The 71291-nt window shown below is 39.5% G+C and overlaps 5 protein-coding genes and 2 long non-coding RNA genes across 8 annotated transcripts in view; 3 read left to right on the top strand and 4 right to left on the bottom strand.

The window, feature by feature from the left end:
* Positions 1-3153: 3153 nt before the first annotated feature.
* On the bottom strand, positions 3154-5028 carry LOC133736076 (uncharacterized). Its single transcript, XR_009859397.1, has 3 exons — positions 4953-5028; positions 4336-4403; positions 3154-3565 (listed from the first exon to the last, which is right to left on the bottom strand). It is a non-coding gene; the product is annotated as an uncharacterized LOC133736076 (long non-coding RNA).
* Positions 5029-16226: 11198 nt separating this feature from the next.
* LOC133725908 (uncharacterized) lies at positions 16227-16920 on the top strand. Its single transcript, XM_062153317.1, has 2 exons — positions 16227-16305; positions 16442-16920. The coding sequence occupies exons 1-2, from the start codon at positions 16227-16229 to the stop codon at positions 16918-16920; spliced, it is 558 nt and encodes a 185-aa protein (XP_062009301.1).
* Positions 16921-19941: 3021 nt separating this feature from the next.
* Positions 19942-35689, top strand: LOC133724606 (DNA polymerase delta catalytic subunit). Its single transcript, XM_062151366.1, has 30 exons — positions 19942-20289; positions 20405-20515; positions 20721-20827; positions 20928-21087; positions 21304-21496; positions 21613-21748; positions 21977-22114; positions 22811-22888; positions 23650-23741; positions 24533-24599; positions 24715-24786; positions 26343-26429; positions 27593-27712; positions 27803-27901; positions 29023-29130; positions 29243-29338; positions 29464-29529; positions 29680-29736; positions 29821-29908; positions 30009-30088; positions 30594-30707; positions 30883-30997; positions 31076-31248; positions 31335-31406; positions 33020-33094; positions 33181-33270; positions 33382-33542; positions 34627-34700; positions 34886-34973; positions 35253-35689. Exons 1-30 carry the CDS (start codon positions 20022-20024, stop codon positions 35338-35340), a joined length of 3273 nt encoding a protein of 1090 aa, XP_062007350.1. The 5' UTR covers positions 19942-20021; the 3' UTR covers positions 35341-35689.
* Positions 35690-47927: 12238 nt separating this feature from the next.
* LOC133725915 (uncharacterized) lies at positions 47928-50575 on the bottom strand. Its single transcript, XM_062153328.1, has 2 exons — positions 50246-50575; positions 47928-50087 (listed from the first exon to the last, which is right to left on the bottom strand). Exons 1-2 carry the CDS (start codon positions 50573-50575, stop codon positions 47928-47930), a joined length of 2490 nt encoding a protein of 829 aa, XP_062009312.1.
* Positions 50576-51812: 1237 nt separating this feature from the next.
* Positions 51813-52685, bottom strand: LOC133725922 (uncharacterized). Its single transcript, XM_062153340.1, has one exon. It carries the CDS (start codon positions 52683-52685, stop codon positions 51813-51815), a length of 873 nt encoding a protein of 290 aa, XP_062009324.1.
* Positions 52686-59810: 7125 nt separating this feature from the next.
* LOC133709644 (uncharacterized) lies at positions 59811-61844 on the top strand. Its single transcript, XR_009846336.1, has 4 exons — positions 59811-59908; positions 60522-60584; positions 60707-60817; positions 61371-61844. It is a non-coding gene; the product is annotated as an uncharacterized LOC133709644 (long non-coding RNA).
* Positions 61845-68337: 6493 nt separating this feature from the next.
* Positions 68338-71291, bottom strand: part of LOC133724607 (E3 ubiquitin-protein ligase RGLG3) — a 7072-nt gene continuing 4118 nt past the window's right edge. For both annotated transcript variants that reach the window (XM_062151368.1, XM_062151367.1), the window contains exons 9-12: positions 69879-70006; positions 69640-69793; positions 69482-69538; positions 68338-68811 (exon numbers count right to left, since the gene is read on the bottom strand). In XM_062151368.1, coding sequence (XP_062007352.1) covers positions 68728-68811; positions 69482-69538; positions 69640-69793; positions 69879-70006 — 423 coding nt within the window. In that variant the 3' untranslated portion in view covers positions 68338-68727. The remainder of the gene's footprint in view (positions 68812-69481; positions 69539-69639; positions 69794-69878; positions 70007-71291) is intronic.

Raw genomic sequence — 71291 nt, forward strand, 5'->3', positions numbered from 1 at the left:
TTTCGATTCTGAGGGTAGCAGCTGAGAGAGAAGAGAGAGAAAGTGATATTTCCGGAAATGGAAATAATGAAAATAGTAAGTTTCCAACTTGGGAAACTTCTATTTATACCAAAATGGAAATTCCTTCCAATGACCATAACTTTCTCATACGAACTCCGATTCTCGCGTTCCACATGTCCACGAACTCGTATCGACGCGCTCTACAACTTTCGTGAAGGAAGTTTTCGGAGAATCCCAACGAATAAAAAGTCAACCTTTGCGCCACCCCTAAAGTCATATTTTCCGAATAAAAATTCGTCCGAAACACTTCCGCTCCATCCACGAGCCACGAAACTGTCCAATAACCACAAATTAGATTCCGGAAAATAAATACGAATTTCCGGGGCATCACAAAATTGTCCAAAAATTAAATAAAAAACAATAAGAAAACTTAATTGGGTATTATGGCAAAAATTATATAATTTATTGGGTAAGTGAGTAATCTTATAAGATGTTTGGATAAGTGGGGTTAGTGTAGCTTAAATTTAGGTAAATGGACATTTTCTCTAAAAATATTGTCGACAACCTAGAAACCTACTGTCATGCTTTATAAAAGTTACTGTCATTACCATTTTTCTGAAGATTTACTCCCTCGAATTGAAAACTATAATGAACTGAAAAGTTACTATCATTTTTCATTTTACTATAATTCACATGCAAGAACAATTACTATAATCCATTGAAAAAATATTTTTCAAAACTTTACTTTCAACGGACCAAAAAAACTACTATTGAAGAACAGAAAGGTTATTACTCGCAGCCAAACCAAACTCAACGCGGCTAGATAACAAGCGCAAGTCAATCCTTGCTAATGGATCAACCATGCATATCTTAGATTTCCCCTCTCTCTATCTCTATCTCTGTCTCCGGGCAAAAGGTGAACTTTTTGGCCAAACTTATGAGATGATCGAGCCCACTTATGAAGATGCTCACGATAATATATATATGTGCTTAGCCACCTTATCTCAGCTTTCATATAATCACGATTTTATTTGATAAAGTCGATCTTCAACTTATACAGTTATATACACCTTTTCTCCCCTTTCTCCCTTATGCTTATGTATTAGTTTGCTCATTATACATGTATGATCAGTTTTCCCCAGTACTATGCCAATACGTGATTAGATTTAAGGGGTTGTGCCCGTTTTCCCAAAAGCATATGGTATTTTGCCCAATCAATCCATCAACCTTGTATTTTGCCCCTTTACACAAACTTTAGGGGAAAAGACTCATAAGGGTAGTCCTTTCTAAAGTAGTGCCTAGGATATCCTATGCTGATTTTTGGGTCCAAAATTCACATTTTCTTAGGAAAACCTGTTCAAACTCCTGAGAAAAACAAAACTAGCCTTCAACATGCCCAAGTTTTTTCACCTAACGGTTACTTTAACAGGCGGAATCACTGCTGCTTGTTTCTATCCTAAGCTGAGGCAAATCGTCCTTAGAAACTGAAAATCTGGACTTAAAGGAAGTACAGGTGTCACACCCCGAATTTGAATAAATAAATTCAATCCGAAACGCGATAACTTAACGAGCACAAGAAAAACAAATAGAAAATTTTTCATATAAATTAAGCAACTAAACAAACTGAGCTCACAATGTCAATACCGACTCGTTCTTTAGAGTCACATATTACATTACAGATAGTTTACAAATTACACTGAATGACAATTCAATAAGTAAACACACCCACCACAACTCACTACACAGCGGAAGACTTAAAACTAAGAGTACCCTTCCACGTCCACGCTACCGAACGTACACCTCAGCTTTGATGACGATTAATCGATATTCTAACCTGCACAATAACCCCTACACCATAGAATAGTGCACCGGGAATGTAAACAACAAATCCGGTAAGCTTTTTAAGCCCGTATGAGTAAACTCAAATAAAGTGACTCACGTCACGCATGCTTATAATCTCTCAACTCGTGAGAGGAATTAAAGTAACAATATTTAATTCCACAAAATAAATGCTTTCACCATCTTAGCCTAACAAAACAATATGCAATTATCACAACAAAAACGTCAAGTTCAAATTAAACAATAACATGCTCAATAATTTCAACCCAACTAAAAACCCACATGCTCTGTCTCTCAATTCATTTTATCTTATTTCCCACAATCTCCAATCATACAAATAACTCCCAATATTTTAAACATTTTACGTTCCCACAATCTATCAGATCACCATTCATTTGCCTCAACGGCACAACCAGGAAATCATACTCATTTCCCACAACATAACGCGGTTGCCAAAATCATGCCATCCCAACTCATTTTCCAATCATTACATATCACAACCCACAACTGTACCCACAATAAGAATTAAGCAAAATCAGTAATCCCTGCATAGAAACTTAGTTCAGGAGATCACATGAAAAAAACAAAAGAATTCATAGTAATCCCTGCATATAGTTTAGTTCAGGAGATTACATTAAAACAAACAATACAAAAAGCAGTAATCCCTGCATATAACTTAGTTCAGGAGATTACATTTAAAACAAACAATACAAAAGGCAGTAATCCCTGCATATAACTTAGTTCAGGAGATTACCAAGAAAACAAACAATTCAATAATAGAAATAAATAGAAACATTTACTAAAAACATCCATTAATAACGCCAACCACCACACAGCTCATCACAAAGATCACCACACAGGTCACCACATAGGTCATCACACAGATCATCACACAGGTCAACAACTCACACTAGAGTTGATGATCACCCATCAACACTAAAGTCGATGATCACCCATCAACTTCAAATAAATCACCTCACAACAACTCACATCATTTACACAATCATCACGCAGATCACCACACAGGTCATCACATACTATTGTTTCCTCATCTCCAACAGCCTCAAACAATAAAGAAATCATTTTCCAAATATTGTTTCTCAACTCAAACCATCACCAAAACCATACCTATTTCTTTCAAAACTCAAAGCCAACAAAACCATCTTTTATTTCCAAAACCATATATTTTCTTCAACATCACATTGCACAACAATAGTAAACTACACACTCAATTCCACCAAGATATATATATTTCACGTAAATATATATATATACGTAGCCATCCACTCAGGGATGCCACTAATACCAACTATAGTTTTATAACTAGAAACAGTACCTGCGCGTTGCTGCGGGTTTTATAATACTGCATTGACGTTACATAATATGAGATCAACCACTGGAATTATAAGAATATTGAGTATTCTTACTTACAATCACTGTTGGAACAATCTTACTTACAATCACTGTTGGAACAACTATAAATGGTTATTGGAAACCTTTTACATATTATAGTTCATAAGCCATGGGTACCAGTATCATGCTCAAAAAGATTTGAAACACAATCCTTTTTCCTTGTCTGCAACATGGGAAGAAACAACGCTCAGCATATCAAATTTGGTCAGCAAAATGCTAGTAGCTTGGAAGACTTGCCAGTAAGGCCTTCAATTTTGCTCATCTCACTGCCAAGTTTAGCTTCTAATTCAACCATTTTGATTTCATCATTTGTCTATATGGTATACCCAAACAAAATGTCAAATAATTAGCACATGAATGAGCAAGAAGTGCATTCACAGGACTCAAAGGAATAACATGACCAAATGATCGAATAACTATGCAACTCTGTAAAAGAAACAGCTTGGTGCATTTGTTAAACAAACACAGATTGGAATTCACAAAATCATTTGCCAGTAATTACTTTTAAAGGGTGTGGCTATACATTATTACTGGTGTAAGGGATTTTACAGTCTTTGCATCACTCACCAAGGACATAAGCCTTTGCAGTTACATTATCTGAATGATACAATTCCAGTCATTCAAACATACAAACAACATTTTCTCATTCCTGAGATATGCAAAAGGGGAGATAGATACTCACTTTAACCATGCTTAATGGAATATCATTTACCCTAAGTTGGAGAAAAAAGCAGGTAAAAGGTCATGCAGTTAGTGTAAATAAGAATCTGACTGCAGAGAATTCGACAAAGGCGATGCATAAGATTGGCTTACTTTTTCAGTTCAGGGTGTGTCCTTTTCCATGAAACATTGGCTTGTGTTCTTTTTGTTTTTCTTGCTAATGTCTGTCTATCTCTATCCGCACAAAATGCCTTGCCACTGCCCTTCAAAATTTAAAACCACTTTTTATAAGTCACCACTTGTGTAATCAAAACCAAGCAATATCATCTATAGCATGGGAGAAAAGAATAGCAGCTCATGTTAAAGAACCAAATTAGTGGCAACTGGCAACGGGGAGGAAAAGAAAAGAAAAAACACAATTACCTTAGTGCAATACAACTGACATCCGGATTATCTTCCCAACTTCTGTACAGCTTTTGCCAATCTAACCCCTATAAAATCACCACAAACTACTCAATAATGGGTGTTATGCAAAAGACCAAACCAAACAATAGAAACTAAATGCATGGAAAGAAACTATAAACAAATCACATTTAAGAATTATATGAAGAGAGTTGAAGAGTTCAAATGATGGGTAAATTGAAACATGGTTATATGAGAAAGCAAAGAATTGTTGCCTTTTAAGTGGCGGATATGAAGAAAAAATTGTAGAAATGCGTGTTAAAAATATGGTCAAACATAGGAAGCAAATTTCATGTCATAGACAAATGCTCATTCTAATATTAATCTCACACCATCGAAAGAAAACAGAAACAATGATCAACTCCATACAATGCTCCAATGGACAATAATTCATCGACTTTCAATTACATTGATTTGTTTTGGCATATACTTTTGAACAAAAAGACTTTTATTAAGCACTTGAATCCTTTTTTTTTAACATGCCAACCAAACATTACATAAAAGAGCATGCTTTTCCTCACCACAATAAAAAAATAAGTCATACAAATTAAGAAAAGAGATGAACCTCAACAGCATACCTTAGTTTCCACACATCCAACCAAATCAAAAACTCAGACCTCAACCACAGCAACCGAAGCCATCACCAATTGCAACCCTACAAATCCCAAATAGCCAAGAAACCAAATCAGAAAACCACCCCAACAGTAGATTAAAAAAGTCACAAATTCAAAACAAATATAAACCATAAAAACAAAAAATTCGTATCGGGTACCACAGAAATAAGCAAAAAGCAAAAAACATAAACCATAAAACATATACCACAATCAAATCCTCAGATACTCAAGGCCAAACATGCATGAAACAATTTGGCCAAACATTCCCACAGAAACCATCTCAAACATTCCACCAATTAAGCGGTGCAAACACAGCTCAAATGCAAACCCACACAAACCTACCGAAAATTACATGCACCGAAATTCAAAACAAATCAACCAAATAAAAAATTCACCTGATCGAAGCTCAAAATCTCAAAGACATCTGATTGCTCAATCGGATCCTTTGATTTGATCAAAAAGTTGCCACCTCAATCGAAAGTGGAAGATGAAAGCGATGCGTCTACCTCAATCACAATCAAGAAATTTGAAGGATATTTGAGAGAGCGAAAAGGAGGTCGCTCAAGCATGGTTGGTTTGGCGTTGTCAACGAAATCGGGCTTTGATTGGACGGAAAGAGTTGGTGATGGAAGGGTGGGATCTGGGTAGAAGGTCAGATTTGTTGTCTTTTCTCCATGGTGGTTTCAAGTGGTCGTCTTCACCTTGCGGCAATGACGGTGTTTCGAGGTCGCTAAGGGTAGGCTTGCTTATTCTCCGGCCGAGTCCGACTGGTTTCGGCATTCCCCTGCTTCTACCGCCGGCGGTCGAATCGAGGAACTTGGTACTGGTTTTGGCAAGTCTGTGATACACTATCTAGTCTACCTCTCTGTGGAGCGAAGTAGGAAAGACACGATAGCACTGAACAGCAGCCCAGGTGTTGAAGCAAGAAACAGCAAGCAGGGGCAAAATCGTCTTTTCATGTAACGGCTTGGCTCAAGCCGACATTGTTACTAAGCTGATGAACAGTAGATCACCAACTTTAGTTTCATGTAATGGCTCGGCTCAAGCCGGCACTGTTACTAAGCTGATGAACAGTAGATCACCAACTTTAGTATATAGTATAATTTATACTTCTCGAAAATCATTTTATATCAAAACATTGTTTTAACTTACCCATGAACCGTTGTCGATCAAGTTCATATATTTTAAAACAAATAATTTGTTTCGAAAATGATTTAACAATTAAACAAGTAATTCCGAGTAATAATTAAATCCGTTCGTAAATGAACCACGTGAGATTTACTCACCTCTAAATCCCGCTGCGTCTTCTCTTACAGCCGAGATAAAGTACAGAACACACTCCATCAATCACCTAAGTAAAATGCATCACAACTTAGTATACGGATCGAAACGATTAAAGTTCGAACCCCCGTTGAACTAAAATCCCAAAAGTAATGCCAATCGAGGCGAAACTTCATCCGAGACCACCTGAGGCCTCCGGAATACTTATACGATCAATATAACAAAACTACAAGTCAATTGGATAGTCGGATCCTCATGGATCGAAAACCGAAAACCCTAAAACTTTGAAAATCCATAACTTGCTCATACGATTTCCAAAAATTACAAACTATATATCGAAATGCTCGTATCGACGAGTATGTCTAAATTAGGAACAAAAACTGTCCCTGGGGTGACCGGAAGCGGCCGGAAAACACCACCACAGTGGCGGCGCCACCGCCCCCCAAATTCAAAATTTGACAAAACTTCCAACACCAAAGTTCTTCATCTCAACTCCAATTGCAACTTTCATAACTAACACAAAGCTTGAATCAAAGCCATTTGGCCGGAATTTACCTCGCAAGTTCAGAAATTCGAAGAACCCTAGAATCACAATCTTCAAAATTCGACCTCCACACTTTGAATCGTTGCAAGCCACCTTGGGAGAAAGCATCTACTTCCTCCGAGCTCCAAAAGCCCTCAAGAAACACCGGCGATGGTGGCCGGAAACAGAAGTTCACATCTGGGTCTGACGCAGATCCGCCGCCAAACTTCTCGGCCTTGCACCGCCCTCCACAGCTCGTTTCATGCTCCAATTCTTCCACAGACATCACGAGGGGATTGAGGCGAAGTGAACCCACTTTGAATCACGTCCTATGGTGGCCGGAGGAGGGAGAATGAAGCCGACGAAGGGGAGAGGGCGAAACGGGGGTCGGGACCGAAGAGAGAGAAAAGTTTCCCAAAATGGAAACTCTGATTTTTCTGATAATTTTTCGGAAAAAACCCATATATTCCAAAATGGAAAATATTTCCAATGGCCATAACTTCTTCATACGAACTCCAATTCTCGCGTTCAACATGTCCACGAAATCGTATCGACGCGCTCTACAATATCCGTGAAGGAAGTTTTCCGAGAATCCCAACGAATAAAAAGTCAACCTTTGTGACCCCCCTAAAACCAAAATATTCGACTAAATATTCGTCCGGAACACTTCCGCTCCGTCCACGAGCCACGAAACCGTCCAATAACCACAATTTAGATTCTGGAAAATAAATACGAATTTCCGGGGCATCACAACAGGAATAAGGCTAAACATAGATTATAAACAAGATAAACTGAAAAATAAAAGTACTTGACGAAGTGGATGAGCAATCTGAAATCAGTTATTTAAACATAATTACAAGCTAAGAATTCAGAGCCTCATTCTCAGGTAAACAGCGCTAAAAAGCTGTTTAGCTATCCATGAGAATGATTACAGATACTTGTAATAAAAGCACACTTCACACTAGACAGGAAAGAAAGATCACACTGCTACTATGACATTCCTCTTTCTTGAGAGAAGACTCTTCTGCTCAAGTTCCTAAATTATTTTGGATGGGGGAAGTTTTTTGATGTGAGGAGATTTTTCAACGTCTTACAAATGAAACCTAAGGCTCCTTATATAGGGAGCGAAACTCAAACTAGAATTTAAAACAACAAAATGTACAGAACAACTCCGTGATTTCCTGCTTTCCTGAGTGCTCCTGATGATGGAGGTCGGACGGGGAAAAGCAGATTCCTTTAGGTGAAATGTTTTTCACCTTTTCTTTTCTGAAAAGCAAAAGTAGCTTTAGGGAAGAGTCCAAAAGTACTTTCGGTGATTTCTACACCGGCTGCTTCACATGTTCTCGTCTGTCTCTGAATTGTGACCAAGGACAAATGAGTTGTTTTCTGCCTTGGCCATACGAGCAGTTGTTGCATTGTATTCGACATCTGTATCAACATACATTTTGTAGTGGTTGTCTGTTTCAAGCTTTTCAACCCACTGTAAGCATGCCAGTGTCGAGTCTATCTCTTTTCTGGTGAGAGAAAGGAAAAGGTCACTGCTGACTACGTTAGGATGATCGTAAGCAGTGATTATTGTTTTTTCTCCTGCTGCCAGGAAAGTATTCTTTGTATCTTCAGAGATGATCTTTTTGATGTATTCTAGAGACATGGCCTTCATCCATCGAATGCTTGAATTTGGCTGGCCATTGTATCCAACACAGGCGGGCTGAAGATATCTTCTCTGGATAATCCTTATATAATGATAAGGAGAAATGTATTCCACTTCACCGTTTGTCTTGTGAATCCAATCTGGTGGTGTGGATATGAACTTCAGTCGCAACATACAGTCATTTTTTCTAACATTTTTGACTGTGTTGACAATGATAGGGGGAAGACCCTTGAGATCATCATTTGTTTTGGTCCATAGATTATGGACAAAGCCATTTTCAACAAGCCAAAGCTTGTGTTCTTGAGGATGCTCACTCTGAACATTGACTAAGTATCTTCCTACATAAGGTCCAGCAATAATGAAGAGAGTTGGAAGAATACAGGCCTCAGAATTATGACTTCCTATCAGACTGTGGAATTCAAACCAATCTGATTCTTTTAGTGCTATGATAGGAACTCTAGCACTTTTTGGATCTTCGAGGAAGTGAATTTTTTCATTCCGAACAGCACTCTGCTGTGTATGAACTTCTTCAAAATGTGGTCTAGCATTTTCATAGAGTTCTTCAGCTAGCGTGAAGAGAGCTGGGAACATCAGACCACTGCTTCTTTCTTGAAAGGCAAATAGGAGATTATCCAAAATCGCTTTCTGGTGGTAAGCTAGCCTCCTGCCAGTTCTGAACACAGGAGCGTCAAATGTTTGAAGTTCATAATTAAAAACATTAATTACTCCAGTTGGAGTAGGTTTGCTTTTTGGCAAAGCAACAGCCTTTAACGGTCTTGATAAGTCTTTACTGTCTGCCGTTTGAGACGGGCTAGCCAATCCTTTACCCTGGGATTGATCAGTTGAGGCTAGTCCTTTTGGACCTAGCTGAAACCTTTTGAGGAGTTTTTCTTTGGGATCCTCAGCAGTTTCATGTTCTTTCCCAGTTCTTCTGCTTCTGGGATTGCGACCTTCGTCGTCATCTTTTCAGCTAAACATTGCCATTTCTCTGGTTAAGGTGTCTGGAAGATAGTTCTTGTTTCCTGCAATTAATTCAACATTATAATCATATTGGTTAAGAAATAATTGCCAGTTTGCTAGTCTTCCTCTATCGAGTTTAAAATTTTTGAAATTCTTTACTCTAGCACAATCGGTGCGGACAGTAAAGGTTTTTCCAAGAAAAGCTGGAGAATTTAAAATTGTTTTCTTGACGGCCAAAATTTCCTTTTCCCCTGTGGGATAATTTAGTTCTGCAGGGCTAAACTTGCCGCTACAAAATTTACAGATCTTTTCAATGTTAGTTCCCGGTGTTTTTGCCAGGACAACACCGGATCAGTAATTATCACTCGCATCTGTTTGGAGGATAATTTCATCATTTTCCTCTGGTTGTGGTAAAGGAGGGAGATTCTTGCAGAGATTTTTTATCTGTGTAGATACCTGTACTAGCAAGCTACTTTGCTACATCACCAAGCATAAGTAACACCCTCTTTGGGACACCCACAAGCCATGGTGAGGCCCAACCGAGACATACATCCCGTAGCCCTATGTTCAAGCTACGCTACGGTATCCGGAAGTGGCAAATACGTCGCCGGGAAGCCACCTTCCCGGCCTTGCCAAGTTGCCCTCACAACTAAGCTTTTTAGACTAGAAATGGTGGTTACTTGTCCCACATCTAAGAAAATGTAAAGGAGATGACTTCCTTCACCTATAAAAGGAATGCCTCATCCCACAACTCAACACACTCCATTACACTCATGTAATCCACTTGGGCCGCAAGGCTCAACACATTAGTACAACATTCAAGTGGATGTAGTCTCCCGCTAAGGCGGGAGACGAACCACTATACTTCGCTTGTGTCGTTCCCTCTCTCTCTCTCTCTCTTTATTTATCGTTAATTAGAGCCCTCGGTCACTAACGTTAACAATCTGCTTCATAATTTTTTCATCATCTTCTGTGAAGTTCCATTTTCTTTTGGAACTTGTTTTAGGAGATAACATTGCTGTTAGTCCTGAGATTTTGGGAATAAAATCTCTCCCATAGTTTATGACTCCTAAGAATCTCTCTAGACTCTTAGCATCAGGAATTCTATCTAGGAATTTCCAGATTTTCTCGAGGATGTGAGGTTGGAGTTTTATTACTCCATTCTTGATGTTTATTCCTAGGAAATCAACTTCATCGAGGATCAAGAAGATTTTCTTTTCTCCTAGGATAATTCCATGCTGAACTATCAGCTTTACAACCTCGTGGAGGTGTTTCATGTGTTCTTCTCTGTTTTTGGAGAAGACAACGATGTCATCAATATAGACGACGCAGAACTCCGCAACATGTTTGAAGATGTTATCCATCTTTCTTTGGAAGATTGAGGGAGCTTGCTTTAGACCAAAAGGCATTACTAACCATTCGTAATGACCTTGTGGTGTTCCAAATGCAGTGAGAGGAACACTCTCAGGATGCATCTTGACTTGCCAAAAACCCGACTTTGCATCGAATTTTGAAAAGACTTTAGCTCCTCTGAGCTGGTTGATCAGTACTCGTACTTGAGCAATTTGATAACCGTCTTTGACAGTTTTCTTGTTGACATCTCTGTAGTCAATCACCATTCTAGCTTTTCCTCTGAGGTTTTCTGCATGATTTCTCACGTAGAATGCTGGAGCATGATGAGGGCTAGTGGAAGGTTGAATTAATCTCTTGTTCAGGAGATCTTCAATATCTTTTCTGAATTCTTTCTGATCTTCCTCTTTATACTGAGGAATAGCTTTGACATGACAGATAGCATTCATGTCATGTAATCTTAATTCACAGACCACTGGGTTTTTTTCCCAAAATTTCTGAGGGTCTACATCGATATTCTGTTCGAGTAGTTTCTTGATTTTATCAAGAGTAGGAATTTTCTGAGACTCAAGCTTGTTCTGAAAGTGCTTGAGGTTATGCTCATGGAGAAAACTAGCTTCTTCATTTTTGTTAGTTTCTTCTTCTTCTTCTTCTTCAGAAGATTCTTCAACAAGTAACTCTTCTTGTTGTTTGATTTGGAGTATGGGTTCGAATTTGGGTTGGTAGGGGGTAAGATCACCACTATTCTGTTGTGATCTCTGATATTGGGTAGTAAAGTTTGGACCTACTACACTTTTGGCTTGAGTAAGCCTATCTGCCCAGAACACCCGTTCTCCTTTTCTGAAGCCTATTGCTTCTTCATCCTGGATGAATCTCTGTTGGAGAATAAAATCATTTCCCAACAAGAAATCAGATCCTTGGCCTTCAGATTGCCAAACATTATGGATGATAAATGTTCCTCCACCAATGGTGATATGAACATTTTTTGCTACTTTGTTCATGGTAAGGTGACTTCCGTCAAACGTGACACCAGTAGCAGTTCTTTTCTTATCTTCTTTCCAGAGTTCTTCTGGAATTGCAAATCTCTTTGCAACAGAGAATCCCGATCCATTATCTACAAAGGCATGTAGATGATATTTCTTGTGATCAGGGAATTTTAGTCCAATCTCTATGTAGTTGCTGTATCTACTAGTAGAGACGACTTTCGATTGTTGTAGCTCATTTTCTTGAGCTTGTTCCTGTGGTATGAATGGTTTGCATTCTTCTGGAACAATTTCTGGTGGTTCAACCAGTTCTATATTTTTATCGATTTTTTCTTCCTTTATTTTTGAGGAAGATGGTTCCATGATTTCTTGGAACAAAGTTTCTACTTCTTTCTCTTTTTGCTTAGAGAAATATTCTTCATATTCTTGTTCAACCAACTGGCAGATCCATGCCTGGTTTTTCTTCTTGCTTCAGCTATGAAGCATTCTTTGTGATAAGTCTTTTTTAACTCTTCACAAAACATAGGGAGACCATTCTTTTCGTGACATAGACAGTAGTCACAAACGAATGTACCAGGGTTTACCTGATAAGAAGACAGTATTGCTTCTGTCCTGCTTTCTTCCCAGTTTTTGACTTTAAGAACATTCATCTGTCTAGATTCTAAGTACTCTACTTCAGAATCTGTCTCAGAGTCAGATGATGATTCTTCTTCATTCCAGGCAGAGTAAACTGACCTGTCGTCTTCTTCATCATCAAAATAGGCTATTTCGTAGCCTTTCATGTTTGCTATTTCCACTATAGGCTAGTATTCATCAAATAGAGCTTTAGTAGATCTTTTACCCTTTTCCGGGCATTCATTGGCATAGTGCCCTTCAGCTTTACATAACCAGCACCTACAAGCTTTCTTGTTTGGCTGTTTATTTTGATGGTTGTTTTGGTGATTCTTCCTTTTCTTGAAGAAATTCTTTTTAGGATCTTCATCCTGTTGTTTTTTGAAGTTGGAACTTTTCTTAAATTTCCAATCTCTTTTCTTATTACCCTTCTTAAATCTTTTGGGGTAATATTTTTCTTTTCTTTTTCTATGGAACTTGGATTCATGACATCCCCAGTTGGTTGGCATATCAAGTATTCCATAACAGAAATTTTCAACTCCTTTGAGTTGTTTCTTAGCCATCTTTGCTCTAAGATTGGCTTTGCATTGTTCTTTCAGTAATTGCCTGATTCTGTCGGCAATTCCCCCAACTGAAAATCTTTCAATTGGTTTTTCAGCTATGCTTTCTCTTACAGCTGTTCTCCATGGTTCAGGGAGTTTTCTGTGCAATAGGTTAACTAGATCAGTATTCTCTAGTTCCCCAATCGTACAGTAATAGTCTTGAAATTCATTCAAGTATTCTTCAAAATATCTCATGTCACAGATTTTGAGAGCATAGATATTTGATTTGGCCGTTTCTTTAGCCTTCTCACTTAAATTTGAGAGATCTCCACAGAACTGATCGTACAGGGGTACTGCAAAATCATACGGAGATTTCGAAGTTTTGATTTCTTCTAGCCAGTCTTTTCCTTTGGCAGTCTCTTTAAATGAGAAGTAATACTTTTTTGCTACTCCAGTGAGAGTAGTTTCGTAGTACACCTGGAGATCTGGTGCCTTGAATTTTCCAAGGGTAAGAGCAGAAGCCATCATCAGGCTATCAACCCATTGGTTAAGAGTTTTTCTCTTGTCTAGAGCTTTGTCTAGATTTAGCCAGATACCATAAGAGGAAATTGGTACTCTGGGTATATTGTCCTCTGCGACAAATCTTTGAGAATTTCTTTCCCCATTTTTTCCCGTAGGGGCTTTCTGTATAGGGAGTTTTATTTTTCCCTTTTCTCTAATGATGACTGTTTTGGAGTTTTCTCCTTCTTCCATTTCAATATCTTGATAGGGAAGGAGTTTTCTTTCTTTTCCTGGTTTGAAAATTTTTATTTCTTCGATTAGTTTTTCTAATCGTTCAGGATTTTCTCAAGATTCTGCTTCATCATAGAGGTCATAGAGCTTTTGTGCTCTAAGCATATTAACTGGTCTGTTTAGATCAGCTTCTAGCTCTTCTTCAGTGACGATGTCTGTTGGTTCTTCAACAGAGAATTTGGTACCGCTGCTACTAGCTTCTCTAGTGCTGTAGCTTCTTCTAAGAAGATTTTTGTTTATCCTGATATTTTCAGGACAGACATCACTTTTCTTGTGATTGTCAAAATTTAGACTGATTTCTCCAGTCTTTTTGCTTTCATAAATTTTGGCTTTTGCACTTTCTGCTGGTAGTTTCGGACCAGATAATTTCCATTCAATAGGAAAAGTTACTTCATTCCAAGCAACCTTGTGAATCTGTTGTGAATGGTTCTTCTGACTGGTGAGGAATCCAGTAGTAAGACCTGGGATATTTGATATCCTTGTCTTAGGTTCTACTGTGGTACTCATCAGTTTATAGTATATTCTTTATACTATTGCGAGTTCTTACATATCCTTTTTCATAGATATGTCATCTGTCTTGACTCTCAGTCGTAGACAGTGAGCTGCATCTTTCAAGCTGGTTGAGAAATTTGGTAAGCAGTTGAAATATGCCACTTGATTGCATAAGGATGCTTCAAGTGTTCCTAACAGACTAGCTTGAAAATCTGTTAGTCTATTGTCTTGTAAGACACATAGGACTGAACAGTTTATGCCTTCTCGAGCAAGAAGTTTTATGCCTACTTGGACTGCTCCAATGTGCATAAATTGATAATTTTTTGATCTTGCTTGGGCAACTTCTGCAGGAGTGATCATCAAGAGATATGTTTCTCCTGTTGTAGAGGGGGTTGTAAATTCCAATAATTTGAAATGATGGCTATCCATCAGGTCAAATTTTCCTCTTTTATAGATTTGTTTGAAATCTAACTTTGGAATTGAGGAGTTTTTTACCTCATGTTCGATTTCATTGTATTCGAACTCTTCAGCATTTAGGAGTTGAACTCCTTTCTTTTTTCCGAAAATGCTCATCATGTTAACATCTCGAGTTTCTTTTGGGTTTTCATACCGACTACTAGTATAACTAGTAGATGGTTCCAGAAAAATCATATTTGGAACAGGATTCTTTTCTGGTTTTTCTAATGGTTTGAATCCATTAGCTTTCTTTGTTTTTACTGTAGGCACTTTCTTGTCCTTCAGTATATTTTTCATAGAATCCAGCGTTTTTTGCTGTTCATTGATTTTTCTACTAACACTTGTTAGCTTTTCTTCTTCCGTTTTTGGAAGTTCCTTGATATAATCCAGTTTGTTTTCCAATTTTTCTAATTGGTGGATTATAGCAGGTAGTTTTTCTAGATGATCTTGACATCTAGATAATTCTTTCTGCAGGTTCTGATATTTCTCATCAGAAGATTTCAGTAGAGAATTTAACTTCTCTAATATTAAATCAGACATTGTCCCCATTGGGGATTCTCCTTTTGAGCTCTTTGCAAGCTCTGATACCAGTTATTTGCGGATCTAACCAATGCTCATATAATCAAGAGGTTTTTGTTCCTCTTTAAGCGTATATAAGAGATTTTCAATATTCTGCTCAACTTTATAAATTCTTGTCTGAATTCTAAAGATGATATTCCAGTAATCGGGAATTTCTCTTTTAAGACTTTCTCTATAGTCTCTCAATTTTCTCAATTTTTCTCTTTCTTTTTTCAATTCCTTGCTCGTAATATTACAGATAGCAATTAACTCAAGTCTGTCAACGATCGAAATTATGAATAGTAAAAGTTTAACTATTTACCTTTGAATACAGAGGATGAATTTTAGCTGTAATTACTATTTAAACAAACAATTTCAAAATTGGGCCCACCATGTTCCGTCAAAAAATAAAGAAAACTTACTGTTTACTGTAATAGTAAAACGGAAATGATAAAAAGAAATGATTGTGAAAGAGAAAGGGTAGGTAATGGAATAAGGATTAAGTGAAAGGAATAGTTGGGAGAAAAAGGAAAAACTTTTGGGTGAGTGGGGATAAAAATAAGTTGGTTGGGTGTATGGAATGTATTTTGGTATTTTATGGGTAAGTGGTCATTATCCCTAAATTTAATATAGTTGTATAAGAAGTTTATTTACTTTGCTTGCACAATAGTAATTTCGCACCGGCGTTGAGTATGTAGGACCAACTATGGGTGCAATTTGGTAAATATATCAGCATATGGATTTGCATATGATTAATGAATTAAAAGTCATTCGTTATAAAATGATAAGATTAGGGCTAGTTGTTAATGATTATAAATTTCAATTTCAGTTGGTATTATCATGATTTTATAGTTAACTATCAAATTTGTATTGCTAAAGCGTTATTTTGTATTTTAATGTTTTTCACTCTCTCATATTTTGTATACTTTATAAGTTTTGGATTGCACAGAATAACAAGTCGCCAAAAAAAGAGAAAACACTCTATGCTAGGGTTTCTCTAGGGTTGAAAAGTTTTGGCACAGCCGTCGTATGTACATGATGGTGGAGGAGGTCTCAGCTCGTATGGCTGCTGCGCTCGTAATCAAGGATAATGGAAGGGTGTCGTTTGGGGTTGCGGGTTCGTCTGCGATGTCAAATCATTCCTATGCAATTGGAAGACTTCTGTCACATAAGAAGAACTTCGATTCACGTCCTTTCATGGCTACCATGGCTAATGTTTGGGGCTTGAAATAGACTCTCAATCTGAAATCAAGGTGATCGATTCATTCTGCGTTTCAACAAGACTGAAGAACGGGATAAGATCTTATTCGGAGGGCCGTGGTTTTACGGTCGTTCTATGTTTGGTTTGGAGGCGTATGACGACTGCTGTGAGGTGGAGGCGGTGCCTATCCCTGTGATCCCGGTCTGGGTGGAAGTGTTTGGCCTCCCTCCCATTCTGATGACCACTGAAGATGTCTCCATGATCGATGCATCTTTGGGTCAGGTTCTTCAGTTAGATAAAGCGAATATCCATTGTGGTTTGAAGGCTAGGGTCCGCATTTCCCATCTGACCACAACTCCTGTGAAGCAAGCCTGTCCTCCCATGCTTTTCGAATTTGGCACCGGGAAGGATGTGATTTCTGCTAGGGTTACTTCCAGGTATGAGAAGATGGTTGGTTTCTGCAGGGTCTGTGGCTTATTGGAGCATCGGGCTTCCGACTGCACAGGGCAGCCAGTGATAGGAGCATTTTAATGCGACGTTTTAATTATTATTTCCTCATATTTACTTAGTTATTTCCTTAAATGAATCTTTCTTGTTTAAGAAAGTTACTATTTTGAGAAAGTTTCCATTTTTAGTAATAGTTTCTATTTTCAGGTCCTATGGAGCAAAAAAGCTGAAATGAGCTCGAAAAGAGAAAGAAAAGCTGGAGAACGTTGGAGCTCAAGGATTGCATAAATGAGCTGAAACGAAGAAATGAAATTTTCCTGGTCCAGCTAGGAAATCATGTTTCAACCAGGAAACCCTGTTCAGAAAAGGAAACTTTGTCAAAGCAAGATTCCTGAGCAAACAAGGAAGCATGAGCGGAAAAATAAAGGAAAGTGACGTTGGAGGAAGATTCATGGGGGCACTAGGAGACCTTATGGCTTGAAGATGATGCATGGAGGCCCAAGATCCTTCTAGATTAATGTGGATTTCGGCAAATGGATAAAAGCCCATTGGATTTAGGGTTTTGTGACGTCAAAGAGATATTTTTGGGATGATATATGTGTTTGCCATGAAATACCAAGAGGAAAAGAAGGAGACAACGTGAAAATCAAGAAAATATTAAGAGATTACGTTGGAGATTTTCTAGGGAGAATTTTAAGGAAAGATGAAGTGTGTGCAACAAGAAAAATGTCCAAAGCAAGTCTAGATTCGTTCCCTACTTTCTCTCAAGATAGTTTGGCCGAAAATGATGTATAAAATCAGAATATATTCATGGAAATTCGGCAACTATATACTAGGGAATTATTTTGGAGCTTTATGATTGGTTGGACGACACAATAGGGCTTACATGACAATTTGTGATTGGTCGGAGTTATGTGGCATTTTCAGATAATTCCTTGGGAAAATAATAGAAGATTCATGAAGCTTGGAGAGCACTTTGCCGTCCCCTATATATACTCCCCCTAGGCATGACGTTTTACCCTCCCATTCAGAAAATTCTCTCCAAAACGTCAAGTATCTCTCTCTCTCTCTCCATTCTCTAGTTCCAAGCTCCACGGTTTTCAAGCAAGGAAGAAGAAGAGAAGAAGGAGCCGTGTGACCTAACCTCCATCATCCACCTTGAAGACTTGCTTCCAAGATTCAAGATCCCAACGTTCAAGCTCTCCATCTCCACTCACGGTGTAATTCGTTCTTTTTCCTTGTAACCTTTTTGGTTTCCTTGTTTGATTTCGTTTGAATTTGTTTCTAGTTAACAATAAACGTTTAGGGCAAAGTTTAAGCCCAATTTCTATGTTTAAATAAAGTTTTCGAATTCTATAATTGTGATTCTAAGTTGCTTATGTGAGTCTGTTCGATTGAATTTGCTTGATAGAAAACTTTTATATGTTTATCTTATTTGGGTCGACACTTATAGGATTTGCATGTAATTGGTGCTAGATTTAGGAAAACGATTCACCTAATAGTTTTGTGAACCTAAATCACAAGTAGTAAAGGCTTTGGACAAATGTCGAATTCAATTGAAGAGGATTGCAAATAGGTGAACTTATTCATACTAGGTTGTGCACTTAAGTTGATAACCTTTCTCTATGCTTCTTGCGTTGAACATGTCTTGATTAGCTGGCTTTCTAGACTTTGATTGCATGTTTGATAGGATTGATCTAGGTGCTTTCACTTAGGTTAATTAGTAAAGGAAAGTAAAATATGGGAAATCATTTGCTTTGAATGTTTCACATGATCAACTTCTTTCTCATGACTTAGATGATCAATTATAGGGTTTGAATTGATTTTGATTAAATGGAATTGGTTTTGATATTTGTTTCTTGCGTTTCATTCTTGTACTTGTGTTTTTATATTTTATTTCTTTTGTTTACTTTAATTTTCGAAAACCCTAAATCTAAACCCCCCTTGGTTTCGTTATTTGTATATATACTTTATTTTATTTTTGTAAATATTATACTTTGTATTTTTATTAATTCTTTAATTATTTGAAAATGACAGGTGTACCCTCAATCCCCGGATTAGAACGATCCTTATTTACCGTATACTAACGATGATATATGCTTACTTTTAGCATATCAGCCAGATATGTCCGGAACTGTTACTAGGGCTGGGGCGTAGCCAGGGGCGGATCTAGGTAGTGGCTTGGGCGGGCTGGAGTCCGTCTGAGATTTTTAGGCTTAAAAAAAAAATTAGATGTATACTTTAATTGATGTGAGTTTAAATGTTTAATTGATGTGGGTAAGTGAGTTTAATTGATTTCAAAACTTATCAAGGTCGATCAGTGGGTCTTCTTTCTGCTGTGCAATTGTTGTGGGTTTAATTGATTTCAATACTTATCATTTTATCAATTGTTGTGCTATCTCAGTATCTCGGCCAGGAGCTTGGCCTCATTTGAATGCCGAGTAATCAGTTCAAGTTTATAGAGTTAACTTTGCAGTTTGGGCTTGGGTTTATTTGCTAGCTATTTCGTCCTATCCATGGCTTTATATTCAGAACAAACTTTTTGGGTTGAAAAAAAAAACTATATATATGATGTATAATTTTTGTTTATATGTATGTTTGTTTAACGAAGTCCCCACCCGAACTCTCAAATTATCGAAATCAAACTCCTTTCTGGCTCTCCCATTCTCTCTGTCCATCACAAATTCTCATTCTTCTTGTTCTTCTTCTTTACAAAAAGGCCTAAATGACGGACTAAATTCAATTTTTGAACACTTGAACTCTCAGGTTCTCATCTCCCCACTCTTGCATTAGCACACTTGTGCATAATTGTACTAAAAAAAGTTTTGGATTGCATGTGAATGATCAAATAGAAATAATTTATGAGAAAAAAAATACTTTTGAAAAGAAAATTTTATTTTATTATTTAATAAAAAAAAAACCCCACCCCATTCCCACCCTTGATGGGGCTCGAACTCTTGACCTCTTATATGTGAGACCAAAGTCTTACCACCCCACCAAACACACACACCCTTTAACTTCTCTACACGTGGGTGGGCCTGCGAGTTAATAATAATTCGAAGAAAAAAAAAAAAGAAATAAGAAGAGGCAGCTTCTCACCTAAATACTGGCGGGAACCTGGTCTGTTTTGGCTCTCAACACTCTCTTGCTACTCTCTCGCTCCAAAACCCTCCAAACCCTTCGCCATGAGCAACAATGGCAAAACCCGAAAACGGCCGGCACCGCCGCAGCAGCCGTCGCCGGTGAACCCACCACCGCCCAAGCAGCGCGCCGCGTCTCAAGAAGAAGAGGAATTTCTCGACGAGGACGTCTTCCTCGACGAAACCCTACTCGAGACCGAAGACGACCTCGTTCTCCGAGACATCGAGCAGCGCCAATCCCTCGCCTCCCGCCTCACCAGGTGGGCCCGCCCACCTCTCTCCGATGCCTACAAGTCCGCCTCCAAAAGCATCCGTCAGTTTCCCCAATTTCGAACTGCTTAATCTATTTACAATAATAATTTCCATTTTTTTTTTTTGGTATTGTTGATCTTGTGATTTGATTATTTCGTTTCGGTTTTCGGTTTTAGTGTTTCAGCAATTGGAGATTGACTATGTGATTGGAGAGAGCAATAGAGAATTGTTGCCTAATTGGTCCGGTCCTGCTGCCATTATCAGAATATTTGGGGTTACAAAGGAAGGTTAGCATCTGCTCGTAATTTCTTTCAATTTCTACTCTTGAAAGCCGAGAAAAGCCGCAATCTTGAATTGATTTTATGCATCACCCTTAGTATTGGTGTAGTTCAGAGACTACGGAATTATTCGAGGAAGTTATTAGCTTCAAGGAGGGTTTTATAACCTGATGAATTTCTTTTCTGAGTCTGATAAGTTGTCACATTGTCTTAGGACATAGTGTTTGCTGCCACGTTCATGGATTCGAGCCATATTTCTATATCAACTGCCCTCCAGGGATGGGACATGATGATATTCCTCGGTTTCGTCAGACTCTCGAGGTACTTTGGTTTTTTATTTCTTGAGCATGCTCAGATGTCCTTGTTTTGGTCACTGAGTAGCTATAATTCGTTATGCTTTTTGTGTTTGCTGATGCAATAGGCGAAGATGGGGGAGGCAAACAGGAACAATAAGGCATCAATGTTCATTCGACGTGTTGAAATGGTGTACAAGAGGAATATAATGTATTACCAGCAGCAGGATTCCAATCCCTTTCTCAAAATTGTTGTTTCTTTGCCAACAATGGTGGCCCGCTGCCGGGGTAAAGCTTTATATTCATTACCATTCATAACATGAAGTACTTTACCTGTAGTATATGGTCTGCGTTCCTTTAGTTAGGAAAACCTAAAATCAGGGGTGTACATATTGTGGTGGAATGTGACGGACATTGTTATATTATCCTTCTTTTTTTTTTTTTTTGGCAATCGCCAGGCTTGCTTTAAACATGGTTTTTCATTTTTCTGTCAATTTGTTCCAGGTATTCTTGATAAAGGCATACAAATTGATGGTGTTGGTGAGAAGAGCTTCATGACATATGAAAGCAATGTTCTGTTTGCTCTTCGATTCATGATTGATTGCAACATAGTTGGTGGAAATTGGATTGAGGTACCTGCCGGAAAATATAAGACAGCAAAGAGTACATCGTACTGCCAATTAGAGTTCAATTGCCTGTATCCTTACGTATATAAGATATTAGATGTGGTTTGGTGAAGAATTTTGCAAATGTTATTTGTGCATTGAGCTTTTTCCTACTTGAAAGATTTTTTCTTGACAACCATTTTCTTAGATATTCAGACTTGATCAGCCATGCTCCTGAAGGTGAATTTTCGAAGATGGCTCCATTTCGCATTTTAAGCTTTGACATCGAGTGTGCTGGACGCAAAGGTCATTTTCCTGATGCCAAGCATGATCCTGTCATCCAGGTTCCATACTTTTCATTCTTAGTGAAAACAATTTAGCAACTTGTTTCATGGATTTAAAATAATAATTAATAATAATAGTAGTAGTAGTAGTAGTAGTAATAGTAGTAGTAATAACAACAACAACACTAATAATACTGATAACAATAATGATTATTATTATTTTTTATGACAAAAAAGTTGTTTCTGTAATGAGTTGCTACTTCTGAAATAACCTCAAATATTCTACAGGTGGCCAACCTAGTTACTTTGCAGGGACAGAATCAGCCATTTATTCGTAATGTTATGACTCTTAAGTCATGCTCCCCTATAGCTGGTGCTGATGTGATTTCCTTTGATACAGAAAGAGAAGTCTTGCTGGCTTGGAGGGTAATACTTCTGAATTTACATTTGCTCATTTACTTGATAAGAAAAGGGAAAATACCTTTTACTTTTTATGCACCTGCCATATTAACAAACTAAAATGGTTTGTTTTTACTAAATATGTTTATGTTACAACTTACAAACATGACTGGCTTCCACCAAAAATAATCTCTAAGTAAATAACATAGCTAGGTTAAATGATAATTGACATGCCGTGATGTTGTTAAGATCTTTGTAATTCTTTTCTTGCCCAAGGTTTGTTTGATTGTGGGAAATAAGAAGGTTTTGTTACAAACTTACAAATATGATTGGCTTCCACTAAATGTAATTTGTAAGTAATTCATTTTGTTGCCAAATGTGGATTTGATTATGAGAAATAAGAAGTTACTCTATCCTCTCTCATTCGTTCTCTTGCAATGAACGACGATAACTGTTGCTGGTTTACTACTATTCCTGAAATATTGAGCTTGTAGTATGTGGGCCAACCATTAACTTCTATCTTAGCATACTGTTTTGCTTTATCTATTTTTTACATGGTTTTATATGTAAAAGTAATAAATGGACAAAAACCTTTTCACCCTAGTAACAGTAAGGTTGTATGCTGAAAAGGTTTATCAATCTTGATCTAAATTTAAACATTATCAATTGTTCTTATGTATGATTACCTGTGATATTCGTGTAATAAGCAGATTCTTCTTGTAGGACTTAATCCGTGAGGCAGACCCAGATGTCATAATTGGATATAACATCTGTAAATTTGATTTGCCATATCTCATTGAGGTAAGATACACTGAATTTTACTATCCATTTAGAATAACATGGGAGAAGACTTAAAAATGAAAATATGCCACTATTTTTGCTTTTGTTTGCCTCATATGAACATGATCAGTTTATCAAAGTGGTGACACTACACAGACTTGAGTAAAACATTTTTACTTAATTCTGATAGAGGTATTTAGTTATTTACTTTCTTCTGTGCCACATTTTGCCTATTTGTTATTTTCTTAGTTTCAAATTGAATGATTGAAATTGCCTTATTATTGTTTTTAGGCTTTGTAACTTGTTTTTCTTTCGTGGACTTCTTGTTCCACATTTTGCATTTTACTGAATTTGTAAATAAACTTCCTGTTTCAGTGTTTTGTCTGAAAAAAAAAACCCTGTTTTCACTATTGTATATATAATTATATATACAAATGCTTTCATATCATACCTAATAGTCCTTTTACAAATACACTTCATTTTGCCAAGTTCGTATAACGACGGTGGTATCATGTCCTTGTAAAAGTTATCAGTGGACTCATCCCTAAAGCCAAGACATTTCCCAAAGGTGTAGCCCTGCCCAAGTCATCCATTCCTTTTTTTTTTTTTGGAGAGGAGGAGGGGGGTAAGGGTAAGAGAGAATCCTAAGCTTGTCCTTGTAACACCTATATAAAGCATAAATGCTTGTGGCACCATGGCCCTTTTATGATCAATTTTCATTGATTATGTGAACAAATTTGAGCTGTTTGAGCTTTATCATTGTCCCTATTTTTGGTTTATAGAGAGCTGAGACTTTGGGAATACCTGAATTTCCAATACTTGGGCGCATCAGAAACAGCAGGGTTCGGGTCAAAGACACTACTTTTTCTTCAAGGTAATAAGTTGAATTGATTCGGTTTGTGTTACTAGTATTAAAAATATTGGCCACTAAATATTAAATTAATTCAAAAAAGTCCTTGTCATCTTCTCTTTAATTCAATGGGTTTCAGACTCTTAGGTTGGATGCTCTAAATACAAGATGAGGTTCTCCCGACATTTACTTTTTTCTTTGTTCTTTTGCACCTGTTTCTGCTAGTCTGTATAACTCATTGTGGAAGCCGCTTTGCAGCCTACCAATCCGTTTGTGCTGTCTGAAAATGTTCCTATTTTTCATTAACTTCTATTTATGGCTTATTGATGATTTTTTCTTATTATTGTTTTTTAAAATTCCATCGACATAACAAAATTTCCATCAAAGTTTATTTTCTCAAGTCTCCAACATGGGGAGGGGTGGAAAATACCGATGACATCTCTGTGTTATGTTTTTACTTTTTAACATGCATCTTGATGGTTTTTAGCCTCAGTGTGACTGTTGAGATGTTTGAAAGCTTTTATGGTGGACACTACTCCATATGAGTTATTTGAATGGGCTTTCAGAAGACACATCGATCTTTAATAAACAAATGTGGAAGTAGAAATGCTCTGGTAGAGAGCGATACAAATTGTTTTCATCTCAAATGTCATATGTTTAGCTGGGAGATACTGCTATATGAAATATTCTTGTTTAAGTGATGCATCATTACTTTGCTTACCATTTCTTACAATTTTACACAAAATGTCCTTGTTTTTAAATAAATTTCTGCTGTTTCCAGAATTAATTTTTACCTGTTAGTATTGTTGTAACAGGCAGATGGGAACCAGGGAAAGTAAAGAAGTAACAATTGAAGGGAGGGTTCAATTTGATATACTCCAGGTTTATGTCTGTCTTGCTAAAATTTAGTTCGTCATTTGTTCTTGAGATTTGCTGCTAGTGGAATGTCATGTAGATTAGGGAATTAAGATATTCTGTTGTCTTTCTTTCCTTGTAGGTTATGCAACGGGATTATAAATTAAGCTCATATTCATTGAATTCTGTCTCAGCACACTTTCTTTCTGAGCAGGTGAGGATTTTGCTCCCATCTAAATATACGAAGTCACTCTTTTTTGCTCTGTATATGTAGAATTTCACTATTTAGCCCAAAAAGAACTCTTTGCTGTGTGGCCAAAAATACAAAAAGAACTTTTTACTGTACTAAACTTTCAAATTAGCATTTAAAAAAGCTACTATTTGTTTCCATTTTTCTAAGTTTTTTATTTTGTGTTTTTCTTTTTACCACTTTTTTAATCTCCAGCTGAGAGTTTAGTATATGTCTGGTAGTTTGTTGCTTTTACTATTTCTATCAATTGGAACGATGGCAAAATCTATGAACATGTGGACAAGTATGGATTAGCATGTAAGGGAAAATATGGGCTTATGGAAGCTTCAATTGGAGAGGTTCTTACCCTGGTATGCTGTCATTCAGAATACCTAAAGGCTGCATGAGAATGGGGATCCTGAAATTCGAATAATATGTTCCAGTTCTTCGCCATGGAAATCTATCTCTGAATGCCAACGTTCCTTTGCTTGTCTTTGTAAGTTTGGGGTTGGAATGGGGAGACTGAGGTTTTGCGATGAGTTTTCTTCGTTTTATTCCATCCCATTTTCATAACACCTCCATTGCTAGCTTTTTTTTGGGTTCTCTCTCTTCTTTCCGAGGATTTTGGTTTCAGCAGAAACTTGAATCATAAGAAGCTGGAGATCTGACTCAGTTGGTGAATACTATATAAGTCATGTTTGTCCGTTCAGGCAGGATAAAAGAATTTGGAAGTTGGAGCTATCAGGGGAATCTTCTCTGGCAAATCTTACTGCTGAAATTGCTGGATAATTCTTCTCCCCCCAAGCAATGTAGAAATTGAAAAACCCCTTAACTAACCAGAATTAGCTTGAATAGTTGCTCATGACTCATGAGAAAGTGAGAACCCATGACATGGTGCATGGAGGAGACCTAATTACTGTATTTTCTTCTCAGTAGTTTGTCGGGTGCAAACAGCAGATGCAGAATATCTGAACCATTTAATGCGTCACTAACCAATACGAATAGAGTTCGCTTTTATGGGATAGAGTTCACTTTTGAGTAGCTTTTTGGGTTCGTTTCCTCTTGAGTGTAGGTGACTGGTCGTTTATACTTTTTTTATCTGATCGTCTCTTGTAGTAGTATTATTCTTTTTTTTTTCTTAAGTTGTTTGCAATGTAGGGGCATAGCTCTAATAAGAAATGTATAGTTTAGCATGTTTAAATGCTGGATCAAGTTATCCTTTGGTATACACTTCCTTAGTTTCCTATGTTTCCCCACTCACAATTCCCAACTTTACCTCTTGCCCATTATTTGACGGCCAAGCTTCCAAAGCTTGCTAGTTAAAACGAGTTCTCAAAAATTGTTTGTCATACCTTATCTATTGCCTGGGAGAAATACGACTAATCAACTCTGAGTTTTGAGTGCCAAATGTCAATCAATTTTCTTTGTATTATGCATTTGATCTTTGTGTGAATGATTTATTTTTTCCTTGATTTCATTTTGTGGCAAGTAATGATTTATGCTGGCTGCTATATTCTTGGCACTATTTGGACAAATTGCAGAAAGAGGACGTTCACCATTCCATAATATCTGATCTTCAGAATGGCAATGCGGAAACTAGGAGGCGACTTGCTGAGTATTGTCTGAAGGTACATATCTGGTTTCTTCATATTTTGATTCTTCCACCTTACTCAGATTAGTATTATCAGTTCCTTATGGCTGTTCTGCAGTCTCAGATATATTGCTAGATTGTCTTCGAGCCCGTGACTGTACAATTTACATTTAGACTCTTACAATCTGTTCTTGTGATAAACCTCATGATGAAAGTGATTGTTTATTGTTAAGTTTCTTACTTCCTTTCAAATAAAAGAATTTCTGGTCAATGAAATGGATTGAACAATTCTGTGTTTTTTTCTCTTTCCTGGAGATTGTACTTCTTACAATGCTACAGTAAACTGGGGCTTTCTGCTGAACCCTACAATCTTTAGAAGACAGAAGACAGAAAACAGAACTCTGGAAATTAGCTAGGTAGGTACTGTGAGGGATTTGCAACCCAGACCACTTGGGAGCAAATCATAAGCCTGACCGTCGGACATGGTATCATGACTAGCTTGTTACTGATGTTTTGGCATACAGGTTAAGAGAAGTGTTTGGGGAAATTATTTCATGATTAAGGGGTTTTAGGAAAAGGTAGGCAGATATTGGATGCTGGTCTTATGGCAATGTAGGTGGTTAGGAGGTGCTTGTAAAGAAGATGGAGGGGCTGGTTATTAGAATCATCATTGAGAAGGCATACGACCATTAGTGGAACTATTTTTATTCTGAGGTTTATAGGAATGGTAAAGGTATCGTGGGCCTCTACATAGTTTTAGAACTAATTGTGTTGATTTGGATGGAAAGGAATAGATGGGCTTTTCAAGAGTACAGGGCAGAAGTGGAAGAGCTATGGGATAGAGACTAGATTGAAGTTTGGTCTTCTTTTTGGGCATCTGCTTCTACTGTTATTTTAGATTCGAACCTATGTGTTGTCTTATTAGTTTGAAATCGGCATTGCATTAGGATTTAGTTATATAAATGCAATCTGTAGTCTGAGGTTGACTTCTAATCCATGGTTTATATTGTTAAAAAAATTATTAATAAGGGTTTCTTTTTGGACTTCTAATAAAAGATTATAGATATTGTCTGATGTATCATATCTTGTGCTGCTTATCTAGCAAATGGATGAGAACATATTATCAAATATACATTAAATGAAAGAAAATCAACCGTGAATTATGTAATATATATAATCAGCTTTCCTATTTCACTGCAGGATGCTTACCTCCCGCAGAGGCTTTTGGACAAACTTATGTTTATTTACAATTATGTAGAGATGGCTCGAGTCACTGGTGTTCCCATCTCATTTCTACTTTCCAGAGGGCAGAGCATCAAGGTTTGTTTAATGTGTTCTACATATGTGGAATTGACAATAATAAAATAGCTTAGATACCAGATGTTTGACACATTACCCGACCTTTTTCAGGTGCTTTCTCAACTTCTTAGGAAGGCTAAACAAAAGAACCTTCTCCTTCCAAATGTCAAACAGGCTGGATCTGAACAAGGAACATATGAAGGTGCCACTGTAAGTTCATCATTTTGATTGATTTCATTTTAGTATATTATGAAAATTGGGAAATACAATGAAAATGGTCTTGATTTTCTTTTGTTTTAGTATATATTGAAAACTAGGAAGTATAATGAAAGCGGACAAGGAGTCCAAAATAGACACGATCCTCAAACTGGAAGAGACACAAAACACCAATCATCTAAATCCAAAATAGACTAAGAAGCAATAACCAAGTTTTAGTTTTATTAAATTCACATCTATTTCGGTGGTATTCAGCTACTTATCCTTGGTCCCCATGAGGAGGGGTTGTTGGGTTAGATGAGTGAGATAGATTTGTGATGCAGTATCTTACTCTATTTTTGCTTTGTTCTTCTATTTAATTTTTCTTTTATTTTTAATAGGAATGGTGCATCGTCATATAATATCGATACTCTACTTTGATAATTTTGTATTTTGTCTCTTTACTAGGTTACAGGTGCACCACTTGTCCACTGTAGGATAATTTTATATTTTACTGATTTTATTTTAAATGATTTCTTCGTTTATTAGCAAAATAAGTAAATGAATAAATGAGCTTTGTCATTTTGAAGTTCAGTACATATGTGTAGGGGAAATATTATGCCGATTACTTGTACTAGTTTACTACTAGAGTCATTGTTATGACTATTAGTTTCTTAAACGGAAACATCAGATATAGATTATGTTTGTTTAAATGCTGCTCCCTCCCACATTTGGTACATTGGGATTTTGGTCAATTATTTCAAGTCAATGTTAGATATGGAGGTGAATGTTAGGCAACTTGGAACATGGTACATATGTAGATGTACAATAGTCGAATGATCTCATCAAATCTTCAAATGTGATGAAAATTTTCTGGAGTGCTATAAGCCTATAAGTATATCTAAGTGAAGTTACATGTGGTTACAACTTAAGAAAACGTAATTTTATTGCTTTCTTCTCAGTGCACAAGTCACAAGTTTCATATTCAAAGTATAAATTATGTGTCTTAACCTGGCACTTACTGTTTCTGATTTGTTCATTCTTTTCTATGCATTTGATCCCTTTTACAGTTATACTGACTTTGAATGGTATCAGATGTTGTATGAGTTTTCATATTTATATTTCACAAAATCCAGGTTTTGGAAGCAAAGGCAGGATTTTATGAAAAGCCAATTGCAACTTTGGATTTTGCATCCCTGTACCCCTCAATCATGATGGCTTATAATCTATGCTATTGCACCCTGGTAATGCTTCTGATATTTTTTTATCCATTTTCTTCTGTATTTTTTGGAGTGGATTTTATTTTCTGACATCAAATAGGCTCGAACTAAAATTAAAATTGTTCTCTTTCTGAAGGTCCGATCTGAAGATGTACGCAAACTCAACCTTCCTCCAGAATGTGTGAACAAAACTCCATCTGGAGAAACATTTGTTAAACCGAATTTGCAAAAGGTGATTGGCTTTTAAAATGATAATGATTGTGTGTTCTTGTCTTCGAAGATTCCAAGCTCCTGTTTGTTTGTTTTCCTTTTGAGAATAACACATTTCAATGTTTCTTCATCATGATGTGCTTTTAGGGAATTCTTCCTGAAATTCTTGAAGAACTAATAGCTGCTCGGAAGAGAGCAAAAGCGGATTTGAAGGTATGATGCCTCTTCTTATTTTAGGCTGTTGCTAAATATTTTAAAATAAAGAACTTCTGAAGATGATAATCTTTCTTTTATTTTTAGCTTAGACATCTGTATTAACCCTTTCCTGCATGCCACTATATAAATTTTATTTTTAAATCCTAGGAAGCAAAGGATCCGCTTGAGAAGGCAGTGCTAGATGGTCGACAATTGGCCTTAAAGGTATACTCCGAACTGTTAAACTTATTATCATTCTTAAAATAGATTTTTCATTAAAAGTATGTATATATACGTCTGTTCGTCCAGATAAGTGCAAATTCCGTATATGGGTTTACCGGAGCTACAATTGGTCAGTTACCATGTTTGGAGATATCATCAAGTGTCACGAGCTATGGTATATATCTTAAACAAAATGATTGACTGATCATCATATTGCTGAATTGATATTCTTCATTGAACCGTGCCTGATCTTGAGATTTGGTTGTCTTGTAAAGGTCGACAGATGATTGAGCACACAAAAAACCTTGTAAAAGAAAAATTTACTACTCTTGGAGGCTATGAACATAATGCCGAGGTATGTCATCTCACTTTTCTTTTAATAATGGGTGTGCAATCATTTAAAACTGGTTTAACATCTGTTGTTGAACTTTTTTATGTTCTTTGGTGTTGTAAGCATTTCTTATGTTTGACCATTGAGGGTATTTTTGTCTTAGCCATATAAATAGTTCTAATTTACATATATTTTCTTGGTCTCACATTGTGTCTAACACTTAAAATCATGTTATAAAGGTTAAATCCTATTTGGAAAGAGGGTTGAAGTAGCTGATACACTTATTCATTTTATTGAGATTTTCATTTTGAATAGTTGGAAGATTTTTGATGTACAGGTGAACAATGATTTTTACTTTATTCAAATGTGCATATAGTTCATATCTTTACTGAAACATTTATACGAATAAATCAATGAATTTATTTTATTTTAATTTTCTTTTCATATGAAGACAAATTATTTCTTTTGCATATTACTTGTTTTTTCATACTCAATCTTTATCTCTTCTTGATATTTGTTATTGTCTTAGGTAATATATGGGGACACAGATTCAGTTATGGTGCAATTCGGTGTAAGTACTGTTGAAGCAGCAATGAAATTGGGAAGAGAAGCTGCTGATGCTATCAGTGCCACGTTCACAAAGGTGCGAGTTTATATGTCACTTGATTTCAATAGTATGCTGTACTCAGTCTCACACACTGCTAATTTATAGATACCTGATGGATACCCACAGTCAGATACATACATAACATTCTGGGGAAGATTTTTTTCACAGTTTCTATTTTCTAATTTTTATTTTGGGTATTTTTGTCTTGAAGCCTATCAAACTCGAGTTTGAGAAAGTTTATTATCCATATCTTCTGATTAGCAAGAAGAGATATGCTGGTTTGTTTTGGACAAATCCAGAGAAGTTCGACAAAATGGATACTAAAGGTTAATCAGAATTCTCTACCTCTTTTTTTAGTAAGTGTCTTTTTGAATGTACCACTAATCCATGATCCATAATGGCAGGCATTGAAACAGTACGAAGAGACAATTGCTTATTGGTAAAAAACCTGGTAAATGAGTGCTTGCACAAAATACTGATTGACAGAGATATTCCTGGGGCAGTCCAGTTTGTCAAGAACACTATATCTGATCTTCTTATGAACCGCATGGATTTGTCACTCTTGGTTATCACTAAGGTAGGACAATGTTAAGTATAAATAATGGCTTACACTGCCATTACACTGTCTTAGTATTTGAAGATTTTTAACATATAATTTTGCAGGGTCTGTCAAAAACTGGGGAGGATTATGGAGTAAAGGCAGCTCATGTTGAACTTGCTGAGCGTATGCGCAAGGTATGGAAGTATTGCCTTACTTTGTTCTATAATTGTTTCATTGTTCTTTTGGGGTGAAAGCATCCTAGGTTCCTAGCACCCAATATAGTAGGTGTAACTTTTGAGTCTAGGTGATGAGCTCAAGAGACTCATGCCTGGCCTTTAGGCAGGTTAAAGAATGCTTTTAACTTATAGCGGAGCGTATGACAGACCTTAGCCCAACCCTCTCCTAGTAGCATTATAATCCTGCTACTGTGACTATGCTAGACACGCTCAATTAGGTGAAAATTTTGAATTAGTCATGTTACCTTGAAATTGTATGGGGTTTAGTCTAAGGAGGGGTTGGTTTCGTGGACAGGTGGCTCATGCTTGATCTTTCAACCTTTTTGATCAAGATTCAGCACTAGACTCTAATGTGGTAAATATCTTTCACCAGATTCTAGGATTTCAGCCACTCTACTTGGTTTTCTAAAGATAGAAATGTAATTTGTAGGGAATATCCTAAGAGTACCATTGCTTTAAGGCCTTCTAGTCCCTCTTTCACTGTCTTTCCCTCTGTTTCAAAACTTTAAGACCTGTTCCTTTCTTGAAATGCCAAGTAACTGTGCTAATCTCCAATCTTCCGTTCCTTTTACACATTTAAGTCACTATTTATATAAAGCACTTGTTGAGCTTATTAACCATTCTCATGCCCTCTCACTTGTCGAGCATATTTGAAAGTTTATTCATATTAGTTCTATATTTTTGGTATGTTAAGTTATTCTACTGTAGATATTGAAATGACCTCAACTATTGGTGATAAAATGATGTAATAATTTTTTTTATTGATATCCCTATGATCTTTCAAAATAAAATTAGGAGATTGCGTATATTGAACGCGCACTCTCAGACTTGTGGTTTGCTTTATTGCCCTCAAACCTGCAATTTAGATCTCCTAGGAAAAAAATAATAATAAAGAAGAAGAAGAAAACAACCTGTGAGTTAGTGACCTGACTTTATCATATTCCTGACTCTGCCACTGAACCTATTTGGTACATTGATAGCCAGCATAACTCTCTTGGAATGTTTACTCCCTACATTGATGGCAACAACATGCCTCATTCCTGATAAAGTTTTTCTGGTTACCACTATTCTGTCAAGCTTAAGCTATTAGGATATGAGCCAACGGTTGTGTTATAATCTCTCCAGCTCACATGTAGGTCTCTATCCATTAGAGCTCAACACATAGAACTCGTTTAGAGTTTCAGGGATATGAATTAAAATCTTCTGCTCCGGTACTGTGACAAAGTTTGTGGGTAGCAAAGGCTTAAGCTGTTATGATGTGGGGCACTAATTAAACACCCTTGAATTTGATAACAATAATCATCTTCAAATTGAAGAGGACTTATGCAACATCTGAGTATGTTTCCTACCCCCTCAAATATTTCAAATCCCTTGTAATGATTGGATGAATAAGAATGCTGTCTCATGTATAATGCACTGTAATATGTTGTGTATCAAATGAGGCTGGTAATGATGGTCCTGCCTTCGTTTTACATTTTCATGTGAAGTTCCTTGTAAAATGCTGACAGCTTCTTGACTGTGAAACAAGTTATTCCATCTCTTATCAACTCTTGCTCATTTTCATTTGTCAGCGAGATGCTGCCACTGCTCCAACGGTTGGGGATCGAGTACCATATGTCATTATCAAAGCTGCAAAAGGTGCCAAGGTAATCCTTCTGTAGATTGCTCTTTTCTTTTCACTGCATATGCTTTAGGCTTTGGCTATCAATCTTAATCAGCATATGATAATCAGGCTTATGAGAGGTCAGAGGACCCCATCTATGTGCTCGAGAATAACATTCCTATAGACCCTCAATATTATCTTGAAAACCAAATCAGCAAGGTAAATTGGTTTAATAGTGTTTTCAATTTGCAAGTTTAGTCGGTTTGAACTGTTGCACTCTTCATATTTTTTAATAGTCTAATATTACAATATTCTTTTGATTATTTACAGCCACTCTTAAGAATTTTTGAGCCTATTTTGAAGAATGCTAGCTCGGAACTTCTCCATGGAAGTCATACAAGATCTATTTCAATGCCTACTCCCTCCAACAGTGGCATAATGAGATTTGCAAAGAAACAACTCACTTGCCTTGGTTGTAAAACTCCAATTAGGTACCATTTGCAGATTTTTCGTATTCCTAAAAATGATTGCTTTCATCTGCAGGCCTGCTGAAGAGAAAAAATGACCTTAAGTTTACTTAAAAGGATTTTGTTGTAGCCACTTTCTTATTGCTAATTAGCAATCCCACAAGTTTGATAAATCTTAGGCTGGACACATTATGGTGGCAGTATTCTTTGGCCCCAAAGTCTTATCAATACAAAAGATGCCTGCAATTAATTCATTAAATCATTTTGTTAGTAAGATTGCAAGACTAGAAAGCTATGACAGAAGGGCACAGACATGAAGTGTTTCAAATGTTTCTTTTGATTCCAGAAATCCCCCAAACTTGGTTCGCGGACCTGGCCTCAAAATTGGGTCTCCTGCCTAACCCTACAATCCTCAGTACACAGGAAACTCTAGTAGCTAGATAGATACCGTGACAGGGTTCGAACCCCAGACCACACGGGGGCAAACCATAAAACTTGACCATTCTTACTAACCCCTCACTTATGTTGTGGAGTAGTTTTAGAATTGAAATTTTTGATGGTTAAAACTTGCTTGAGTACTTTCAAGCACACCAAGAAGCATGGGATCTTGCTTCTGAAATGCATTTTTAACCTAATTCAGCATCAGAAACAGAGCCTCCATGGATAGTCCCCTAAAGCATTGGAGACAGCATTGTCATTATAGCACATAGGTTAACCACAGCATCTTTGTGAAATTGGATTTGGCTCCATTTCTAGGATCTAAACTTTATCAAACTTTCTGTTAAGATATTAGGTGTTAAGGTCCATTTTACCATGTTTGTCTGAAAGTTTACCATGAGAGGTTAAGTTTGCTGTTTCACAACAATACATGCATCAGTGGCAACTAACTTAGGGGGTCAACTCTATTTGAAGCATATTCTGGGCTACAGTACATGCATGCTTGATATTGTTGGTGGACGTACTAAACGAATCAGTTTTAGACACGTTATTCTTGCATCTTGGAGGTTTAGCGAGTGTAAAATTTTTGTACGGTATGGATTTGGTAGTGCCCATGTGTGCCTCTTAAAATTTTCTGCTGTAAAGATCTAATACCATTCCCTTTCACCAGCAATTCAGACAGAACTCTGTGCTCACACTGTAAGGGAAGAGAAGCTGAACTTTACTGCAAAACTGTGGCTCATGGTATGCATTTTGGACTCAAAAGTTTTGTTTAGTTAAAGTATCTCTCCTCAGAAAAAGAAAAGAAAATGACAATTTCTGACTTGTATTCTATGCTTATATGCTAAATTGAATCGACATTCCTCCACATTTGGATAGTACTAATTGCTTGATGGATTGAAAAATTATGGGTTTTGTAATGGTTGCAGTTTCTGAGCTGGAGACTCTTTTTGCACGTTTATGGACACAGTGCCAGGAGTGCCAAGGTTCACTTCATCAAGATGTGCTCTGCACAAGGTTGGCCAATTTCCTCCATTTGAGTGACTTCCGCTGCTCCGTTATTAGTTCCCTGTTGGGAATTGCTTAGTTGTTTGGATATTAGCTTTCTTTCAAATAGAAGTAAAAAAACACACACACACACAAAACATATGCTAATCATCTCATGCATTTGGAGTCGTAATATGCAATACAATCTACATCCAACTCTGTTTAGCTGTCGTCACATGCGATCATTTGACTTCTGCAATGTGTCTCTCAGCATGCGTTTGTATTAACATATGCTATCCTTTTTTCCAGTCGGGATTGCCCTATATTTTACAGGAGAAAGAAGGCACAAAAAGACATGGGTGAAGCTAAAGTGCAATTAGACCGGTGGAACTTCTGAGATTCGCCTGAAAGAGTTCATGGGCAAGATATATATTATACTTGCAAAAGATGAATATTTCATGGGCAAGATTATTCCTCCTTGTTGAGTATGGCAGATTTTGGTCCATTCTGCTGGCAAAGGAAATTGTGAGTGAAGAACTGAAACCAAAGATGATGTGGAACCAGGAACAACTTTTGAAGATCTCAACATTTTCGTTTAACTAGTATCTCAATATGGAATGCATGAATGTCATTCAATGCATCTTCTTTAGCTGAGAAGGTGACCAGTCTCGATGCATTCTAATTTGCTCCTTTGTACCAACTTGCCACTAATTCTATATCTATATAGTTTTCTAGTTGTATTTTAATAGGGTTTTCAGTTTGTCTACCTTTTCTAGAAGTTTCCTGTTGTATATATGTTTATGCATCACTGATTCAGTTCGGCTATCTCTGTCGCTTGAAATCTCTAGTGTAATGGCCCAGAACAAAAGTTTCTTTTATTGTTGTCTTTCTTCTAGTATAATTAAAGGAGCAGAATGTTTTTAAATGTAATGGTACGTGAATTACCCCATTAGGGGATCTGTATTGTGTCATTCTGGCCTGAACTATTTATATGAAATCGATTACTACTTGTTTCAAAAAAAAAAAAATATTACTCATAGTGTCACTTTGAAACTTTAATTAGCCATAATGCCATCTATTGTTTTTTGTTCAAATAAGGCCATTTCAGACCCAAATTATTTTCTGCAATGACAATTTTGCCCATCCACCTTATAACAAACAAAAATTTCTCGTATCTCTTCGCAATTACAAAAAAAGAATTATGAACTCTCTCTTTCTCTCTCCCCTTCCGTCTCTGGTGAAATACTCCTCTCCACCGTCACGTCGGCGATCGGAACTGAATCTCCGACGCACGTCGTACGACGCAGTTTCGAGACTGGATCTCAGACGCACAAACTGGATCTCTGATGCACGACGCAGACTGGAACCAGATCTCCGATTCTCTCATCTGCCTCTCTCTCTCTCTCTCTCTCTCTCTCTCTCTTTGTCCGGCGAAACACTCCTCTCCACCATCACATCGGCGACTGGAACTAAATCCCCGACAGACGCGCGGTTTCGCGACTAGATCTTGGACGCACGAAATGGATCTCTGATGCACGATGGCGACTAGAACCAGGTCTCCGATTCTCTCCTCTTCCTCTCAACTCCACCGGCCACGTCTCCGTCTCAAGCTCCCTCGACGACTCCCTCAGATTCCTCCCATCTTAAGTGTGGTTTGATCGTACACCTTCTATGTTCATAGTCGTTATGTTCATAGTCGTCCTCCTCCATAGCTTGAGCTTCAAGCCTGCAAACTCGGTAAGTAGATTTGGTTTGGAGATCGGCTTTTGAAATTCCTAGCTTAGAATGATATATGTTTTTCATGCTATTTGCAAATTTTATTTAATTGATGAATCGGCGTTAACTGATTTCAGAAGTTGATGCAAACTGTGCTCCTTTTCCATTACGCGGAAGAAGATGCCCTTCCAAAAGCACAGAGAGGAGGAAGGGGCCAAGAAAAAGGTACTGTACTGCCACGTCGCCGGAATATAGCTCACCGGAATTGATCGTTCTATGGTTCGTTGTGCTAAGTTTTTGATTTTCTTATAGATTTGTGGTTTGAATCATGTATTGCTACTGTTTTTGGAAATGGCAGAAACTCCTGTATTGTTTTTTTTCATTCAATTTGATAGCTTTGGTTTGATTTGGGCAATTACTATGAATTTTACAATTGTTTTGATTTCTAAGTATCTTTTGTATTGTTTTGAGTTATGGTAATGAAATTGGATCTTGATTTTCTGCCTCATTGTTCAATTTTGATCTTATGGTATCTATGTTTCTGATGGTGTTTTAGTCTGGTTTGTATTTTTGTTTTTGTGGTTGAATTCTGGCAATATTTGTCTTGCACTTGCATCATTTCAGAAAGAGAGCAAGTGAAGCGGTTTCCAATGTTGGTGAGAGTAGCTTTCGGAGTTAGTGAGAGTATCTATCGGTTTTGATGAAAGTAGAGTTTTGTTGTTGGTGAGAAGAGTTTTTGATGTTGATGAGAGTATATTTTGTTGTTGATGAGACTAACTTTTGGTGGTAATGATTGTAGCTTTTTGTGGTGGTGATAGTAGTTTTTAACGTTGGTGAGAGTAGCTTTTGTCGGTGGTGAAAGTAGTTTTTTTTGCGGTGGTGAGCTTTTTGTGGTGGTGATAGTAGTTTTTAACGTTGGTGAGAGTAGCTTTTGTCGGTGGTGAAAGTAGTTTTTTGCGGTGGTGATAGTAGTTTTTTGCATTGGTGATAGTAGTTTTTTGCGTTGGTGAGAGTAGTTTTTGTTGATGGTGAGACTGTGAGAGTAGTTTTTGATACAATAGTAACTCTCTAATGTTAGTGAGAGTAGCTCGTTGTTGTTGGTGAGAGTAGCTTTTAGTGTTGGTGAAAGCAGCTTTTGCTATTGGTAAGAGTAGTTTTCTAATGTTGGTGAGAGTAACATTTGCTGCTGGTGAGAGTAGCTTTTGGTATTGGTGACAATAACTTTTATTGGTGGGGATAGTAGCTTTTCGTTTTGGGGAGCGCAGGTTTTTTGGTAAAGAGTAGCTTTTGTTGTTGGTGATAGTAGCTTTTGTTATCTCGCCGGAGGTTGCCGGAAATCTCACCAGAGTAGCTTTTGTTGCTAGTGACAGTAGCTTTGTTGTTAGTAATAGTAGCTTTTGTGACCTCGCTGGAGGTTGCCGGAAATCTCATCAGAGTAACTTTTGTTGCTAGTTACAATAGCTTTTGGTGTTAGTGACAGTAGAGTTTATGGTCGTCGGAGTTGACCGGAAGTTAGCAGGAGGTCGGCCGGAGACCCGCCGGAGTTGACTGGAGGCCTCGCCGAAGAGGAGAGAGAGCATGACTGTTGATTTTGTACTCTAATGGCATTTATGTAAATATATTGGTTTTTAATATCCAAAATATAACACATTTTTTAATCTAGTGGCCTTATGAGGGAAAAAACTAGTTGGTTGCCTTATGGCTAAAAAACATTCAAAAATGCACTTATATGTAATTAACCCAAAGGCACATCACTCTTATAGTAGCTCCTTAAGCTAAAAGCCTAAAATGTGTGGAGGTATTTAAAATTAAAGAGTAATTATATCCAGTGGCGGAGCCAGAATTTGATCTTAAGTGGGACACTTGAAAGTTTAAAAAGAAGAAGAAAGAAAGTAAAATTTAAAATATATCAAAATTTTAATAAAAATAAAAAATTAGAATAAAATTACGAAAAGATCAATAATTTTTGTTTTCAATTACATATTTACTATACTCTATTTCTCTTGGTACTATTTATCGGCTTAGTAATAGTGCCGGCTTAAGTTGAGCCGAGCTGACACTGTGAAATGACGATGTTACCCTTATTTTCCGCCTAGGTGTTTGGCTTCAATTTTGCTGCAGCTGGTCAACAGTCTCTTTTCTGCGCGGGCGTGCCAGCACCGTTCGGGTGCGGTCGTCGGGGATGTCCCTTGACCTGACTTCTTTTCAAGCGATTGTAGACGAGGAGAGCACCAACCTCGTCATGGGGATTCTTTCTGCCTCGTGGTGAGGACTTTGCTGAAGTTTCTTCTTGTTAACACAATCGATACTCAATATTGTAGATCGAGCAGAGCGACATCACCGGGAAATGTTGAGATCTTGCTAAAGCGTGACTTTAGCTTGGCTGGGTTGCTAGGGCGTTACCCTTGCTTGGCTGGTTCTGTAACCGTTGTGGTCGCGGCACTACCGTCGGCTCCCGAGGAGACTAGGACCGAAGCACGTTGACAGAGGGTTTGGTGGCACTGAAAGTCGACTTCTGAGAAGACTAGGACTAGGAGTGTGATCACCGGTAAGAGAAAGAGAAGGAGAGGAGTTGCTCTTAGAGAGGTTTGCTCTAGAGAGAACTTAGATCATCTTAGAGATGTTGTTGTTGAATGTGAATGGGTGTCTTAGAATGAGAGGAGAATGTGTTTATATAGGGAAGAAAAAGAAGAGTGAAATGATGAGTGGAAGAAAAATAATGAAAGTAGATCTAAGTTCACTTGTAAAATATGGAAAAGATAGAGAAAAGATGAAATGAAAGCAAAGCATGAAGGTGCAGCAACATGGAAGTGGTGATGATCTATTAAAGAGATTGTAGAAGAAAAATATATCCAAGGAAAAAGAGAAAAGCATCTAGCTTTCTTCATGTGGGTAGGAAACATGAACATGTGAATATTGAGCTGGTTTTAGGTCAGTTTCTGCCCCTTTATTCCTTCAATTATTTCTCCAACAAGACTTCATTATATGCCTTCGACTTCTTCATATGAAATGTTCCACTATGAGTGTAGATCATCCTGACAAATTTTCAGATTTTTATTCCATGTGGTTGGGCCGAAAATGCTGCTGGACCTCTTACAGGTCCAGTTTTCCAGTTTTGCTTCTGTAGAAAATTGGGCTGATTGTTTGAAGGCCTTCCACTCAAAAAAAGCTCTTGCACTCTTCATAAGAAATGATCCTTGGGCTGTCTAGAATGGATTTGGAAAGTTTCAGCACATTTCGATTTCATTTGGTTAGTCTGCCACCCCTCCTTCCTTGTCTAGCTCGGTTTTTTCTAGCCGAAGTAGGAAAATATGCTAAAGTTGACTTGTCATACTTCCATAGTAGGCTTTATTTAGCCTCTAAATATATATTTCGAGCTTGTCGACAATATATAGCTTGAGCCACTGATATTGGCTCAATTTCTCCAAGACGTGCCTTGTCAGGCCAAAATGTTCATTTTGGGTCCAAACACTAGGTATAAAAACTCTTTAGCCTCCGCCGGATCTTCTTTCCTCTTCTCTCGCTCTCATCATTCTAGTTTTATTGATTAAATTAATAGTTTTTAGATTTTAGACAATTTTTCATGGAAATATAACTTTTTTTTTTTGTTGAGAAGACAGAATAATATCAAGGTTAATAATAAAAAAAAAAAAGTGCACTGTCACTAGCATTAGTCGAACCTAGGACCAAGGCCGGATCTTCTTTCCTCTTCTCTCGCTCTCATCATTCTAGTTTTATTGATTAAACTAATAGTTTTTAGATTTTAGACATGAAATATAACTTTTTTTTTTTTTTGGTTGAGAAGACAGAATAATATCAAGATTAATAAAAAAAAAAAAGTGCACTGTCCCTAGCATTAGTCTAACCTAGGACCAAGTTCACATGCAAGAAGGCCTCTTCCACAACGTCAACTCACCTTTTAGCAATGCATGTGAAACTAGAAAAATTTTATATTTAAAATCTCACTGGGGCAGGGTGCTCCAACGTGGCTCCGCCTCTGATTATATCAATAAAAAGAAATCAGCACTTGTTGTTGTCGACAGTTTCCTCGCTAATGTGTTGCATTTATTTTATTTTATTTTTTCTTAATTTTATCAAATGATGTTTAATTTTTGAGTTTAAGTTCACCCTCTCGTGTGCAGAAATTATTGAACATCAACCCGTGTGATTTGATGTGATGACGAGTTCCATTGTTATGGGGAACGTTATTCATCGGATACAAATTTACATCGCAGTTTTACTACGTAATTACAAGAAACTAATTATTATGTAATTACATCGCTGACTTAATAATTTTTCACTTTCATATTCTAAACCATATTTTAAAAATTTAAATTCTTTCAAGCTCTTTCATATAAAGATCCTTTGCTAATATGTGACTAGGAGGAACCTTGATTTCGCGGCGATGATCACTCCGGCATTATCAAGAATAAGTATACTTAAATAGGGCTATTGCCTATTGGTGGATTTTAGTTTGTTTTCAGAATAGCTAGAGGAGCTTTAAGCGAAGGAGTCGAGCGGTTCGCTTTTAGTTTTCTTGTGGCAATGGGGGATATATCTTTAAGGAAGAGCGGTGTGGAGGAGAAGAGGACTACAGCCCCAAAAGAGTCCAAACTTCTTCTTGATTATACTCGAAAGGGTATTGGCAAGTTAAGTTATTTGAAGAGGTAACATTTTGTTGGATATATAGCAGTAACATAATGTAACATTAGTATGAACTTGAATCTGCTGTTTTGCTCAGTGTATCCAGTTTTCTAATGTTTGTAGAACACTCGGCCAACTAGAAAATGACGTAGGTCAATGTGAAGCGCTTATTGATTATTGGAAGACCAATTTGGGGATGATGCATGGCTGGTAAGGAGAAGCAATATTACAATCTACAGACTGCTGTTGGTGTCGAAAAATTCCGTAGAGGAGTTTGACTCACCAATGAATGCGGACTGGAGCGGGAGCTGACCGGGAACAATCGAGAAGCTTCCCTCGAGAGTTGACTCGAAGTTTGACCGTCGGCTCGAGGAGGGGGGGGGGGTACCTGCAGAAAACCCTCCGATGCCTAAGTCAGTACGTTTCTCAGTAGTGGAGTAGATAGAATTGGAATTCGATGCTTTACCTCGATGTCGAGCAACCTATTTATAGGTGTTTTTCGGCGTGGGCTGCAAGTAAACTTGCTCAGCAAGTTGTGGTAACTTGAGCGGCACACCGCCATTAAGACCATATTCATTCCTGCAATAACCGTCACTTATTGGCGGCCATGATTATCATACTGAATGTCGCATTTATCGTCGCTGTTACGGCTACATTAATTGTTGTATTTACTACTGCCATTACTTCTCTTTAACTGTCTTGATTGTAGGGTCAAATTTTGTTGACCACCCCCACAATGCCCCCAAATTTTCTCTTTGAATACCCATCCGAAGAGAAAATTTCCGAAAACTTGAACTCTGTAAATAGGCCACCCGAGCATTTCCTTTGGACACCCCTTTGAGAAGGAATCCAAAATGAGGTCCCCTAAGTCCACACCAACCTTCACTGCGCCATTCAAGGCCCAATCTGGTTTCTCACCCTCTGGCGGGTCGAGTACGACCCGGATTCAACTTGGTCCGACCCGGATCGAGACGCCCAGATCCTTCTTGCTTTCTGGATTCCCCTGCAGTCCGACTTCATCCCGGATTCCTCTCAATTTGGTCCGAATTCTTCTGGGTTCTCGCATTAGAGGTATGGTCATCCTACTCCTATAAATGGAGCTTCGAAATTGGCTTTGAACCAAAACAAATTGGACTTGCTCTCCCATCGGCGTCGTCGCATCTCCTTGGCTCGCCTGCACTCGGACCGGTCCCAGGCCAGCGCCGCCTCGCCTCGTCGCAGCACCGTCGCTTCGGCCTTAGCGCTACGCCGCTCGACCCTAGTACCTCTTCGATCGGTCCTCCATCCCTGCGCGACCCGGCCATGGCCACGGCACTGCTCGGCCCATCCTCGGTGCAGCTGTCCCCCGTCGCCCCAGACCTCTGCCGGCGCCCCTGAGTTTTGCCGGCGACTCCCCCGCCGGCCAGCCCCCCTTGCCGGTCCGTGCCCCCTAGCTCGAACCCGACCTGGTACCTTCTCTTTTCCTTCTCTTTCAGCTTCTGTTTCTTCCTTCTTATTTTCTTTATCTCTTTTATTTTGTTATATTAATTTTTGTTGACCTTCCCTTCTTCTCCCTCTAGTCTCGCTGACCGTGACCTCTCTTGCTCTGGGCTTCCATTCTTTTAATTCCACTGCTAGAAGGATTCCACTGATATTTGGGTTTTCACCTTTCACTTACTTTTTGTAGGTTCGCCCCTTCGCTCATGGCTCGAATTAGAACTACCGACTTAACGAAGAATCAACGGACAAACGCAGAGTCAACTACTGAACCTACGCCTTGGCAACCGAAAAACCATATCCTGGAGACATATGGCGAGGCGTTCTCCATGCCTCCTGGGGTTAAGATTTCAGCGGTCCCTGTGGATGCGAACATCTACACCGGTAGAAACATCCCCGAAGATGCCCTAATATTGTCCCCCGAGCAGCTGCGATATATCCGATTCCCTATCCACCCTGTTTTCCAACTTACGTGGGCCATGCTCGGATTGCACCCGTTTCAGCTTACCCTGAATTCCTATCTTCTCTTGTCGGCCTTCCTGATCATGGGCTGGAAATGGGAAGTTTCACTGGGATTATCCGACTTTCTTTATCTCTATAACTACTCCAGGGTTGTTAAATTCCGATATTTTAACTTCACCCCCTTCCCGAGGATGAAGACGTTCGTGGTAATTCCCAACAATTGTCAAGGGTGGAAATCTAGGGCTTTAATGATTACTGGCGGTTGTCGCTCTCTCGAATTGGACCTCCTCCCCCCGAGGGCTTTCGCGGATGATCTCGGTAAGTGCCTAGGTCTTATTTCCTTTCTGCCGCATCGTTTTATCCGTGCGCTAACTTTGACCATTCGCCATACAGCTTACAAACCTTCCCAAGCGAAGGCCAAAATTCCACCGAACCGTATAGAGTGGCTGGAGCGTCACCTCGTTGGACGCGGATGGTATCCGTCTCAGTTCGTGACTCTCGGAAATCTCCTTGATATCTCGTCAAGCCGCCCCTCGACCTTGTTCGGCCGTTATCAAAGTCGCGTAGATGTTGCAACGTCAGGAACAGCCTTTGCGTTCTTCGTCGCGAAAATGGAAGGCCACTTTTACAGGTCCAACATCAGTGAGTCTTTGTTTGCCGAATACCTCAAGGCTAAGGATGCCTTCAAATTAATCGTTCCTTGCTCTGAGATTTCGATAGCAGAGGGAGATGAAGATGGTGTGAACTCGGAGGGGTTCGAGGATGACCTTGAGGGCGTTGATACTGACAAGGGAAGGTCGCTCCTTGCCGTGAGAGAGCTCCCTCAAATGATTCCTCCACCTCGGAAGAAGCAAAAGGTTGCGGAGCCCTTTGTTAATGACGACCCCTTTCGTGATCTGCCTATTCAATTAGTTCCGCATTCTTCTTCATGTGGAGGTTCACCCCCCTCGACGTCCCTAAGGAATACTCCTGCTGACGTCGCTCCCTCGAGGCCCCTCGTACCTCCGACAAGTACCGAACTTGGTGTCCAGAGGACCCCTTCACCCCTGTCAGGTCCGACTTCTTCCATGCAACCGCCTCCTCCCCCTGTTCTGGAATTGAGATTTAAGAAGCGTCTCATTTGTCATAGCTGGAGAGTCCTTAGACTCCAATGGTTCAGCGGCGTCAGCCATTGCCGGTGCCTTGACGTCATCGAACCCGAGACCGGGTAGGCCTCCCAAGAGTGCTATAGAGTTCTATGACGACCTATGCTCCTCTCAGCTCGACGTAAGTACCGTTTCCCTTTATTTCTGATTTTTATTCACACATGCATGCACTGACCCATCTTCCCCTCCGCTTGTGCAGGCACTCATGGCGTGTCATCGGTTTTTGCGCAGTCTCGACACTCTTCATTCCAGGCAGCAACGGCGTCTTGAGGAGGCTGACGAAGAGCTTAAATCCAAGGAGAAGGAACTAAACGACCAAATGGAATCAATGATGCAGCTGAGCCTCATCCTCGAGGACCGAAATCGCGAGGTAGCGAAGTTAAAGAATGATTTGGCTCTGGTAACTCGAACTAAAAACGAGGAGTTCGAAAAAGGGGTCGCCAAAATGAAGCGTGTGTCCGCCAAGCATTTCCGACTCGGATGGAACCAGGCCTTGACTAAGGAAGATGATAGATTCTACGTAGGGCCCGACGAGTTCGATCGCTTCTATGGATTTGCCCCCAGAGACTATTCGCCCATTCGTGGTATGCTACCAGGGGATGTTCCTTTGTCGGCGTCGAGTGCCTCAGAAGGGCTCGGGGGCGAGGACGAGGTGTCCTCCCTTCCTTGCTCCAAATAGCCGTTGGAGATAGCGGCGTCATTTATTATTATTATTATATATATATATATATATATATATATTTTTTTACATAGGGATTTCCAAATGTGGCCTCATGTGTGTTTTTACCTTTTTGTTGAGCTGATTCGTATCCAATAAATTGTCGCAATCTTTCAATAAAACTGTCATATTTCCCATAATTGAATCTCGCACCCATCGATTTTTTTTTTTACATTATCCCCCGTTATGTAATGGTTGACGCAGAATCTCTGCCTTAAATGATGGTATCCTTGATTTAGTACTGATATCTGAGAGAGATATTTACCTGCGTGGTATCCATCTCTCCCCACTTTTAATGTGAATATTGCCTTTTAATCACAGAGATCCTTCTTTTAAAATGGCGATCATCTTTGCAGATCCTCGTTTAAATTCTGAATCTTCAAGCCTCCATATTCTGCTTATAAATAGCCATGTATCTTGCACATCACCTTCCTCGCACCTTTCTCTCAGAATCCTCTTTTAGTCTCCATGGCTCCACAAAAGAAACAAATCCGTATCGTTTTCAATTCTCCCGTAGGACGTGGCAAACAGATCCTTGATTCTGATGAGCGCACTCCTGATCGTCAGGCTCCTATTATGATTTCATCTGACAGCTCTTCTGACAGGTTCCTTACTTTTCTTCTCTCTTATTCCTTTTATCATGGGCACAGATAGTCTATTAAGGTTTTCTCCTTTTGTCCAGGTCCTTCAAACGCTCAGGGGGATTCTCATCCGATCTTGACACTTGCCAGTTCCTGGAAGATATGTTGACTGCTCCGACGATGGCCAGGCGAGTGTTCCTCGTGTCCCGAAGGCTCGTTCTGGTCCTAGTCGCCCTCGTTGTCGGAGCATGAGTATCGACAGGGAAACAAGTCCTGAATCTCATCGCCTCCGTACTCTGAGAGAGGAATCCTTCGTGCTACAAGATTCGCTTGAGCATGCCTTGTCGGAGGCCTGCAATCTGAAGGCGGAGGTCCACAACCTGTCAATGGAGTTTCAACGCTCGAGGGACCATGCGGAGTGCCTGAAAGTAGAGCTCCGTGAATGCTACCGACGAGAAAGGTTTCTGGACGAGGTCCGCGTTCAAAGTCGTGAAGATGGATATCGTGATGCCGTCATCGAATACCGACAACGTATGATACTGAACTTCCCCGAGATAGACGAGTCCCTTTTGCCGTATTACGTGGGCTCCGACCTTCCCTCTTCTTACTCACTCAACATCGTACGACGCAGGGCCTCCTTCTCGTGACGTCCCATCGATGTTGGTATAAACGCGATGACGTCTTCCTTCTCGGTTCCTTCCGTGGTACTGGTGACATATTTCCCTTGAAATCTGCGTCTATTTCGCCGAGGGTGCCACGAAATCGAAGTCTTATTTCGAGCTTCGAAATCGACTCTATTTCGGCGAGGATGCCTCGAAATCGAAGTCTAGTTCGACGAGGGTGTCTCGAAATCGACTATATTTCGACGAGGGTGTCTCGAAATCGAAGTCTATTTCGACGAGGGTGTCTCGAAATCGGCTCTATTTCGACGAGGGTGTCTCGAAATCGAATCTATTTCGACGGGGGTGTCTCGAAATCGAAGTCTATTTAACGAGGGTGCCTCGAAATCGACTCTATTTCGGCGAGGGTGCCTCGAAATCGAAGTCTATTTTGACGAGGGTGCTTCGAAATCGACTCTATTTCGGCGAGGGTACTTCGAAATCGACTCTATTTCGGCGAGGGTGTCTCGAAATCGACTCTATTTCGACAAGGGTGCCTCGAAATCGAAGTCTATTTCGCCGAGGGTGTCTCAAAATCGACTTTATTTCGACGGGGGTGTCTCGAAATCGAAGTCTATTTCGACGAGGGTGCCTCGAAATCGAAGTCTATTTCGGCGAGGGTGTCTCGAAATCGACTCTATTTCGGCGAGGGTGCCTCGAAATCGACTCTATTTCGCCGAGGGTGTCTCGAAATCGAAGTCTCCTATGTGAAATAGAGAATGTCTCGAAATTGACACTCCTATGTGCCCCCTTGTTTTTCTTAGCTGTGCTCGCAGACGCCCAGAAAGAAAAACAAAACAAGAGTAAAATATTCGAGGCATGGAGCTATGCAAAACAATAGAAGAACGGAAACCAAACCGTGATGGTGGGTCCATCCGCCACGCATCGCGTTAACAACATCTGGGGATAGGATTGCCCCCAATTCCTGGACATGACCGGTTACACACCCCATATCCTGCATGATTAAAATCCGTTACGCCATCCCACCCCCGCCTTCAGCGAGGGTATGGTCCATCATCCCACCCCCGCCCTTGGCGAGGGGTGAGGCACGCCATCCCATCCTCTCCTGCAGCGAGGGTGTGGTCCATCATCCCACCCCCGCCTCGGCAAGGGGTGAGGCACGCCATCCCACCCCTGCCTGTAGCGAGGGTGTGGTCCATCATCCCACCCCCGCCCTCGGCGAGGGGTGAGGCACGCCATCCCACCCCTGCCTGCAGCGAGGGTGTGGTCCATCATCCCACCCCCGCCCTCGGCGAGGGGTGAGGCACGCCATCCCACCCCCGCCTGCAGCGAGGGTGTGGTCCATCTTCCCACCCCCGCCCTCGGCGAGGGGTGAGGCACGCCATCCCACCCCCGCCTGCAGCGAGGTTGTGGTCCATCATCCCACCCCCGTCCTCGGCGAGGGGTGAGGCACGTATGATCACACAACTTGAAACAAATGACATTGCATTAATCCGGCCAACGGCCTCAAAACATAGTTCAAATACAACCAGGAACGAAAACTTGCTAACAACATTTGGAATACAACGAGAGAAAGGAAGGAAACTACGTTACCCGTGTCGCCACCCCGGCCGCAGCCCACCTTAACTGTAATATTTTTTCAAATAGATAGCATTCCACGGCCGGGGTAGCGCACGTCCAGTGCCCACATTACGGAGTCGATATGCTCCCTTGCTGTAGACTTCAGTTATCTCGTAAGGCCCTTCCCAAATAGGTTTAAATTTTCCCGCGCCAAGGTCTTTGATATCCTCGACCACTCGTTTCAAAATGAGCTCTCCTACCCGGAACGCGCGCGGCCGGACACCTTTGTTGAAATATTTTGCCACCTGATTTTGATAATTGGCAAGGTGAATGGCAGCGGCTTCCTGCCTTTCTTCAAGAAGATCCAAGTGCCGTGCTATTTGCTCCTCATTATTTCCCCTTTCAACGGTAAGAGTCCGAACCGTAGGAAGAATGATTTCGGTAGGGATGACAGCCTCCATTCCGTAAGTCAAAGCATACGGAGTCTCGTCGGTTGGCTTCCGACGAGTAGTTCGATAAGCCCAGAGAACATGTTGCAACTCCTCGCTCCATTTGCCTCTTTTGTGCTCTAGTCGCCGGTTGACTCCGTCGAAAATGGTACGGTTTGTTATTTCGGCTTGGCCATTACCTTGTGGGTAACTCCTTGAAGAAAAACACAACGTAATCCCATATCGGGTACAGAAAGCTCTAAACTTCTGGTTATTGAATTGCGTTCCGTTGTCGCATATGATATACCGCGGGATGCCGAAGCGACATATGATGTTCCGCCATGTGAATGTTGCCACTGTCTCTCCCGTAATCATGGCATATGAATCTGCTTCGACCCATTTCGTGTGGTAGTCCGTAGCAAGCAGCGCGTACTTGAGGCCGCCGGGTGCCGTCGGTAAGGGACCAACTATATCCATTCCCCATCTGGCGAAAGGCCATGGGCCAGCTAATGAGTGAAGCTCTTCGGCAGGCGAATGGCTGACCGGTGCGTGCCGTTGGCATTGCTTACATTTCTTGGCATATTGTTCGGCTTCCCGCGAGCGATATGGCCAATAATATCCTTGAGAGAGTACCTTATGTGCGAGGGTCCTGCCGCCGAGGTGCGCCCCGCACGACCCTTCATGAATTTCTTCGAGGACGAGCCTTGCCTGAGAAGGTCCCAGGCATCTAAGGTGGGGTCCGGAAAATGAGCGCCTAAAAAGTTCGTCTTCGACAACTAGATATCGTGCAGCCTTCATCCTGAGCTTTCTGGCCTTAATTGGATCGTCTGCCTGTATGCCAAATTCAAGGTAATTGACAATTTGACCTCTCCAGTCGTTCAGAATTGACTCAACCACCATGACCTGTCGTCGCGGCTTGTTACCGTCAATGCTTGGTCCTTCGAGCACCTCGATCTTGACGATGTTGATGACCTCTGTGCAACCTGAAGCGGCTTTAGCCAGCTCGTTTGCGCGGGAATTCTTCTCGCGAGGTACTTTGACCAGTGAAAGTTGTTCGAACCCGCGCATCAAATCTCGAACCAAGTTCTGATATCTGGACATTCGTTCGTCCTTGGCGGCGTAGTCATCATTAGACAATCCGACAACTAGTTGCGAGTCGGAATATACCTGCAAGCGTTGGATTCGTAGTTTCTTCGCCAGAGTTAAGCCCGTCACCAAAGCTTCATATTCAGCCACGTTGTTTGACGCCAGAAAATCGAGATGGATCGCGCACTCGATTTGGACATCCTCGGAACTTTGAAGTAAAATGCCTGCCCCTGCTCCTGAGAAATTGGATGCGCCGTCGACGTGCATCTCCCAGGATGGGTCCTGCCATGAAACCTCGGGGATCGGTGCTGGGAAGTGGCACTCGACCAAGAAATCTGCTAACGCCTGGCCCTTGAGTGCCGACCGCGGCTTATATGTAATGTCAAATTCACTTAGCTCGATTGCCCATTTGGCCATTCTTCCGGATGTGTCAGGTTTTGACAGAATGGCGGGAATTGGCAAATTGGTGTATACCGTGATGCTATGCCCCTCGAAGTATTGTCGCAACTTTCTTTTCGCCGCAACCAGGGCGAGGATTACCTTTTCGGACGGAGAGTACCTTGTTTCGGCATCTAGGAGGCTGCGGCTAGTATATGCTATGGGTTCCTGCCGATATCCCTCTTCCCTGAACAAGGAGGCATTGGTTGCCACATCTGATATTGCCAAGTATATGCAGAGGGGCTCGCCGTTGCGGGGTACAGAGAGAAACTGCCGGATAAGTATTTTTTCAAATTAGCTAACGCTTCAGACTGCTCTGGGCCCCAAAAATTGGCTTGCTTATTTTTTAATGCGCGGAAGAAGGGTTTACATCGGTCAGTTAGCCGAGATATAAAGCGACTCAACGCGGCGATGCGACCGGTTAACACTTGTATATCCTCTTTCGTCTCTGGGTCGCGCATTTTCACTATGGCTTCTACCTTCTCCAGATTTGGCTCGATCCCTCTTTTACTCACAAGATGTCCCAAAAATTGTCCAGATGATACCCCAAACGCGCATTTGGTCGGATTGAGCCTCATGCCGTACCGCCTTAATATCTCGAACGCTTCCCTTAGATGCTCTATGTGATCTTTCCGATGCTTGCTTTTAACCACCATGTCATCGATGTAAACTTCCATGGTCTTTCCAAGTAAATCTTTGAACATTCGGTTGACGAGCCTTTGATAGGTCGCGCCGGCATTGGTGAGGCCAAACGGCATGACCGTATAGCAATACAGGCCCCGTTCTGAAATGAACGCTGTTTTCTCATGGTCTTCTGGGGCCATAGGTATCTGGTTATAACCGGAGTACGCGTCCAAGAAAGATAAACGCTCGCACCCGGCTGTGGCGTTCACGAGTTGGTCAATCTTTGGGAGCGGATAACAATCTTTAGGGCATGCCTTGTTTAGGTTCGAATAATCCACACATACTCGCCATTTTCCGTTCTTCTCTCTTACTACGACCACGTTCGAGATCCAAGTTGGGCACCAAACTTCACGTATAAAACCTACCTCAAGGAGGCGGTCAATCTCGTCGCTGATAATCTTGTTCCTCTCAGGGGCAAAACGTCGTTGACGCTGCCTATAAGGTTTGAAGCTTGGGTCTATTTTTAACTTGTGACATGCTACACCCGGGTCGATTCCAGGCATATCCTTATGTGACCATGCGAACACGTCTTGATTTTCGCTCAGGAATTGCAATAAGCGAGCTCGTTCCTCTTCGGTTTGGAGGGTGCCTACCAGAACCTTCCTTTTGCTGGCAGCGTTGAGGGCTTCCTCCCGAAGCGGCTCAGTGGTGCCGGTTCAGGTTCGGGTTCAAGCTCCTCATCTTCTGGTAGGTCCTCCTTTAATTGCTATGCCGACGGACCCTCCTCGCCTTTATTCGACGGCGGAGAGCGCTTGATTTCCATGGCATACAGTTTTTTGGAGAGCAGTTGATCGCCTCGAACCGATATCATTTGCTGGCCATCGTCGGAAATAAATTTAAGTACCTGACACCTAGTCGAAGCCTCGGCTCCCATCTTATGGAGCCAATCCCGGCCTAGAATGGCGTTGTAGGCCGATGGCTTCTTGACAATGACGAAATCGACCTCCACAGTTTTCCCTCCTGTCGTCACTGGTAATGAAATCTCGCCCACCGGCCATGTTTCCGAACCTTCAAAGGCCGTCAACGGGGCTCTGCTGGGATGGATAAGTGTTTTGTCTAATCCGAGTTGCTCAAACGCTTCCCAGAATATGACGTCGGCACTGCTCCCGGCGTCAACAATTATCCGCCGCACAAGGGCGTCCGCGATTTGGGTAGACACGACCAAGGCGTCCCGGTGGGGAAACTGGATACCAACTGTATCTGCCGCGGAGAAGCTAATTACTGGTGTGGGGGACGCGCTTTGCCCCGCCGAAGGGCTGCCCGTGATCTGGCATACTCTTCGAATTTTCTCCGCCTGGCGGGTTTCCGACCTCAAGCGCACTTCCTCCTCCACAGCAGTATAAGGGCTCCATGGATGGCCAATATTTCTCTGATGATTGGTTCCGTGCCTTTTTTCGGGGTTCTGCTTTCAACCCTGTCTGCTGCCCTACCTCCACTGGCCTGGTCGTCGGATTGGTATTCACGTAACTTTCCTGTCTTTATCAACTCTGAGATGGCTGGCCGCAACACCTCGCATTTAGGCAACCCGTGCCCTAACGCCTCATGGAGAGGGCAGTACTTGGTCCGTTCGAATGCGTCTCTTGACTCCGGTTGAGGTGGGGGTTTCGTGAAGAGCCCTTCATGTTGGTGCTTTCTGAATATGGCCGTAGGGCTTAAGGTGAACCATTCCTTAGGTTGACGAGCTCGAGGCTTTGCCTCGTAGTGGCGTCGGTTATCTGGCCTCACATCGGGGTAGTTGCCTCGATTTTGCCTTCTGTCTTCACCTGAGGCAACGACTCTGACGTGTCGGGCCTCGCGTGCTTCTTTGGCTCTTTCAATTCTGATCTCTTCCTCAACCCTTGTAATGATGTCATCCATGTCCTTTGGCGGATCGCGCAGTAGACTTTCATACAATGGCGTCCCCAAGAGCAACCCTTCTCGAAAGGCAATCGCAGCGAATTGGGGATCACAGTTCACATGGCGCATTTCAGCTTTAAACCTTTCAAAAAATTTCCCTACCTTTTCCCCCGGCTTCTGTTTGGTACTGAACAGAGTCGTCATGTCCTTCTTTTGCTTGCGATTGCAGAAGTATTGTGAAATGAAAGCGCGGCTCAGTGTGTCGAAATCTGGTATAGAATGCGGCTTGAGATCTTGGAACCATGTCGACGCCGGCCCCGTGAGACTGGAAGGGAAGATCTTGCACATTAATTCTGGTCGGTTGTCTCGATGGACATCTGTTGTTTGTACCCCTTGATATGGTCCACGAGGTCGGTCGTTCCATCGTATTTGTGGAATACCGGCGTGGTAAACCAGCGGGGTTTTGCCACATTCAGAATGTCGTCGGTAAACGGGGACTTACCGACGTCCCTTACGATTTCCGCCGCCAGCTCACGCGGGCCGGCACGCTTGCATGCATCAATCATTTTTTCCATCTTCTCCCGCCACGATTCGTTGCGCGCCCTTTTGGATTGTCCTAATCCGGCTCCGCCATTTTGCCCCCCATTAGACGTGACACCCACCCCCTCGACGAGGGGTCCACCAGAGATTCCCCCGATAACGCCGCTGGCGCCTGCGTTTGCTGCTACGTTGTTGGTTTAGTGGAGATCGCCGATGGCGTCGTCGTCTGACGAATCACTGTCAAGTTGTAGGAACCTTTCAAATTTTCGTCGACGACGGGCCTCGCGGTCCCGCTTTTCCTTCCGAAATTGCTCGAGTTCCTGCCTCAGCCTCTGCGTCTCTTCAGCTGGAGGCAAGTTCAGGTCGCCAATGGGGCTCGGGATGAAATCATTCGGCGGCTGGTGGGGAGGAATTTCATCACTACTAGTCCTCAGTGACAGAAATGTAATCCCGTCGGGGGTAGCTCCCGCCATCACTTTTTAGGGAAAAGTGTTTCCCACAGACGGCGCCACTTGTTGGTGTCAAAAAATTCCGTAGAGGAGTTTGACTCACCAATGAATGCGGACTGGAGCGGGAGTTGACCGGGAACAATCGAGAAGCTTCCCTCGAGCGTTGACTCGAAGTTTGACCGTCGGCTCGAGGAGGGGGGGTACCTGCAGAAAACCCTCCGATGCCTATGTCAGTACGTTTCTCAGTAGTGGAGTAGATAGAATTGGAATTCGATGCTTTACCTCGATGTCGAGCAACCTATTTATAGGTGTATTTCGGCGTGGGCTGCAAGTAAACTTGCTCAGCAAGTTGTGGTAACTTGAGCGGCACACCGCCATTAAGACCATATTCATTCCTGCAATAACCGTCACTTATTGGCGGCCATGATTATCATACTGAATGTCACATTTATCGTCGCTGTTACGGCTACATTAATTGTTGTATTTACTACTGCCATTACTTCTCTTTAACTGTCTTGATTGTAGGGTCAAATTTTGTTGACCACCCCCACAACTGCCAACTATAAAAGGTACTTAACTTTTGTTCATGCTAGTGCTTTCATTAATATTAAGTTTCGGGAAAAAAAAAAAAACATGCAATTCCAAAATTGATAATTGGATATGAAACCTTTTTAATTTTTTTTTTTTTTTTTTATAAAAAAAAAAAAAAAAAAAATCTTAACCCACCCCACCCCACCCTTACATATATAAGTGAAAATCCATGACCTTTACAATATTTGAATTATAATTTACCAACAGGTCATAGCTCACTGACAATTGGATATGAAACTTGTTTTGTCATGAGACAAAATAAATTAGAACAAAATAGTTGGTTCATGATATAAATGAAAAAGCAACATTTGATAGAGAAAAGCTGAACTAGCCTCTTCTTTTTAAGATGAATGTAATTGCACAGAAGGTTATGGCTTTAAACTAGTGACAGCATTTTCTGTTATTTTGGAAGTCTTGAATTGAGTGTTGGTTACTGAACCCTGTTGAGAGTTGTTTGATGGATTATATATATATAAATGCTAATCCAATGATGTTTTGCTATACTGTAATCTCTGCTGTTGCCACCATTCTATGGGTCATGAATATGTAACATACAATGTGGACAGAACTGTAGGAGTGTTAGTAGGTGGTTGGCCGGCTCTTATTGCTTCTGGAAGATTGCATGAAGTAAACTAAGGAGATGGTGAAGTTACTGCAGTTTTGTAATCATGGGTAATTAATAGGATTATAGGAGTATAGTGTAGTCATACAACCAAACTGATCGCACCAAACCCAGTACGTTGAATCTCCGGAGTCTGTCCGTTCCTCTTGCCTCCATACAAACATGTGGTTAATTCATTGGACATCAGTTATGTATAGAACGAATAATCTATAAAAGCTCAAACCCTTAGAACCATCTAATTTAGAGCATGACATGATATTAGGGATTTTATGGAGCGATCCTATAATTGGTCTGGCCAACAAGTAGTATGAATAATATTTCTTTCTTAAACAATGATGTAGTTATAAGGGCAACTTGTGAGCCAGCCAATTAAAATAACAAAAATTGACAATATAAAAATGAGTTACTATGGTAGCAAAGTAGCAAATTATAAACAGGTAGCTAACCTATATTTTTTAGTCTGAAACAGGTAGCAAACCTAGTGTTGTTAAAGATAACAATGAAGAACTGACATGTAAACATTAGTTTCAGAAGCCAGTGTATACATGTTACATTTTAGCATGCATGGGTGTCATATGGCCACCATGCCACATTTTTGTAGTCGCGTATACATTTTCTGAAGGACAGAAACGTGGAGTCTATTTAGGGATAGATGCGCGTTGATGACCATTTTTGGGTAAAGTGCATAATATATAGTAGAAGGGTCTTTGATGAAGTAAAAGGCAAGGAGATGGATATTCTCCGGATGAAACACTGTTTTTTCTTTTTGGGCTGCTACTTCATTGGAAGTTATGGAGTCTACTTTTTATGTTATATTGTTGAACCGGCAGGCAGCAGGTCTTGTAGTGTTTTCAGATAGGATTCCAACCGGCCGCGTTTTCTTTCTTACAGGTTTGGACTGAGCCTTGGAATAGCATAACCGAGCGTCAACGTTGACTTCTGATCGGCGATTACCTATAGAAGGAAGGTGGTGGAACTCAGTGGCGGATCTAGGATTCGAATTTGGGGTGGGCTACATATTCAAGTGTCTTCTTTTGGGCGAAGGCCAAAAATTTTTTCGGTACAACTATGCACAAATGCAAGAAATATCATTCTATATTGTCGTCGACGGAGGCCAGGAGGCGAGAGTATTTGGAAGAGAACAAGCAGTGGTTTACTAGCTATGATAACGAGAGTGAGAAACCTGAGTGAAGAAGAAAATGAGGACTCAATCGCTGATTAGTGATGAAAATGATGGAGAAGAGACGATGAAAATGACGGAGAGGAGACTGAAAACCTATTCCTAATTATTTTCGGGTGGGTTTTAATATCAAGACGACAACATTTTGTTGACACTATATATAGAAAAAAAAATTTCTCCAAAATTTCCGGGCGGGCTTGAGCCCACCCCATGATGTATGTAGATCCGCCAGTGGTGGAACTACTTGCTGACCTTATTTATTGCCTTTTAGAGAAGTTGGCCGTCGAAACTAGCAGCGGCAATGACAATGTCGATGGAGGCCGGCGACGATATTGATAAGGGTGGTGTCCAGGGCTTTGGAATCTGAGCTTGGGCTGTTTGGACCTATTTCATTGGCTGTTAAGAATGATGCCTTATTTGAATTGTTACTTAGTGAATTGGCCCGGCCCGACCCAAGAATTTGGACTTTCTTCGGCACTTTGGGTCTATCTATGTTTTTCAAGTGCCAATTTATTTAGAACATGACTCACTCCCATCTTGAATGTGATTGGCGTATTTCAAGCGGCTTATGAATAATGAGGTGCTCCTATTTGTTTGCTAGAAAATGGCTTTCTATTAGTACTACAATTGCGTAATTGGCCAATAGGAGACTAGTCAATGATTTTGTCCTAGAAGATATAGTGTAAGTTCACTTAAAAAGTGAGCTCATATAAACTTGTAATGAGTAGCATTACTTATATAAAAATATTTTAAGTGTATGTAGACTCTGACCTTTTTGGCTGTTGATCTAATAATATCAACTTCTAGTTCAAAAGAAAAATAGAAACGTCATGACTATTGAGAGAACGAACTATTGTTACTGTAATTGTTAATATGTATGACCTAAACTAGATTCATACCTATATATGCTCATATTAATTAATGTTTCTCAAGAAAAAAATAAAGCAAGATTATATATATTTTTTGTATTCCTTGTTAAACCTTCTTTTTTTGTTGTTTCAACATTAAATCTTCCATTTTCTCTTTTAAATATGATATATTTTATTTACAAATCAGCCCCAACGTACACAACAACACTTGGTAATCGGGCATAAGATCGATGTACCAAACCCTAATTCTAGACAAAGTCAATTTATAGTTGAAGATTAGAACCTTCAGGTTCTTCATAAATAGAAGGACTAATTTCAGTTTACCCCCCTGAGGTTAGGGGTCGTCATCATGTTAGTCCCTCGAGTTTCAATTTAATCAGTAACACCCTTGTACTCTCCAAATTCTTCAGCCTTGTCCAATTTCTACTATTCCGTCCAATTTGGCTGTTGAATCTGTTATGTGGGCCCCACGTAGGGGGTGAAATGGTAATTTTGAGCTCCAAATTATAAAAAAATATAAATAAAAAAATCTGTTTTTTCCTTCTTTTTTTTTCTTTTTTCTTCGTTTTTTTTTTTTTTTTTTTTTTTCTGTTTCTTCGCTTATTATTATTATTATTATTTAATTTTGTCTTCAACCTATACACCACAAGTTATAATAGGTTTATAAAAACAAAAACAAAAATACTATAGGTGTTTCTTTTTATTTTTTTATTTTTTATTTTTATAAATTTTGTCTTCAACCTATACACCACAAGTTATAATAGGTTTATAAAAAAAAAATACTCTAGGTGGTTAAAAAGTCGCTCGCTGGTCTACGATATTTGTGATATATCTCCGATAAAGCGAAAAATTTTAGGATATATTTGTAAAATATATCTATAAAATATAATAGGTTTATAAAGTGAAGAATAATAGGATATATCCCCAATAAAGTGAAGAAATATTTGTAAAATATGATTAAAAAAATAAATACAGATATTTCTTCACTTTATTGGGGATATATCCTAAAATTCTTCGCTCGCATTCTTCGATATTTGTGGAACCTATTATATTTTACAGATATATTATAAAATTCTTCGCTTTATCAGAGATATATCACAAATATCGTAGACCAGCGAGCGGCTTTTTAACCACTTAGAGTATTTTTTTTGTTTTTATAAACCTATTGTAACTTGTGGTGTATAGACAAAATTATAATAATAATAATAATAATAATAATAATAATAATAAGCGAAGAAAAAAAAAAAGGGAAAAAGAAAAATTTAAATGAAAAAAAAAAAACAGAAAAAGAAATGCAAAAAAAAAAAAGAAAAAAAAAATTCTTTTTTTTTTTTTTAGTTTTTTTTTTTTTGTCTTGAAATGATCATTTTAGCCCTCAAAAGTCAGACTTAACGGTCCAAATTGGACGGAATAGTAGAAATTGGACACGGCTGATGAATTTGGAGAGTACAAGGGTGTTACTGATTAAATTGAAACTTGAGGGACTAACATGATGACGACCCCTAACCTCAGGGGGGTAAACTGAAATTAGTCCTAAATAGAACTAAAGTATTTGTTAATTACGCTCGGCCAAATTCTTTCGTGATTGTTTGTTCCCTATATTTACTTTGTTTTTTTTTTAAAACAAATATAACTCTGATACTAACATGTCATGATAATGTGTTGTCATAGTCAAAAGCTATCAGCCAATAATAAAACCTTAAACATAACCTAATCTCAGTCAAAAGCAGATTAACCAAGCTCTTTACATTCGGCCCTAAATCTATCATCCAAATAAAACAATCAGTGATAGTTAATCACCAGCCTCTCCCTCCATCTTCCATCCAACTTGTCCTCCAGGGCCAGCTTAGTAATTCTTGATGCAGTTCTGTTATGATCCCTCCCACATTTCCCACAGTGCAAATTCAGCTGCTGATACTCAAAAATCAATGCTGCAACAGTTGGTGTAAGATTTCTTGAAAGCTTCAAAACTTGATCGCTATGAAAAAAGGTGATTCTATAACGACAGGCCAAGAGAGGCGTTCAGCTAGGCGCAGCCTAAAAGTAGGCAAGTCTTACCTTCTACCTCACGGGTAGAAGTGGCCACTCCAAAATCCCACTTAGCAAGAAGAACTCAACGATTTGGATTACGAGCAATGACACACATGGCAACCTTGCAGCTAGGCTTGTACCATACAGAGCTGCAGTTCATTTTGATATCAATTGGATGAGGTTGCCAAAACCTATCATCCACAAGAATTTGCCCCACATGTCCAGCACTCCAGCATAAATTTCAGCATCATAGTCAATAACTTTCAGCTAACTATACGCATCACCAACACAAGTCTTCTTTTGGCTTTGTTTCATTTCGAATCCAACGGCAAAATCGAAAAGCAAACATCTAATGAACGCAAAAAAAAAAAAAAAATGAATACAACGCTGGAAGAGAGAGAGAGAGGTATTCTCTCTCAAGAACCACTCAAGCACGGAAGAACGATAGAGAAAGAATACAACGCCTTGAGATCTCCATAACAAGAGAATGAGAGGAAAAAACAAGAAAAAAAGAAACAAGATTATTATTATTATTTTTTTTTTTGAAAAGGATTTGGAACCCAGCCTAGCTGGGAGGCTCAGCCCCACGCCCGGTTCCATTTATTGAATTAAAATTTTACATCGGGGGAACATATAACCTGAACCCCGAGCTACATAAGAAATATTTCAAAGATCCTCATAGAGAACGTCCTGAATAATAACAGGTCAAGAATGTTTACTTAAGCCATTATATTAGTAGAAAATGTCAAGACTATTGATAGTATAAAATGTGCATGGTTTACTCTTATTCTTGATATGTAAGATGCAAACTAGTTTTGTACCTATATATGCTTGCATTAGTTTATGTTTCTCAAACGAAATGACAACGAATTATATAGCTTCTTTCTCTTTCTCATTAAATTTTTTTTTTTGTTATTTCAGCATTTAATTTTCCATTAAATACGATACATACATTTCCTTGTATATTGATTTACAAATTAGCTCAAGGTACAATGCACCTAGTACGTTGGCATAAGATCCACACGCTAAATCCAAATTTCAAAAAGAGAAAGTCAATTCATTTTAGAAGACTAGAACCCTCTATTTCTTGTATAAATAGGACCAAAATATATGTTCATTATGTACTACTTGAATTACTGAATAGGCTTTTGATTTCAAAGTATCAAAGAATCATGAATGTTTCTTTGGCCTGAGAAGGACAAGATGAAGAGGTACATGGTGTTGGCATTGTAATGCTTGACGTAGGCTTCAGTAACATCGAATCAATGATCTACCAGACAAACCATGAGGTATTAATTTATAAAACCACTTCATAGTTCTATCCAAATTTACTTATGCATATGTGATTGATGACAAATGAGTACCCATGGGCATTGATCACTTATCAACTTCCTTCCATCCTCCCATATAAGGAGAATAGAGGATTGATGGTTAGGCTAAAATAGTTACGTATGTGATTAATCATGCGCTTAATTAAGTGATATTAAGGTCGTTAACGATTTATTATGAAATAAACCATACATTCATATATATATATATATATATATATATATATATATATATATATATTACAAAACTCGCAGAAACTCTTCGTATTTATTTTTAAGCCATGTATACTTGTCTATAATTTAAAATTTTCAAAAGAAGGATATATATCTAGATGGCATTAATAAATGTTTGAAATAAAAAAGCGAATGAACCATTTAATTTTTTTTTAATATTTTTTTTGTTTTTGTTTTTTTGTTTTTTTATTTTATAATTTCAATGAGTATGCTATGTGTGAGGTGTACCAAAACACCCTTAAACAAGGAAAATTAACATAATTTGTTTTGGTGAATTCATTTACGCCTATCCCTTGTGCAATTCTTTTGAGCCTTTACATTTGCTCAATGTGTAAACCAGATAATGCTGCTTGCTAAGGACCTGTCAACCTCCAAAGGGCAAGTGAAGGTTCAGCCATTTCAGGTACATATGTAGTAAAAAAAGAAAGAAAAAAAATTAGTGTATGTTAACATATTTGTTCTCATAATTCTCAAATTATGAATTATTTATGCTCATCTTTGTTTACATGTATTATCGATCGAAAGGAACAAATGAACCACAAGAATAAGGAGAAGATATATCAACAAGATACGATGAACATGCATGCAAGCTAGTGCACCATCTTTGTACGGCTCTGGGAGGAATGGAATGAATAGGTTTGATTCTCAATTCCTCATAGAGAGAAAATATGTTATATCACATTTTATTCTTGGTATAATTACGATTTATTACCCTATAATTTATTTCTAATTACATGAAATCTCATGTGTTTTCAATTTTAAGAAAATACTCCTTAAGCATACAAGTTTCACCCAACTCGAGTCTGTTTTACAGCTATATGTCGATATTGAAAACGTACTTGCAGAATGACACAAAGCACATGAACACATAATACTATATCAGAATTAAACCTACTTTTTCTTTGTTATTTGAAATAATTTTCCACTTATTTCCTTATTGCTCTACTTTCAACTGTGTTATCTACACTGTTGTATAGTTTGAGAGGTACTAGTACTCTAGAAGTAATGATCACAGACGTGTTGCATTTGAAATGATGGAGGTCACTCGATAGAGTGAAATAGAGTGTGGAAGATGCATAATAGGGTAAACCGGATCAAGTTACAAATGCTTTTTGAGAGAAGCTATTGAACATGCTACTATGGGTTTAGTTGACCGTGTTTAACTTTCAATAACTTGCTTGAATTACAGGGTTGGAGCTATGGAAATATCTGGCAGTACGTAATGGAGTCGTACTTGGTAAATCCAACAATTACAAAAGTAACCTCCTTCTAGCAGCTTCTAGCTCCCAATCCATTTACCAATCTGCAGGAGTATCTTTTCCAAATCCACAAGCTCAAATTTCACCTGCCAATTACAATATTTATGCTCCAATCCACAACACTCAGAGTTGACGAGAATAAGACCTGCACGTACTTTAATTGTCGCATGAGAAAAATGAAGTCAAACGTTCAAAGGTCATGCAAGGATGCAAAACTCAGATTATGTACTAATAGAACCGATGTAACATGGATCATGAAAAATATAATGGATGCAAGAAGGTTGAGGAGAATCTGACCACTTTGGATCAACGATTTACTAGATATATATGTATCACTACTATTGTTATATTTGTAATTTAAGATTTAGTTAACTGAATTAAACTATTGTCAAAATTTATTTCATATAATTAAATAATGAGACTGTTACCTATTGATGATAGAGTTTGCACTTATATACAATCTCAACTTCACATATGATAATTAATCATTGAAAGGAAGAATTTTATTCGCGTATTAATAGCTTAGTTCATACCTAAATCGATAATGAAATGATAATCTCTCTTAAATTGGGATTTTTAAGTGTTAGCTTTTTAGGTCAATAAGAATTTCTATAAAACTTTTATATATATTTTTTTTTGAATAATGGTAATTCCATTGATAATAGAGCATGCCAAGAAGGCCATTACATATACTCACCTGCTGACACATAAAAATGGCCAGAACAAGGCTTCGTGAAGGAGCCACAGTAGTACATAGGATAAACCAACTATATTTGAACTTATTGCTCACTATAAAGCGAGCCTATAAACTATGAAAAAAAACATAGCAAATAGACAAGCCAAAACTACACTCGTTTGGTTCCTAATACAAGGAAATTTATTGTAATTAGACAAAAGCTAAAAACATAGGTTTGGGCCAAGAGCCAAAACCCTAGCCCAAATAGAAGCTGATGGACTAAGGTAGAAACCCCAGCCCAACAACTCGAAGCCCAATAGGGTAGTCACCCAGGAGATCCCTTCAGGCCCATCATCTGGTTTAGTCCAATCCAAACCATCTGCTCCCATCCCCTTCGTTGTACGTCACATTCCGGCTGACCCAAGTCGTTCGACCCGTCTAGTCGCGATCCCCACCGCCACGACATCTCTCCGGGTGATTCAACCGTCTCTAGCGACGTCTCTAGCGACGCCGTCGACCTGCGTCATCACGGAACAAAAACCATCCCCGATCTGGGTCCTCACAGCCCCACACACAACCACCGATCGAAACCCATGGCGCCGCCTGTCAAAAAAACTCTTCACGGAGATCAATTTCCGATTTGTAACACCACGACCACCTCCTCACCACCAGCCCAGCCAAACCTTCTGACAAAACTCGAGAAGAACTCCTTCGACAGAGTCCTATGGGAAGTAGAGATTGATCTCCCGTCCGGCAGCAAAAATCCCAAGACGACTGCGAGGCCAGAGGCCAGCCCTGACGTCCGGGCGCCGTCGGACGAGAACAAGTTTGCAGAAACGGAGTCCCCGGTCTTAGAGTTTCTCTGGGTGAGAGAGTATTCTATTATCCCTAATAAAAATTTTCACCTATATAAAACTTTTATATGGTGATGCTCTATATTTGAATTAATCTCTAAATAATCATAAGAAATCTCAATTTCAATGTAGGCGGTTACAAATAGAAATTAACTCTATATTGTAATAAGTTATAACTTTTAGGTCCCTATCCTTTTAAGAAACTTCCTTTACATAATAGTAATTGACAACAATACAAATTGCTATTAATAATTGTCAATAAGACCAACAATATATAATTTCACAATAAAAGTTGTGTAGGGCAATGATTTATTCTTTAGAGCTACAGTCACGTTTTTGAGCTTGCGAGTATATTATAACTTGTCAATATAGACAAAACTTATTAATGAAAGCAAAATGTTTTTACCTTAACCAATATATGTGTGTGTAATCCTATACTCTAATAAGGAATAACCACCTTATAGTAATAAAAAAATTGGTTAGGTCCCAATAGCTTTATGAGGCCATCTCCAACCCAAAGGGCTAAAAATAGATAAAAAACTAAACATACTCTCTAAAATAGTTAATGAGCTAAAATAGAGAGTCTGCTAAAGATGCTCTTAGCAAACTCTCTATTTTGGCTCCTTAGCTATTTTGGAGAGCATTTTTAGCTTTTTAGATATTTTAGCAGCTGCACCAGACTCCTAAGAGGATCTTTAGCAATGCTAGCTATTTTTGAGTCAAATTTTAGCCAAAGTAGCTAAAAAGTCATTTTGGCTAACCATTTTAGAAATACGTCTGCATCAGTGCTCTCTATTTTAGCTAGTTTTGAATTTATATTATTTTTTAAATGAAGATTAAATATTTTAAATGTATTTATAAATTACATAAAATAACTCAAAATGAATGTCTTAAATTATGGGTTTCTTTTTTTATTTTTTATTTTTTACTATGGGTTTCTTTTTTTATTTTTTATTTTTTATTTGCTCTTGGGAAGGTTTTGGTTTGGTCCCCTTCCCCTATTTGTATTGTTTTTTCTTCTTTTTAATAAATCTAAATGGAGGGACGGGCGGTGGGTTCCCGGTTGTGATAGCCCCCTTTCCTTCGGGATTGTGGGTGGGCGTTTGACGCCCCAAATCAGCTTTCACAGAGGAGCTAATATCGCCTAATCCTCTATTTATTTTTTTTAAAAAAAAGTCTTAAATTATAGAGAGCCTCATCTCGCTCTCTATATTTAGGAGCGAGATAGCTAAAAGTTATAATAGAGAGCCACTTAGGAGTCTGGTGCAGCTGCTAAAATAGATAAAAAACTAAACATGCTCTCCAAAATAGCTAAGGAGCCAAAGTAGAGAGTCTGCTAAAGATGCTCTAAGTGGCTCTGTATTATAACTTTTAGCTATCTCGCTCATAAATATAGAGAGCGAGATGAAGCTCTATAATTTAAAACATTTCTTTTGAGTTATTTTATATAATTTATAAATATATTTAAACTATTTAATCTTCATTTAAAAAATAATATAAATTCAAAACTAGCTAAAATAGAGAGCACTGATGCAGACATATTTCTAAAATGGTTAGCCAAAATGACTTTTTAGCTACTTTGGCTAAAATTTGACTCAAAAATGGCTAGCATTGCTAAAGATGCTCTTACATAACTTAGTGAAGTTGGATATAAATATGGCTTTTTTACATTTAATTCTTTTATTTGTTTTAAATTTTCTTAATTTATTACGCATTATTATCCTAAATAGAGACAACCAACCAATAGAGAAGAGACAATAATTAAAATATGAGAGCTCTCGCTCTCTCCTCTTGGCGGCGGCTAACCCTAGGGTTTCGCCGGCCGGTATTCTTGGATTGCGACGTCGGCGTCCGTAGTCCCTGGCTGTCGAGTCTCTTGGACTCGAGAATCTCTCCTCTTCAACCTTCGAGTTGCTGCACCCTATTCTCGTCGTTTTGGCGATGGGTTTCACCCCATTCGGGTTTCTCTCGTGCTACTGTGGCTGCAATCGGTTTCAATGATGGCGGTGGAGGACAGCGCTGTGATCTGGTGGATCCTAACCAAACTTGGGATCCGGGTTCGATCAGCACTGCGTTCGGATCCTTGGTCTTGCCAATGCAATTGGCTTCCGGTGGGAGGTCTTTTCCTATTGCGTTTTACCAGGAAGAGTTTCGGGTCAGATCCATTCGTGGGCGACTGAAGGCGGTGGTGGGCGACCCCGTAGGGAGGGAGACGGCGACACGGCGTCTGGGTCATCTCCGGCGAGGGTTGGAGGCGTTGCGATTCTGGTATCGTCTGCGGATCGACTCGAAGATGTCCTGGTCCTTCGCTCGACTGCTCATCCCAGATCGATCTCTTCAATCAGTATCGGTGGAGCGACGAGTTGATTCAAGAAGGGACGGCGGGGTGGCTGTTCAGATTGGTGATGGTTGGGTGCCCAGTTGTATGGGTGGCCTGAGCGTTTTCGACTGGGTGCCCAGTTGCCTGGGAGCACAGAGCAGCCCTTCTTGGGCTTGGGCCCTTTTTCTTGCATCAGGTTCAACTTTGACTTCGGGTCGGATATGGATCCGCATTTGGGACCCAGGTGGTACCCTAATTCGGATCTTGGATCCGAAACAGCTGCTCATATTGTTCTGGTATTGGTTATGGTTCTGGTTCTTGAGTTCGTCTGCCAACATCCGAGTTTTTGACACCCTCGGTTGCTTTCGATCTCTTGGTGAGCGAATCACCTCTCCTAGGTGGTCATATCATCGGCTACAATTACAGTTACTCTTCTATTTACACTGCTTTAGTGACATATGCAGTGCAGCGATGCCTTATGGCATCAAGTCACATGGTTACTTGGTTACCTTTAATCTCGATGCGATTGTGCATCTAGTTATGCGTTATTTTTACTTTATAATAGATGCGTCTGTGCATCTCGTTATGTTTTACTGCTTTCTTTCGATGCTTTATGCATCGCTCCATGTCCTCCTCAACTTCACTTAATATAGTTTGTCGTCCTTCTTTCAAAAAAAAAAAAACCAACCAATAGAATTTGCAATTAATGAAATTTTAATTGAAGGAGTTGTAGATTCTATCATTTATGAATTCTTATAAATTTCACAATTTTCTCATCCAAGTACACCATGAAAAACAAAAATAAGCAGTTCTGATACCGATCGGCAGCAGCTTACTTGCAGGTTTTCGGTGCTTGATGGGATGCTGGCAAGGCCGGCCGCCGGACAGATTGGCGACGGCGGCAGCAATGGAGCGGCCTAGGGGTTCTGCCCAGTTTTCTCGGCGATGGTGGCGGGTTATGGCCAAGCAACTGGAGGCGAGGGTTGCTGGTGTGTCTGCTCGGGTATGGATTTGGGCTTGTGGGCCTGGGCCTAAACTTAGGCTGATGGGATCTTCTCCATCTGCTCAGATTTGGGCTTGGTTCTTTGAGCCTGGTTTCGCGCTCAAGCTTGGGCTAGTTGAGTTTGTTGCAATTGCTTCGGTTAAGAAGAGCAAGACCAACCTGTTGCTGAGGTTGTTGGCTCCCGATGAGGTCGAGAAGGGTGTTGGCTCCAACTCTCAGGAGAAGGAGCTAGCATTTTTCTAGGTCTCTACTATTAGACATCTGGTTACAAGCCTTGTAGAGTTAGGATAATCTCTATGTGTTGTTCTAGGATGTTTCTAGTTGTTATTTGTACCACAATGGCGTGCTGGCAAATTAGACTAGATGAATGATTTTGCCTTAGAATAGCGAGGTTGTTTTTGCTCGTTATAGGCTTGCTTTCCGGCGAGCGTCCCTTTAGACTGTAATGAGTTTAGTATTGGCTTAGATAGGTTCTCCGGATTTCACCGGATTCTTATGTAAGTGCATGTTAGACTCTGGCCTGTATTCATGGCTTTGATATCTAATTAAATCAAATCCTTTCAAAAAAAAAAAAATGAAAAACAAAAATAGCATAACTGGGAGGAAGAAATCCACAAAACCGAAAGTCCGAAACCCTCTCTCATTTTCTCATCTACCATTTTTCAAAGATTTTTCTAATTTTAGTTCCAGATTTAATTCGCCACTCTCTCGCATGCTTTGTCTAATTTGAGCAATCACACTGGGCAGGGCCCTCTCATCCACCATTTGGAAAATTAGACGACGGATTTTCAACTTTGATGAAAAACCAAAATAGCTTAATTGGGCAGAAGAAATCCGCAAAACTGAAACCCTCTCTCTCTCTCTCTCTCTCTCTCTCTCTCTCTCTCTCTCTCTCTCTCTCTCTCTCTCTCTCTCTCTCTCTCTCTCTCTCTCTCTCTCTCTCTCTCTCTCTCTCTCTCTCTCTCTCTCTCTCTCTCTCTCTCTCTCTCTCTCTCTCTCTCTCTCTCTCTACCTTGAGCTTCAATATAAGCATAAAAGGTATTGCTATCAATTTTAGTTCCAAGTTTACTTCGCCTCTCTCTCTGAAATTGATAGCAATAGTTCAATCAGGTGGCTAAAAGATTTTTTTTGATTGTGAAACTAAAAACTTCCCATGCATATTAGACTCCTCTAAATGGAGATGGAAAACGGACCGGACTGGCCCACTAAATAGGGCTTCGGGTGGTGTTGGGCCAGCCCGAGTTGGCCCTTTTCTTAATGGGCTCGGGCTCAGGCCAGCCCATATATTCAAACATTAGGCCGAACCCGGCCCACAGCCCAATCCCACAACGTGTCGGGCCTTGCTCGTGCCGGACCCATAGGCGGGTCATGCGTGCTCGTTTCGTGCCAAAAATTAAAATTAGTCGAGGTCAATAATATAAAATATAAGTTGTGACTCATATACCAACTGTTCAATTCTGACAGTCTCAAGTCTCAACTATACACAATCCAATCACAAACCAAAACTAATTCCTACACTCTATTGATCATTTTTTTTTTGTAAACAAAATAGATAATTAAGTGACAAATGTTCATTGTTTACAAACCAGTTGACTTTGTCATTGTATTGTTTAAACATAATAAACTTTCAGCAAAAGTATCTGAAGGAGAATCCAAATTCATACTCAAATAGTTAATTGTTTATAAATATATATTATCTTTATATTATAAAGGAGAAAAAAAAATTATATTATAGAAATGGGTCGGATTGCAAGCTGCAATATGTCATGCTCGGGCCGTGTAGGACCTATAACGGGCTTGGCCGGGTCGGACCAATGGACTCATATTCTTTGGCCGAGCCCGACGCATTAGAATAACGTGCTTGGATTGTTCCGGGCCGCCAACGGGATTGAATAGGATCGGGCCGCTTTTAAACGTGCTGGATTCGTGCCGTGCTTGGACCTAGCGGCCCTTTTGCCACCAACCTGCTATTCCGGAATGCAATCAACCTCTACCACTAAAACAACAAACTTACATTACAGAAATCTAGAATATAACACTGCCATTTTCTTAAATCAATTATTATTATTTTTTTTTTCCCGACAAGACGTCTTCAGTTCTGATATTTGAAGCTAGTTTCTGAATCTTTACAACCAAGCGAACAAAGGTTACAACTGTTTGGACCCAAAATGGGAGCGAAACAACAACAAAATGAATAAAATGGTTACTCAACGAAAGGTCATTGCAACAGGCTTTTTTCATCTAGTAGTGTGATATACTCCAAAAATCCAAATTATGTACAAATACACTTCAATGCGGCACCGACCATATACTGGAGAAATCAGCAAATGTAGACTCATGACGTATGAAATTGTGTAAAACACAATGGTATATTTGCTCTGAGAATTCCCTTGGTGCATCATGAAGCACTTGATATTGGAAAACAATGACCAACTCAAGTATAGAGCCTCAGGCGTGTTGATATGGGTTCTCGACAGATGGGGCATGATGAAAGACTGACTCCACAGTCCTTGCAGGTCTGGACAAAGATAGAGAACACAATCAATATTGTAGGCAGACAATTTCCACTTCAAAATTAATTACATCACTAAATTTCAGCTTGTAGATGGTTGGCAATGGCATTGGATAAACAGATGCATAGGTAAGACAAAAAGAGATTATTCAATTACTCTTCAAAAATTATTCAGTTATCTTCACCATTCGTAAAGAAAATCTTTCATAGATTTTAAATGGCATCATTCGATCCAATAAGATCTCTTCCTTCTTGTCTAAAATTAGTAAACATCTGACTCTCAAAGCTCATCTCCTCTTGCACAGCCAAAAGTTGGACAATTGAAAGTCCTTCTAGGTTACGCCAAAAAGAGATATATTGGAAACTTCAAATCATTAAATGAATAGACTATTTTAATGTTCACTTGATTCAGATACTTTACATACATCATCAGATCAAGCACAGTAGTGACGTATAGTTAAGTTATATGCATAGACAGAGAAATAACTATGGGAAGATCTTCCCTCACCTTAGTGTATGATCTTCCCGTAATTTGATTCTTCGAACAACAGTTCAACTATACTATATACAGGCTTCAAAATAAACCTCAAGTAAAAGTAACTTGCTTATTTATTGTGTGATATCTCAGTTCAAAAAAGAAAACCAGTAAAGAAAACCCGTTAATAAGCATACTAACCGTATGACCACATCCGAAAGCCATGTCCTTTGGATTTGTCAGGCAAATGGGGCACACCTTGAACAACATGAGAAACTTGTCACAACCAAAAGATCACTGGAAAGGAATTTCATATAAAAATAATAGTCGAAACAAGGGGGAGAGGGAGAAAGAAATACCGACTCCACAGGAGCTTCTGGCAGCACGGGAGCTGATGCCTCGACTTTCGGAATGCTTGTCATTGGTGGGATTGATTTAACTGCATTATCATGATTGATCACATCGCGTGGAGGTGGAAGTGGCCTTGTACGTGGACCACCTTCTGATTCATAACTACAGAAATACAAAGAGTAAAATACTGAAAATCACTATATTAGAATAAATTGTTCTACCATAAAACTGCAACTCATTTCCTTACCTGGAAAGTTGAAGCCTTTGGGTGGCTCTGTACTGATATGGAATTTCCATAAGGGCAGCAAGTGCAAATGCTGCTTCCTTCTGTGATATATCCCTTTTGTCTGACATGATCTTGGTGAAGTTGACAAACTGTAGGAGGAAAACATATGGAAGGTTATCTTATGAAACTTAGTTCTATGAAAAGATTAAACAAGGTACACAGAACACGACGTACACTGAAGTTGCTACATCTATGTATTAGATTACATCTCTAAATAGCATCAAACAACAAAACAGAAAGAATTAAAAAGAGCTGAATGACAGCAGCATTCCAATTATAAGGAATGGTATGAAATGAAGTACTTCAAAAAATATGGGAAACCAATGCTCAAAATCGAACCCTTTTCCACAAAAGCTCCAGCTCCTCCCCTTTCAGCTTCTCAAAAATTCCCTTATTTCTCTCCATCCAAATGACACAGATGGCCAGAATACAGCCATTACAGCGTATCTTCCCAGCACCAGTCCCTTTTTCTCCAGCCAAAAAACTTGTATCTTTCACACAACAAGGCCACAAACATCACTGGATTGTCTCGACTGATCAGACTCCTTAAATACCCTTTTCCCCAAAGCTAGCGCAACTGGATAGAGGAAGAAAAATGATGCCCACACTATACACTGGTGAGGGGAAGGTAAATAGCAGGAGCAATCTTACAGCCTGGACCTTATGAAGAGCTTTAACTTTCCATTTTACAGAAGAGGTAATGAATTGAGGGATGGAAGGATTGTCCATCAAATACCTCCAGAATGATTTACAAGGGTAGTACTCCCCTGATGACTCTTAACACCCACTTTTCTTGTCTGGTCTAGATGAAACCAGCACAAAACCCTCTAAACTGATAATAGACATAAGCTTCTCCCGGATCTCTCATGTTCCTTATAAACCCAGTCCCACAGTAGAAGAACTAGTACACAACCTAGCACTTTCCCTCACCCTTTCCCTGTACGGACAACAAGTTTGCAGCTACAGCAAAAGAAAATGAAGCCTTGTGATATGTCTCTCCAACTTTGACATGAGAATAAAACACAATATTAGAATCCCAGGATCTCTTGCAGCTTGTATTTACTTCTAATGAAAGCACACCATAGAGAATCACTACTTTCATCCCTGACACACAAAACGCTTCAATAATCGTTAAATGGAATCAAAATTTTCTGACCAACATACTTTTGTTCTTAATTCTCTTTCTCCCCAGTGATTGTCTCAATTTTTTTGTTCAAAATTTGAGTTTATCTGTGCTCCTTTGGTACTTTGTTGGACTAGACTAACTTAATTGTATTATAATGAACTAAATTCTAGTGCACTGAGGTCTAAAACAATATGACACTTAAAAGCTTACTAAATAGTGCTAAAAGTTCCAAATTAAAATACAATCCA

This window comes from Rosa rugosa, chromosome 1, assembly GCF_958449725.1.
Source record: "Rosa rugosa chromosome 1, drRosRugo1.1, whole genome shotgun sequence".
Classification (NCBI taxonomy): Eukaryota; Viridiplantae; Streptophyta; class Magnoliopsida; order Rosales; family Rosaceae; genus Rosa; species Rosa rugosa.

Bases quoted from the DNA above. Each gene is read 5' to 3' on its own strand.
- LOC133725908 (XM_062153317.1), top strand. From the start codon at position 16,227: ATGGTGGAGGAGGTCTCAGCTCGTATGGCTGCTGCGCTCGTAATCAAG. The intron at 16,306-16,441 runs GTTCGTCTGCGA...TCTGAAATCAAG, and splicing joins GGTGTCGTTTGGGGTTGCGG to GTGATCGATTCATTCTGCGT.
- LOC133725915 (XM_062153328.1), bottom strand. From the start codon at position 50,575: ATGCCGTTTGGCCTCACCAATGCCGGCGCGACCTATCAAAGGCTCGTC. The intron at 50,088-50,245 runs GTGTTAACCGGT...CTTATCCGGCAG, and splicing joins AGACGAAAGAGGATATACAA to TTTCTCTCTGTACCCCGCAA.
- LOC133724606 (XM_062151366.1), top strand. From the start codon at position 20,022: ATGAGCAACAATGGCAAAACCCGAAAACGGCCGGCACCGCCGCAGCAG. The intron at 20,828-20,927 runs GTACTTTGGTTT...CTGATGCAATAG, and splicing joins GGTTTCGTCAGACTCTCGAG to GCGAAGATGGGGGAGGCAAA. The intron at 34,974-35,252 runs GTTGGCCAATTT...CCTTTTTTCCAG, and splicing joins CAAGATGTGCTCTGCACAAG to TCGGGATTGCCCTATATTTT.
- LOC133725922 (XM_062153340.1), bottom strand. From the start codon at position 52,685: ATGTGCAAGATCTTCCCTTCCAGTCTCACGGGGCCGGCGTCGACATGG.